The 72,089-nt window shown below is 39.5% G+C and overlaps 2 protein-coding genes across 3 annotated transcripts; one reads left to right on the forward strand and one right to left on the reverse strand.

Moving 5' to 3' along the window:
* The first annotated feature begins 12,679 nt into the window (after positions 1-12,679).
* On the forward strand, positions 12,680-20,311 carry LOC118796957 (transgelin-like). 2 transcript variants are annotated; one of them, XM_036556124.1, is made up of 6 exons: positions 12,680-12,876; positions 16,901-16,943; positions 17,840-18,028; positions 18,162-18,333; positions 19,379-19,481; positions 19,748-20,311. In XM_036556124.1, exons 2-6 carry the CDS (start codon positions 16,932-16,934, stop codon positions 19,893-19,895), a joined length of 624 nt encoding a protein of 207 aa, XP_036412017.1. In that variant the 5' UTR covers positions 12,680-12,876; positions 16,901-16,931; the 3' UTR covers positions 19,896-20,311. The 2 variants fall into 2 exon arrangements, with proteins under 2 accessions (XP_036412017.1, XP_036412018.1); XM_036556125.1 differs by lacking the exon at positions 16,901-16,943.
* A 707-nt stretch (positions 20,312-21,018) lies between these two features.
* Positions 21,019-59,825, reverse strand: pcsk7 (proprotein convertase subtilisin/kexin type 7). The gene is made up of 16 exons (XM_036556217.1): positions 59,712-59,825; positions 53,574-54,043; positions 50,857-50,991; positions 50,142-50,307; positions 49,570-49,660; positions 49,120-49,174; positions 44,038-44,176; positions 43,129-43,229; positions 35,648-35,815; positions 34,875-34,979; positions 34,690-34,792; positions 25,489-25,645; positions 24,998-25,092; positions 24,795-24,903; positions 24,038-24,155; positions 21,019-22,869 (listed from the first exon to the last, which is right to left on the reverse strand). Exons 2-16 carry the CDS (start codon positions 53,991-53,993, stop codon positions 22,639-22,641), a joined length of 2,193 nt encoding a protein of 730 aa, XP_036412110.1. The 5' UTR covers positions 53,994-54,043; positions 59,712-59,825; the 3' UTR covers positions 21,019-22,638.
* Between the last annotated feature and the right edge of the window lie 12,264 nt (positions 59,826-72,089).

A 72,089-nucleotide genomic window follows, 5' to 3' on the forward strand; every position in this document is an offset into this window, starting at 1 on the left:
GTTCTCAAAACAGCCAGAGATCAATAGAGGCCAGTCAAAGAGATCCAGTCAAATCACAAAATCCCACTGTCTATAGTTTTCTAAACTATATATAAAATGATGGTTCACTAAAATGTGATCTTGTTGGTGTGGCAGTAGCAGAGCAGCTGTGTGGACTGGATTCATGGCGGTGCCCAGATAAAGGTCACTGTGTTTAAATGTTTAAGACGATTCATCAACCTTGTTGTGTTTCCATGACATACCAGCCTCTTATTGTGAAAGAAGAAAAAAAGACAAAGCTGAATTCTAAATAGAGATCTACATATCAATGTTACAATAGCATTATTACAGGTTGTGCTGAGTCGGAGTGAATGCTGAGTCCCTAAATCTAAAACGGAACTGGCCATCGTCCATCGAGTTGGCTGGGTTTGGTTGCTGCATTGCAACTTTAGCTGGCATATTGTTAATTTGGTAGCCGTATGACTAATCTTGTTGGCGTGTTGCTAATGTGGTTGCTGTATTGCTGGTTTGGTTGGGATCCTACTATTGTGGTTGCCATATTGCTAATGTGGCTGGAGTAATCTTGCGTTTTGCATGACGTCACGTTGTACGATGCCTTCAATTTGCTGTGCGTTGTGAATGACTGACCTGCAAGACGCGAGAATGGCGAGAATGACGAGAGATACACAGACCTTTACTTCAGTTTTGGAGCCCTGCAATGTTAAAGATTAGTGTTTCTCTCTCATCTCATTGGAGTATTGCTAATGTGGTTGGAGTATAGCTAATTTGGTTGGAGTATAGCTAACGTGGTTGGAGTATAGCTAATGTGTTTGGAGTATAGCTAATGTGTTTGGAGTATAGCTAATGTGGTTGGAGTATAGCTAACGTGGTTGGAGTATAGCTAATGTGTTTGGAGTATAGCTAATGTGTTTGGAGTATAGCTAATGTGGTTGGAGTATAGCTAACGTGGTTGGAGTATAGCTAATTTGGTTGGAGTATAGCTAACGTGGTTGGAGTATAGCTAATGTGTTTGGAGTATAGCTAATGTGTTTGGAGTATAGCTAATGTGGTTGGAGTATAGCTAACGTGGTTGGAGTATTGCTAATGTGTTTGGAGTATAGCTAACGTGGTTGGAGTATAGCTAACGTGGTTGGAGTATTGCTAATGTGTTTGGAGTATAGCTAACGTGGTTGGAGTATTGCTAATGTGGTTGGAGTATAGCTAACGTGGTTGGAGTATAGCTAACGTGTTTGGAGTATAGCTAACGTGTTTGGAGTATTGCTAATGTGGTTGGAGTATAGCTAACGTGGTTGGAGTATAGCTAATGTGGTTGGAGTATAGCTAATGTGTTTGGAGTATAGCTAATGTGTTTGGAGTATAGCTAATGTGGTTGGAGTATAGGTAACGTGGTTGGAGTATAGCTAACGTGGTTGGAGTATAACTAACGTGGTTGGAGTATAGCTAACGTGGTTGGAGTATAGCTAACGTGGTTGGAGTATAACTAATGTGTTTGGAGTATAGCTAACATGGTTGGAGTATAGCTAATGTGTTATGAGTATAGCTAATGTGGTTGGAGTATAGCTAATGTGGTTGGAGTATAGGTAACGTGGTTGGAGTATAGCTAACGTGGTTGGAGTATAACTAATGTGGTTGGAATATAGCTAACGTGGTTGGAGTATAGCTAACGTGGTTGGAGTATAGCTAACGTGGTTGGAGTACAGCTAATATGGTTGGAGTATAGCTAACGTGGTTGGAGTACAGCTAATATGATTGCCGTTTGCTAAACAAGCACAGAAGCAAGTACAAAACTATATTTGGCAGACTTGAAGTGCCGACACACAAAACATATCCAAAAGTCATGTATCCTATTACTTATAATGCAGCCCTGAGGATCTACACTACTTATACACTTCATCCCTTTTGAATACTAAATAAATACAAACTGAAAAAATGTATTTGTGGCAAGTAAGAACAACAGACAAAAAAAAAACAATGCTGTGAATTGTAAATCTGATGCATCATTATGCTCAAAACAGAACAATTATCCATCGTGTTGGCTAGGTTTGGTTGCTGTATTGCAAGTTTAGCTGGCATACTGCTAATTTGGTTTGCTGCATTGCTAATTTTGTTGGCATATTGGCAAAAGAGAACACAATCAGTAGAATCAATAGAATACCTAACACACAGCAATGTTCCAACATCTAGCAGCTTCCCAGAAGAGCAGAGGCTGTTACTGAAGCTTTAGGGACAAAGTCCCTAATAACACCCTTGATTTTAGGTGAGCAGCGGCAGACTGTAGAGTGTATCTCGATTAGTCCTGCCAACATCAGCCTGAAACACATTTTAATTGCTCTAACTTTTGAAACTTTAAAGGTTCTTTAGTAAAGAAAATATATAGAACCATTTGCATGCTTAAATGGTTCTCTGTATGGTGAAATGGTTCTTTAGATTGATGGAGAATGTGTTGTGTATGGTTCTTTATGGAACCTTTTTGATAATGGGTCTATATAGCATCAAAGGATTCTTCTATTGTATACAAGCTTGGCATTGTGACAACAGAGGAACACATTTTGGTGCTATCTAAAACCAAAAAGATTCTACATAAACCATATACAGCACATTCTCCACCATTTGAAGAACCATCTTTTTACGAGTGGTAGGTCAACTGAGACCACTTATCACTTATCACCCACTTTTTCTTTGACTAATCAAATTCAAGGATTTCACAGTGGAAACAAAGCTTGTTCTGGGGGTCTCTGGAGTTGGACCTGCACAGCTGGGTTTCCTGAGTAACAGCACTGAGCATATTCTTCTCCAGTTCTCCCATATGTATAAACTGCAGCTCATTATCTTTGCTGTCTATTTTTACAAAGCTGTTTTATTTTGATCAAGGATTCCAGACCCATCTGTACCTTCAGGCTGGTGTACGCAGGCTTTATGCCCCTCTAGCCCATGCATTGGGCATGGTGACCTTAGGCTCATGTGTGGCTGGTCCAGAGCGTCCCATTCTATTGGTGGTCCTTCTAATGGAGATTAAACAAGCTGTGTGTGGTACAGATTAACTAATCGTGGCTCACCATGTCTGCAACTCTGCCCAAAAAGTGCCAATTATGTCAAAAATGTAATGATAGATGCAGTGTTAAAAATGATAAATACAATAAACAATAAAACAAAATTGCATTAATAATAATGGTAATAATTATATGAATACAATTATATTACATACATATTAGTTTGAATGCTAATCCTTCTCAGACTATATATTATGTATTTACTTATTTATTTACTTTTTGCTGCATCCGCACTGTACCTGTACTGGGTATTCAGTTGGTTCAGGTATGTTGGGACCTGGGATGGACCAAATATGTGAACTGGAGGTCCCCAAACACTTTATTGAGAAACACTGTCAATGTCAATGTGATATTCAGTTTAAGAACAAAAGTAATCTGCTACCATCTAGTGGTTACTATACAACATATATCATAACATACAGATAAATACAGGTGCTCAGTAGAGACACCCTGATGGGATTTATGCACAACATTGGCAGCAAAGTTGGTAACAGTTTTAAGGGTTGGTTGGCACTCAGATAACACAACTAGTAGCAAACAAAAGCTGAACATCTTAGCCAAAAAATAGACACTTTCAATATTAGAACACACTTCATGGAATTAGTTCATTCATGACTAAAGTCAGAGTTAGGATGGTTGGCACAACATGGAAAGGATTATTCCCGTTAAGATTTCAATATGATAAATACTGAATTCAAATGATTCGATTTCTGATAGTCACTTACAGAAGCTGCAGTTGTAGATGGTAAATAGTGAGTTGTACAATCTATAGTTTATATATACAGTTTTTGCATAAATAATGAGTTTATATATACATAGATTATATATACTGTGGTCCAAAAGTCTGAGACCACATTGAAAATCTGGGATTTTTTCTTTTAAACTTTGAAATAAACAGAAAATTTTATAGTTTTAAAAAAATATAAAAACGTAAAGTTATGACAGGTAAAATGAAGAAGCGAATTTCTAGATCACTATTAAAATTTTGACACTGACCATGCTAAGACATTTATACAAAAAGGTCAGTTTTTTTAGTCTTGTCCCTTACAGTGAGGCTCGTGTTCAAATGACTCTTTTGTGTGTGTGTGTGTGTGTGTGTGTGTGTGTGTGTGAGAGAGAGAGAGAATAGTCCACCAACCATAAACATCCAGCCAACAATGTCCTGTGACCACTGATGAAGGACTAGAGGATGACCAACACAAACTGTGCAGCAGCAGATGAGCTATCGTCTCTGACTTTACATCTACGAGGCGGACCAACAAGGTAGGAGTGAGTGTGTGTGTGTGTGTGTGTGTGTGTGTGTGTGTGTGTGTGTGTGTGTGTGTAAAATATCATTAGAATATCATAATAAAATCATTGTAATACGTAGCATGTCTTCAAATAAAATGCAGTTTAATTCATCCCCAGTAGGTGGCGATAGATACCTTCTATTTTACAAACCACCTCACATTGAGCCAACCTAGAAGCAAGCCAGAAATGTGGAGAGGAACCAGAAAAGGAACTGATCACCAAGACTAAAGAGGAGTCACCAGCAACGTCATCCGCCTGACCATAAAAAGGGCTACATGTTTTCAGCTCAGTTACTACTTTTGAGTAAAACCTGAATAGCCCTGCAACCTCCAACCTGAGACGGCAATAACAGGCTTGGGCAAGTAATGTGTAAATATAGTTTAATATTTAGCCTGCTTTGCAAATGAGGATCTAGATATGACCACAGAAGTGCCACCATCCATAAAATCATTTACTTAATCCAGTGCAATAATAAACCATTACTTTTCATCACATAATTTCTTATACTTCACACGTTTATTTAAGGCTTATTATATCTGGACTCTCTTTAAATAAAACTTTACTTCCATAATTTTTTTATTTATTTATTTTGAATGACAACTAGCTTTTTGATGTAAGCTCAGCAGGAGGGAGGTTGAACAAAAGTGAGCACTTAAAGTTTCATTTTATCAATTATAAGCTTGAGCATTACCAGCATTAGACACTATACCACTAAAGTCAGTTGTTATAGTGTGCTATGCTATGCCCAAAAAAGTTTCAAAACAACCCTATGTCAGATGTACACCGATCAGCCACTTCATTAAGTACACCTTGTTTTTACACTCGTTGTCCATTTTATCAGCTCCACTTACCATATAGGAGCACATCGTAGTTCTACAGTTACAGACTGTAGTCCATCTGTTTCTCTACATATTTGTTACCTTGTTCTTCAGTGTTCAGGACCCCACAGGACCCCCACAGAGCAGGTACTATTTGGGTGGTGTATCATTCTCAGCACTGCAGTAACACTGATGTGGTTTTTAAACACCTCAGTGTCACTGCTGGACTGAGAATAGTCCACCAACCAAAAATATCCAGCCAACAATGTCCTCTGACCACTGATGAAGGACTAGAGGATGACCAACACAAACTGTGCAGCAGCAGATGAGCTATCGTCTCTGACTTTACATCTACAAGGTGGACTGACAAGGTAGGAGTGACTTAACAGAGTGCACAGCTCTGCTGTGTCTGATCCACTCAGACCAGCACAACACACACTAACACACCACCAACACGTCAGTGTCACTGCAGAGCTGAGAATGATCCACCACTCAAATAATACCTGCTCTGTGGTGGTCCTGTGGAGGTCCTGACCATTGAAGAGCAGGGCAACAAAGCATGTAGAGAAACAGATGGACTACAGTCTGTAACTGTAGAACTACAAAGTGCTCCTATATGGTCAGTGGAGCTGATCAAATGGACAATGAGTGTAGAAACAAAGAGGTGTGCTTAATGACGTGGCCGGTATACACAGGCTTTTATGTTAGCTTGACACTGAAGTTGACAAAAACAGCCTTACGTCTTTGTCAATTGTTATGGCAAGCTTACGTAGATGTCATGTAGCCTTATGAACACAGGTAGATAGATAGGTATGTAGATAGGTAGGTTTGGACTTTTTGTGTCCAAAGCAGTCATGTACGAGTGCATTCCGTATCGCTACAATGTGTGTTTACTGATTGTGACCATAACAGATCCCATTTCAGAATGGCCTTCATACAATCTCTCGCTAAGCATGACCTCTGCAAATGCTGCTGTAAGAGAGAGATAGAGAACAATAATAAGAACGAGAACAAGACAGAGAATGTTCTGGTACGACGACCCTGCCAAAACAAATTTCTCTACAGAATTCTTGGAGCGCGCTCTGAAGCCTCCTGCAATTCCTGAGGTGTATGGATCCCTGATTGGGCTCCTGAAGGAACTTCCACAATAACGAAACCATCAGCAGCTTTTTATGTCCCTTTATAGCCTCATCGTGTTTTTCCACTGAAGCCGCTGATAGATACTAAATTAGTGGATTTATTCTCGGGTCTGTCTCCTGGCTGAACTCTGTGAAAGTTTGCCAGCTTCAGAATTTGAAGTCATATCCCTGCTGAAAAAGGACTTTAGCATTAAACCTAAAGGTTTTGCCTTTTGGAATTGGCTGAATGGTTTTTAAAAGAGGCCCCTAGTTTCCTACAGAACACCTTTAGATCCCATTAGGACACCATCAACTGCATTTAGAATCAGCCATTTGTCACCTGTTAAGCCATTGGGGTTTTTACGTTGTGATATTAACCCATCAAAAAAGCCAAAACATATAACAAAACCATCAGGAACCAACTGAAACACTTAATGGTTTATATGTTTCTTTTCAGGAGGAATGAAAGAGTGCACAGCAGAAAATGTTACAGTTCTGAAGCATATAGTGGATCATCCGTTCGACAGCAGGCCTTCTGCCAGCCCTCAAATTTAAATCCAACATAAAACATTATCATTAATATATAGTCATTTTCTCATGAAAGACGTTTACAAAACATTCATTTATAGTTACTACGGTGTACTGAATAAAATTTACTGACTATGCAGCCAATGTGGGCAGTTGGTTATTCATCACCAGCCTTTTCGTCTCGAGGTTCAACCCCTATAACAGTCTTCCATCTGTCAGTGTATGCAAGCTGCTGGTTTTGGCGACAGTAGCCTGAAATGCAAAAAAAAAAAAGGCAGAAAACTTACACCGATCAGTCATAACATTATAACCACCTCCTTGCTTCTACACTCATTGTCCATTTTATCAGCTCCACTTACTATATAGGTGCACTTTGTAGTTGTACAATTACAGACTGTAGACCATCTGTTTCTCTGCATACTTTGTTAGCCCCCTTTTACCCTGTTCTTCAGTGGTCAGGACCCCCATGGACCCTCACAGAGCAGGTACTATTTGGGTGGTGGATCATTCTCTGCACTGCAGTAACACTGCGAGGTGGTGGTGTGTTAGTGTGTGTTGTGCTGGTCTGAGTGGATCAGACACAGCAGTGCTGCTGGAGTTTTTAAACACTGTGTCCAGTCACTGTCCACTCTATTAGACACTCGTACCTTGTCAGTCCACCTTGTAGATGTAAAGTCAGAGACGATAGCTCATCTGCTGCTGCACAGTTTGTGTTGGTCTTCCTCTAGTCCTTCATCAGTGGTCACAGGACACTGCCCACAAGACGCTGTTGGCTGGATATTTTTGGTTGGTGGACTATTCTCAGTCCAGCAGTGACACTGAGGTGTGTAAAAACTCCAGCAGCACTGCTGTGTCTGATCCACTCAGACCAGCGCAACACACACTAACACACCACCACCATGTCAGTGTCACTGCAGTGCTGAGAATGATCCACCACCCAAATAGTACCTGCTCTGTGAGGGTCCATGGGGGTCCTGACCACTGAAGAACAGGGTAAAAGGGGGCTAACAAAGTATGCAGAGAAACAGATGGACTACAGTCTGTAACTGTAGAACTACAAAGTGCACTTATATAGTAAGTAGTCATACATATATACATACATACCTACACATATAATGTCATAATGTTATGCCTGATCGGTGTATATTGAGCAGAAAATTACACAGAAGCCTCGACAACTACATATAACCAATATTCCAGTGTTTAGTTTGTCCACTCTATACCTTTATTACAGCTTCTGTTCATTTTTCCACATCTCCAAAGCTCACTCTTAGAAGTTGTATTTTCTCCCTCTTACAATTCAAGTAATCCCAAATGCACTATATAGGCAAAAGGATGTGGACACCACTCCTGATTGAGTTCAGGTGTTTCAGCCACACCCATTGCTAACAGATGTATAAAATCAAGCACATAGCCATGCCATCTCCCTAGACAAACATTGGCAGCAGAATGGGTCACACTGAAGAACTCAGTGACTTTGTCAGTTTGTGAAATTTCTGATCTGCATATGTCAACTGTAAGTGCTATTATTGTAAAAAAAAAAACTACAGTAAAAATACAAAAAAAAAGTCTAGGAGCAACAACAGCTCAGCCACGAAACGGTAGACCACACAAACTCGTAGAGTGGGGGGCCACCGAGGGCTGAAGCGCACAGCACTTACGCTCTGTTGAATCTCTCACTACAGAGTTCTAAACTGCCTCTGGAAGCAACATCAGCAAAAGAACTGTGCATCTGGAGCTTCATGTAATGTGTTTTCATGGTCGAGCAGCTGCACACAATGCATAATGCCAAGTGTCAGCTGGGGTGTTGTAGAGCAGGCTGCCACTGGACTCTGGAGTAGTAGAAACATGTTGAAACAGAAACAGAGATGAATCATGCTTCACTATCTGGCAGTCTGATGGATGAATATGGTTTTGGGGAGTGCCAGGAGAATGCTAGCTATCAGAATGGATAGTGCAAACAGTAAAGTTTGGTGGAGGAGGGATAATGGGCTGGGCTGTTTTTTTCAGGGTTTGGGCTCCTTAGTCCTAGAGAAAGGTATTAATGCTACAGCATCCAAACACATTTTAGACAAATCTATGCTTCCATCTTTGTGGCAGCAGTTTGTGGAAGGTCCTGTTCCAGCATGACTGTGTCCCACTGCACAAAGTGAGCTCCATAAAGACATGGTTTGATGGGTTTGGTGTGGAGGAACTCCAGTGACCGGCACTGAGGCCTGACTTCAACCCCACTGAAGACTTTTGAGAAGAACTGGAACACTGATTGCGAGCCTGGCCCTCTTGTCCAACATCAGTGTCTGACCTCAGAACTGCTCTTTTGACTGAATGGGCACAAATTGCCACAGACACACTCGAAAATCTTGTGGAAAGCTGCTCAGAAGTGTGGAGGATGTTATAGCTGCAAAGGGGGCAACTTCATATTAATGTCCAACAATCTCACATGGCTGCAATGCATATGTGTCCACATATAGACACATAGTGCAGCTGTTTCAGCTTAACAAACTAAATAAAATACACCGATCAGGCATAACATTATGACCACCTCCTTGTTTCTACGCTCATTGTCCATTTTATCAGCTCCACTTACTATATAGGTGCACTTTGTAGTTCTATAATTACAGACTGTAGTCCATCTGGTTCTCTGCATACTTTGTTAGCCCCCTTTTACTCTGTTCTTCAGTGTTCAGGACCTCCATGGACCCTCACAGAGCAGGTACTATTTGGGTGGTGGATAATTCTCAGCACTGCAGTAACACTGACGTGGTGGTGGTGTGTTAGTGTGTGTTGCGCTGGTCTGAGTGGATCAGACACAGCAGTGCTGCTGGAGTTTTTAAACACTGTGTCCACTCACTGTCCACTCTATTAGACACTCCTACCTTGTCAGTCCACCTTGTAGATGTAAAGTCAGAGATGATAGCTCATCTGCTGCTGCACAGTTTGTGTTGGTCTTCCTCTAGTCCTTCATCAGTGGTCACAGGACGCTGCCCACAGGACGCTGCTGGCTGGATATTTTTGTTTGCTGGACTATTCTCAGTCCAGCAGTGACACTGAGGTGTTTAAAAAACTCCAGCAGCACTGCTGTGTCTGATCCACTCGTACCAGCACAACACACACTAACACACCACCACCACATCAGTGTCACTGCAGTACTGAGAATGATCCACCACCCAAATAGTACCAGCTCTTTGAGGGTCCATGGGGGTCTTGACCATTGAAGAACAGGCTAACAAAGTATGCAGAGAGACAGATGGACTACAGTCTGTAATTGTACAACTACAAAGTGCACCTATATAGTAAGTGGAGCTGATAAAATGGACAATGAGTGTAGAAACAAGGAGGTGGTCATAATGTTATGCCTGATTGGTGTAAGTGAAGGATTTTAAAGGTTGTATTGGAGGTGCTCCCTCATATCTTTATAATATCGAGCCATTCACTTCCTTATGCTACAGTTTCAGTGTCATGTGACCTGTAATTTCATCCACTCTAGGTGCTTAGAAACGTTGGCTGCATTTATTCTAATGGTCTTTACAGATGGGAGTAATTCTTGTATAATTATTGCGTAATAAACTGTAGATTTTATGTTAACGCTCTTTTAATGGGCTTCACTCCCAGGAACTTGGCTTGTTCTTGGGGGGAGCTCAGGCCCAACACAGTGTGTCCACAAGGTATGCGCTTTCGCACCCTTCATCATTCACATATGCACACTGGGTGGGAGTATTGTGTACATAAAAGGCCTTGTTAGCGGCTGCGTCGACGAGGAGTCATCAGTAATTCATCTTGATCATGTCCCTCATGTTCTCCTGCGCTTGCTTTCATTCCATCCCTGTTTCTCGCTTTCCAAGCCAAATCATAGCTCTTCCTCACATACTAATCTGCTGACATCTTTCCTTCCTATTCAGCTCCTTCAGAGAACCTTCTACCAGTATGAATTTACCTTCTGCAGCAGTGGTCAAGCCTCTGGAGTGGCTCTGCCTGTTGCCATCATTTCTCTCTCTTTCTCCTTGACATCCGATCCTCCTGATTCACCTCCTTCAGTGACCCTTTTCCAGTATGAATTTTACTCTCTCTAACAATGTTATGAAGTCTCTGAGGTGTTGTTTGTTGTTTCTTTCTCTGGAAGTTGTGCTTATTTCTGTTTTTTACATCTTTCTTTCCTGTTTACATCCTTCAGAAACCCTTTTCCAGTATGAGTTTTACCTTCTCTACAATGTCATCAAGCCTCTGAAGTTTTTTTGTTGTTTTCTCTTTGCCTGTTGCCATTACTTCTCTTTCTCTATCTTTTTCTGCCAGTTGGCCCTATCACTCTCTCTTTTTCTATTTTTCTTGTTGTTTTTTCTCTGCAAGTTGCCCTTATTTCTCTTTTTACAACTTTCCTTCCTGTGTACAACTTTCAGAAAACCCCTTTCCAGTATGAATTTTACCTTCTTCAGTGTCATCAAGCCTCTGAAGTGTTTTTTGTTGTTTATTTCTGTGTCAGTTGCCATTATTTCTTGCTCTCTTTGTCCTTGACATATTTCTGATCCGGTCCATCCGATTTACCTTCTTCAGAGAACATTTTTCCAGTATGAATTTTACCTTTACCATCTTTACAGCGTCATCAAGCCTCTGAAGTGTTTTTTTTTCATTGTTGCTTTTTCTCTGCTAGTTGCCCTTATTTCTTTCTCTTACAACTTTCCTTCCTGTTTACGTCCTTCAGGAGACCCTATTCCAGTATGAATTTGACCTCTTCCAACAGTGTATTTAAACCTCTAAGGTGTTTCTTTTTGTTTTCTCTTTGCCAATCGGCTTCATTTCTCTTTCCCAACATCTTTCCTTCCTATTTATCTTCTTGAGAGAACCCCTTTCCAGTATGAATTTTACCTTCTTCAGTGTCATCAAGCCTCTGAAGTGTTTTTTGTTGTTTATTTCTGTGCCAGTTGCCATTATTTCTTGCTCTCTTTGTCCTTGACGTCTACCTGATCCTACCTGTCTGATTTACCTCCTTCAGAGAATGCCTTTCCGGTATGAATTTTCACTGTACCATCTTCACAGTGTCATCAAGCCTATGGAAGGTTTTTTTTGTTGCTTTTGCTCTGTTAGTTGCCCTTATGTCTTTCTCTTATATTTTTCCTTTAGGAGACCTTATTCCAGTATGAATTTGGCCTCCTCCAACAGTGTATTTAAACCTCTAAGGTGTTTCTTTTTGTTTTCACTTTGCCAGTCGGCTTCATTTCTCTCCCCCAACATCTTTCCTTCCTATTTATCTTCTTGAGAGAACCCCTTTCCAGTATGAATTTTACCTTGTCTACCATGTCATCAAGCTTCTGAAGTGTTTTTGTTGATTGTCTCTGCCTGATGCCCTTACTTCTCTTGTTCTTGATCTTTTCGTCCTATTCAGCCTATTCATTTGTAGTTGTTTCTCTCTGCTAGCCATTATTTCTCTCTCACTGATATCTTTCCTTCCTATGTACTTCCTTCAGAGCATCCTTAACCAGTATAAACTCTACAATCCTCAACAACGCTATTAAACCCCTGAGGTGTTTTTATTGTCATTCTCTTTGTCAGCTGCCCTTCCCTCTCTCCTTTTTACCCTCTTCCATCCATCCCAAGGCCCTGCATGCCTCCATTCTACTCTTGCCTAAGCTGATGAAGTGCTGCGGTGAGGTATTTGGAGAATTCTTCTCTCTAACCAAACCAAAAGTCTCTTGGCCGAAGTTCTCGCTCACTTCCCAAAGCTCTTCCCAAATAAGGCTTCCCTTCTTCAACAGAGGAGGGGAAAAAAAGAAACAGAGCGGGGCGGACGGTGGGAGGGAGAGAGCACAGAAGAGGAAGGGTTAGAGGAAAAAGGCCATGTCCTTTTAAGGCCACGGTTTCCTTTTCTCTCTCCCTCTCTCCATCCACAGTGCCGCTCTGTTGCTAGTTCTCTAATGGTGAAGTCATTGCGGCTCTCCTACTTTTGAGCCTGCTCTTCTCGGAGGGAGGACTCTACGGCCACATAAAACACTCACGCCCGGAGTTGTGCGCACACATATTCACAAACACACACACCTTCCTGCGCAGAGGACAGAGTCTTCATCCTAATCCTTTTCCACAGTGAGTATGTCTTTCGTCGTCTAAAAGCCTCCCAGATAGAGATGCTTGAAAGCTTTTCAAACTTTGTGGATCAGGAAAACAGGGGATCTCATTAAGCCATGCCTGTCAAGATTTATGTGTGGTTTGACACCTGCCTGTCCAGCCCTCTACATTCTAAGGGCACACGAGAAGAGTTCTTTGGAGTGATGCCATAGAAGAACCAGTTTGGTTACCTAAAGAACCTTTCAATTGAGTGGTTTTGTTGAACTTTTTTAAAGAACCATCCAATACAACGTGGTTCTTTCACTGTATCACTCCAAATAACCTTTTTTGGTTCCTTTATTTTGGTTTTAATGTTCTGGAATTGTTGACGCTCCATGTATGTGATCCCCCTCAACATGGTGTTGAACTGTGGTGTGATGTATGGAACCTTCTTTGAATATTAACTCTCACTACCCAACATAAAAACTGAAAAAATAGTCATTTTTGTGGGACAACTTGACAGTTTGAAAGTTCTGAACAGTCACAGAACGTTGCGTCTGAGCAAAACCTCTCTAACTTTTGTGTTCCGTATCAGAGTTGGACATTTTTGCTAAACTTTAAAGAGTTTTTTTAACTGTTCAAGACTTTCCAAGTGCATCATTGAGTAGTTTACTCATTGCTTTCTCTATATTTTTCTTTGTATTTCAATTTTTTTTCATGTTCTTGTTCATATGCAACTTGTATGAAACACAGGCTACAATACTTGGAACGCTGACAGCTTTCCGACGTTAGAATTACACTCTGGCAGCTACTGTGATAAACACGCCTTTCGGCACAGATGCAAATGACTGCCATAAAAGGGCCTCGACCAGGAATTCATTCGCCACTGAGGACCGTTCCACTTTACTGACAAGCAGTGTTGATGCTTAGACGCACGCAAAAACTCACAGGCACTCAATCATCAGTGGTGGACATTCGGTGTACAGAATGGCCTGGCTAAAGTAAACCTTTAGAACGCTTTACAAGTTTTGAGAAGCAGACCTCCAAGGATTAATGCGGGCCAGCTGTATTAACTTTTGCCATCCTCTGTAAACACTGTAAAGCCGTTTAGAAGAACAAAAGCAAGGGCCTGTATCACCATTTGTCTTGTTTTTTGTTCTTTTTACAGCATTTCTTGTAAGGGAGAAACCTCTTTGTGACTTTTTAAAGGGCCACGTTTTGGAAGACTAAATTTCCTTGCGTTTATTTTTAATAAAGGAGTTTTATATAGTATATAAACACAGGTAAAGTTTCAAAATGGACCAGCCCATACAGTCCATATGTAAAACTGTGCTGCCAATCTGAATTCACTTTTTTATGATGGCATTAACAGATATCAGCTTATTCAGCCCACAGCAGTTTAGCCGCGCCCGCTCACGCTGAAGTTATAGGGTGTGTTTCAGCCCAAGCAGCTTTTTGAAAGAATACAGGGCAGCCAATCAGAACAGAGTTAATTTACATATCGGTCTTAAATGCATAGTGATAAAAACAGCCTGTTTAATTCTAAGGGATAAAGAGAGTTCGTGGATAAATGAGTTGCATCAAACCACACCAACATGAGAGGAAGATGTAGTGCATGGGCCCTTTAAGGCTAATATGTAAATGATCTCTGTTCTGATTGGCTGACCTGTATTTAGCCTGGTGCAAATAGCACTCTAGGCTGAAATGTACAGAGCAAACTGATTCTTCATCAGAAAAGGTAAGCCTTAGCCGCTCCTTGTAAGATTGCGGATCCTTTACAAGGCTGATCCTTTGCTTCCTGACAGCCATGAACATTACAACGTTTAATTAATTCAAAACAGGCTTATTTTCACAGCTTTGGTTCCACATATGTACTGTATGGACTTGTACAGTAAAACAAGCAATAGAAATGAGGTTCTTCATGACTTGGGCCTTTCAAAATGTATAACGAACAAACAAGAACACGAGTGAAAGAAGCAGGGAGTGTCCTCTAGTTTTTTGAGGAGCTACTCTGGAGTATTTAAGACGTCCATCTGAAGATCTGCTTTGACTTTAAATTACTAGGTTATACGCCAGCAGTGGATGGTGGAAACTTTTTTAAGTGTGCCGGTGGCACCACATCAGCAGAAACCGTGGTGTTAGTGGCTGCACATGCAGGAACATGAGTACCTGGAGTGAGCTATGTGGGCAGTGGCTGGACAGTCGCCACTGGCCTACTGTGCAGTAGGGGTTGAAGATAAGGCTACCGTTCCAACAGCAGCTCATAGATGACGTGGTTACATCACGTTTTCAGTCCCAGTTCGCAGATCCAGAATGTTTTCCGCCCTGCTCTGGCACAGCTGGCAGCTGCCAAGTCTGCTACTATGGCAGCGGAGAAAAAACAAAGCAATAAAGTCAGGAGGAAGGGAGGGGTAAAAACTCAGAAAGTCTCTCTTTTTCTCGCAAAAGAGCTCCAAACCCAACATGGTGCTCATGCCCATAGGAAGTGAGAGGAATATAGCATAAAACTGTGTTAATTATATACAAGCACAAGCATTCACATCTGGACAAACGATCACATCTGTGGAAAAAAAGGCCTTTCAAACTGAAACCGGACACTTGACCATTCAGGAAGAAACATCTGAACGTTCTACCTTACTGACTATTGTTCATTCTAGATCTATTAATCAGCAGATATGTTTGTCTGAGGGGAGCTTGTGACATTTATCGAAGTTAATGATAGACTTTTGAGGTAAGTATGGTTAAAATGACGTTTTAAACCACATTGTGAATGAGCAGTTATAGGGAAATGTGTTCATGGTTGTGACATCACATTATATATGAAAGTCGCATACTTAATGGGATGGGAGGGGTTTCTCAAAATGAGATCACTGTGTAGTTTTATATACAAGCTTTATACTTACAAAAATAAAGGTGCCAACAAGGGTTCACTTTCTCTTGCCTAAAGAATCCTTTCAAAGGACGGCCCATGAGACATTTTTGAAAATGAGCTCTTTAAAGAGACTTTCTAAAGTTCAAAGAACCTCAACACAATCCAAAGGTTCTTAGAACTGCCCAGGATCCTTTATTTTGAAGAGTGTGAAGTGTTAACCATGAACATTCGAATGGTTAAAACTGTCTCAGACTTTGGAAAAGGGCACATTTTAGAGAGTTTTATCTGATTAGAATCTGTGCGATATGAAAGTCCATTCCTCCCAGGTTTCTGTCATTTTGTCAACATTTTGACTTGGTGTCTTAAAAAATGACTTATTTTCTCAAAACGACTTCCCACCTTAAAATGTTGAAATATTTTCACACATTTTTGACTCAGTACCTCAAAGTAATGACTCAATGTCTCAAAACATTTACTTAGTAACTTAAAATACTTTATTTTCACAAATTTCTCAAAATAATCACTTATTTAAAATGTTGACTTATTATTTAAAAATATTGACTTATTTTCTCAATATTTTTTCTTGGTATCTCAAAATAATGACTTTTCTTGAAATATTGACATTTTCTTGAGATTTTGACATAGACTATCAAGTTTTGACATATTATGACTATATTGAAAGAATGACATCGAATTTTAAGAAAATGCAAATTGTTTGAAAATAAGTAAATGTGTGCAAATAGCATAAAATAAAATGTACAGACAAAACCGAATCTACGTCAGTAAAACGAAGCCTTTGTCCCTCCTTTCGGATGTATGGATCCTTTTGAAGGCTAATCAATTTGTTTCCTGACAGCCATGAACAGTACAATGTTTAATAAGTCTGCTGCAGGTGTGGTCATGAGTTAAGCTTTGAAGAAAACAGGCCACATGTAGAGGAAATGTCATTATTTAGACACATTGAGTCAATATTTTAAAAAAATTAGACATTATTTTGACACAGTGAGATAACATTTTGAGAAAATAAGTTATTACTTTGACCTAATAAATGAAAATTTAACATAAGTCAAAATTAAGTAAAGAAGTCAACATTTTGACCAAAACAAGAAACCATTGCCTGGTGGGAATGGGCTTCCATGGTGTAACCTCTAAAAGGTTTGACCTCCTGCAACCTCCCCCTCTAACCTCCAGGCCCAGAGAGTGGTGGTGTCCAGACATCGAGATGGCAGCACAGGTGACAGTGCTGCTGACTGTACAGAGTTGCTGCTGTGTGTGCTTGGCTGGAGAGTGGGAATCTGGAGATGTGAACATGTACAAATGTTTGTGCAGCCTTTAGAGCTTCCACTGCACAGCCCTTCAGCTCCTCACTGGATGATCACATTCAAAGATACGAATTCAAGAATTTGAATGAATTTCATTTGCAATCAAAAAAAGGGGCCGAGTGGTGTGCAGTTGAAGGCTCTTGCTGGGGAGGATGCTGGGGATGTAATGAGGCCTTCAAAAGTCACTTTTTTGTTTGTTTTGTTCTGTTTTGCAAGACCACACCTGGTTACATGCATGATTTGTGTATCTGTGTGCGGATGCTGTATGTGTGGGGAAGAAAAAGGTTGCTTTTGTGCTTTATCTTTTTTTATGCGGCAGCTTTGCGTCTGCATTGTTGGCTGTTTTTCACTAGACTGTGACTGGCTTGTGGCTCAAGGGTAATTGAGTTTCAGCAGAAGAGAACCTGGGATGGGGGAGCCACTCATGATGCAACCGTTCCAACACTCTGCTAACTGATCGCTTTCTTTCACAGTTGTTGATATAAGCAAACCAAGATGCAAATGTCTTATGTAGACAGTGAGACAGTGTTCATCATCGTTCTTTAAATAGCACTGGAGCATTGCTATTAATGTAATTCATGCCATTTTGACTGATAGATTGACGAAGACTGGTGATGATGATGCTAGAATCATGATTGTATGTGATTACATTGAGAACCGCAAACGTCATGTAAAGAAAATCAAGATATGCACTTCACAGCGTAGACAAAGAGTATTAAGACCTCCATGAGCAGGTGAGACAAGAACCATTGTTGCGTGACTTTCCTTTCGCTCATCATCTCCTTTTGCATCCCATTGTGTGGAGCAGGGAGCAGGCATGGCCAACAAAGGTCCATCTTATGGGCTGAGTCGCCAGGTCCAGGACAAGATCGATAAGAAGTATGACCCTGAGCTGGAGCAGCGTCTGGTGGAGTGGATCATGGCCCAGTGTGGCTCAGGAGTGGGGAAACCTGCAGAAGGCAAGCAGGGCTTCCAGGACTGGCTAAAAGATGGATGCGTGAGTGTCCCTCAACTATAGAATCCTATACCTGACCATATCACTTCTGACATTATGACCAACGGTCAAACGCTACATTAACACTCTACTGAAATCATCATCTGCAAAGCATCACTTTCCTGGTGTCTTTCAGGTCTTGAGCGAGCTCATCAACAGTCTCCATGATGGAGATAAGCCTGTAAAGAAGATCCAAAGCTCACCTATGGCCTTCAAACAGATGGAGCAGGTGTCTCAGTTCCTCAACGCTGCAGAGGCGTATGGTGTGACCAAAACCGACATGTTTCAGACCGTCGATCTCTGGGAAGGTAAGTGAACCAGTATCTAGGCCAGTGGGCACCAGCCCAGCTCCTGAAAATCTACCTTCCTGCAGACTTTAGCTCCAACCCTAATCAGCCCCACCTGAACCATCTAATAATGGTTTCAGAAGTTCTTAATTAGCTGAAGGAGGTGTTTTAGATTTGGGTTGGAGGTGAAACCTTTAGGAAAGTAGAACTCCTGGGGCAGGGTTGGTGGTGACCACTGATCTAGGCCATCACATTTTAAAAGAGCCACTTGTGGTTGCAAGAAGAAGATGGCCCAAAATCAGTCACCTTCTATGGTTACTATTATTCAGTGGCGTACCATGAGTTCAGCTCGAGCTTCTTAAATGTCCAAAAAACACTGCATCTCTATGATGAAGCTCATTTCTATTGGAACTCCAGTGGAACTTTTAGTAGTATGTTAGCACTAACCAAGCTAACAGAGCACACATGAACCCTTTTTTGGGTGTTCTAAGCGATATTAACATATATTTCAAAAAGTTTTTGTTGGTTGTTTCAAGATGTAACCCTTTTGTTTCCAACCAAAACTTAAAACAATGGTTTGGCGAAAAATCTATTTTACACAATTTTCTCTGTATCCCAAATGTAGTTGATATGCCAAGACATGGCGAGTCCAAATTCTGCATCTTTACAACTGGAGCGGCGAGGCTAACATTGCTTAAAAAACACCAGCTGGCTGCCCGCAGTAGTGAAGCTTGCACAACCTTAATGAAGCCCTGGATGTGGTTTGGGCCAGTTGAGAGAAGTTTTGGGGATGTACTTGTACAGAATTTTTTGGGCTATTTTGGTGACTATTGAGTTCTAGTGAGTGCAATGTTAACCTCGTAGCTCCAGTTCTAAACTTAGACCAAATTTTTCCAATCACGTCTTTGCTGATCGACTACATCTAGGGTAAGTTGCAAATCGTGTACATGAAGTAAAGAAAATGAACTACAAATTACAGACATGTGTGCTCTGAGGGCTCTCCTTTGCTGTTATCACTGCCTCTTTGTTTTAGCTCGATCATAACTCCACTTTTCTTTGCCCAAAGGGAAAGACTTGGCTGCAGTGCAGAGAACACTGATGGCCCTTGGCAGCATTGCAGTCACAAAGGATGACGGAAATTTCCGTGGTAACCCTGATTGGTTCTTCAAGTGAGTAGTGCCTGGAATATCTGTTAACCTCATCTATCTGATAAATTCAAATTAGCCAAGGGCTGCCCTCCCCAAACCTTTGGAAATCGACCCTCTTGCGAAGCTTAGCTCCAACCCTTACTTAATGCACTACCTCATGGGCTGGAGCTAAACTCTGCAGGTTGAGCAGATCACCAGGAACAGGGATAGGCACCCCTGGTTTTGCAGGCAAGCAGGGCTTGAGTACACAAGTGATGAATAATCACGCTGTTCCGTTTCCATCGCAGGAAAGCTCAGGAGAACCGACGGGATTTCTCCGACGACCAGATGAAGTCAGGAAAGCATGTTATCGGCCTGCAGATGGGCTCCAACAAAGGGGCATCCCAAGCTGGCATGACAGGCTATGGTAGACCCAGACAGATCATAAACAACTGAATCCACTATCCCCCTCCAAAGCTGCCCCCATTGTTTCCTCCCTTACCCCCCACCCCAAAAGAGCCTTTCTAAAATTGGGTCCTGCCCCGGCGATTCTAGAGTTTACCTCACCCAGAGCAGACAAGAACAGAACCAACATTCCCACTCATACAGCACTCACTTTAATCCAGCTCATGCAAAATCATAAATAAAACCATCATTGCCATTATGTAGGTCTGCGACAACGAGCAAGTCTGCATGTCTGCAAGTCTTAATGAACGATTGTGTTACTGCAAATGCTGAATGAATCGTGGCTTGACAATGCAGCACAAGAATATTGTAAACCTTGGTTGTGGCTTTTATGTCCTGATGTTCCCAACAACGACACGACTTTGGTAACAGCATAATAAAGGAACTCAATGACTGACAGAACATCATTTAAAGGGTTGCAATCATTTGGATGTCTGTAACAACGTTGTTATTTTAGGGGAACGTTTTATTTGGCGGTGAAGCTAAACACAAATAAAGCTCAGCAAAAAAAAGTTATTGTATGATTGGAATTTGTAATTTCTAAAATGTGAGGCTGTTTTTCTGACACACAGCACAGGTGCAGCCTTGTATTTTTGTATTTTGTCTAATTAAAGGATGACACAAAAAGAGGCTTCACTGCTCTTTCTTAAGATGGGATATTACAGATAAGCAATAGTACAGATTTGAAGATCCTCAGTCATAGAACTGGAAATGCAACACAGCAGGACGACCACCAAACTGTATTCAGTGGCACAGACCAATTTTCTGTTCAGTTCATTTTCACAGGAAAATTAGCAACAAGCTGGGCCAGGACTATAGTTCACAGTGAAGTTTATGAGGCCTCCTGCCAGGAAAGAGTCAAACATGTAACTTCTGCACGGTATGTGCCATAAAGGCCACAGCAGTGTTTCTGAGCAATTCAAAAATATTGCTGAAAACAGAAAATGCAGTGGTGAACCATAACTATTAGAGGCAGGCCTTCAGTTCAGGCCAATTTCTGCTAGCACCCCTATGTGTTATCTAGTAGTATGTTAGCACTAAGCTAACGCTGGTGCACATTTTTTGGAAATTCATCGGAAATATGAACACACATTTAAAACACATTTAAAGCTTGTAAAAAACATTTCATGTTTTATTTGAAGTTTGTAATAGACATTAACACCTTGTAGCAATTTTACAGTGACTCAGTAAGAATCCTGGCAGTTTTCCATTCCTAAAACCTGACTGAAACCTAGTTAGACTACAGCTCATATTCGCAATCACTGACATTTCGAGAACTTCTAGAAGGCCTAGAGTGACGTATTTTCTCACGATTCATTGGTCAAAACATGACTGTCTGATTTCACTCCCTAATTATGTTGGTAGATAATCTAACATACAAGGCCTTCTGTTTATCTCCTGAAGTCCAATTGGCTGTATCTACTGAGATATCACAGGGAAAAAATATTTGATTGGACAATTTTTCATTGGGCGTTTCAAGATCAAGATCTGAAACCTTTTGTTTCCAACCAGAACAATTAAATAGTATTACTACAATACTTGCATAGCTTCAATACAATTCTATTAAATAAAAGAAATTAAAAATTACAGAAATACATTTCCTTACTTGCCAGAAATAAATAGGCCTTCTCTGAAGGCCCTGAGGGTTCCCCACTGAAAAAATGCAGCAAACCTTAAGAAAACCTTGCATGCTCATAAGACTCCTTTAAATACTCAGATCAGATGGAAATCAGTCTATCACCAGGGCGGCAGATGCCCAATCCTGGTGCTGGAGACCTACCAGCCTGGACATTTCTACACCTGTCTCTAATATTCAGATACCCCTGAAGGCTTTCATTATCTGAATCAGGTGTGTTAGAATTGGAACTAAACTCTACAAGTTGGTAGATCTCCAGGACCAGGATTAGGCTCCACTGCAGTAGACGAACCAGACGTCAAAAGATGAAAGATTCAGCTGACATGTTTTTATTGTCTCAATTCAGACCAGCTGTTATTTACATTTCAATCTTTGGATTTTCATACAAGTACACTTCACCTCATTTAAAAAGACTTAAGTCTTAAAACGCATCCATTTTCATAGAAATCATGCCTTGTAAAATGGATATAGCTGTGTAGAACAGTTATTTTCAATTATGTGCATCATTCCACATGTTCAGCCTAAAAGTTTTGGGGAAAAAAGAAAAAAAAAAACTGTTGGGAAAAGAAAATTTGAAACCAAAAGTGCTGGATGCATTTGACCCAGTCAATATATTTATATATGTATATATTTCAAAAGAACAAACCCTGCAAAAAAGTATATAATTTAATAAAAAATATAGCACTCTTTCTTACTCACGCATATCTGAAAGCACGCATACACCCTCCCCTTTCTCATTCACATACAACACACACATACCTCACACCACCAGTACCATTTGTCAACCTCAGAAGCAGGCTCCTGATCCTGAAAACAACAAATGGTCCATCGATTGTTCTCCTTGGTAATACATTGTTCAGTTTAGTCTAGATGTGTCCTATGGGACAGTGCACCAGCCATGCTCAGAGCATTCCACACATCAGCTAAAAGGTCCATCACATCAAACCCTAATAAAAATCACAGCTAAGAGAACCCACCTTTTTGTTCTAGAGTGAGCACTTGAACACTGGCCAGCTTGTAAAGAGGTGCTAGCTCAGCCTGAGTAAGGTGCATGGGTTATAGGTCCAGTTCCAGTTTATTGTTTTTTTCCCCTGAGTGCTATGTGTCCTCATCGTTTGCAATGAGGGGCATTTTGGCCTCTATGTCCGTCACAGGCTGCATCTCCAGCAACTGGCCGTCCTTCGGGCCAGCAGCCCCACCCCAAGCCCCGCTGCTGCTGGTCCCTCGAAGCCCTCGCAACAGCACTCGCCAGTCTACGTGGGCCAGGGTCACCTCCAGGGTGTAGTAGAGTGACCAGAAGAGTGCGAAACAGCCCAGGAGCAGCAAAGACTGGAGCGTGATACAGAGAACAGAGGGGTTTACATTTAGAGTAGCTGACAGATGACCTTATCCAGGATGACTTACAGAAGTGCTTTGTTGTCTGCTAGGAAAACGTCTGACTATGCTAATGCAAATAGGCCAGAGTATACAGATAACAGTGTTAATACAGAGTAGCATTAAACACACAAACACACACACACAGCCAGGCATCGGCTAAAGGGGTATAAAGCCCCACAGCATTAGCTATGGAGCAGTGGAACAGCGATCTCTGGAGTGATGAAGCTCCATTCAATACCTTTGGAAAGAGGTATCCATACCTTATCTCACTAATGCTTTTGTGGTCTAATGCAATCAAATGCTCACAGCAATTTTCCAACATCTAGTGTAAAGCCTTCCAGACGAGTAGAGGCTGTTACTGCAGCCAAGTGGGACAAACTCCCTATTAATACCCTTGATTTCAGAACAAATGCTGGATGTGCAACTGTCTACAAACTTACACAAACACATAGTGTATATACTCATACATAATAATATGTATTAGTAATGCAGGCTTACTACAACAGTAGTAGAGTTTTAGTCCATTGGTATGATTCTGTTGCATTAGAGTGTATCTGCAGCAGTGCATTTGTGAAGAAAGTTCAGCTTCACCATTCTTCAAACTGACTGATTCATAAATAGTTCTGCTGTATTTGGTCATTTTCTACTAAGCGATTGGTCATGCCTTTCATTTGAAATACTTAAAGTGTTTCATGTTTTTTTAAAGCACCAATAGTTTAATATCTTCCAGATGGCCAAGTTTCACAATACTAATATCAACAGTTTGCCTGAACGCTACAATGTGCAAAGTGTTTCTGGCCACGGCAATATATTTCTATACTTAGGAAACCTACCAAAGTGTCTTAAAGTATAGATGAAATGAACAAGACTGATTAGGTGTGGTCTGGTTTAAGCACAAAGAAAGCCCAGCCCTAGTCTGCCTGAAGATCAGCAATAGCATGAAATGCTCTGAAATTCAATAAACTTGAGGCTGAGGGAAAAGGGCTACTTTTTCTGTCACTAATGCTGACTGTGCTAAAGTTGCTAACAATGTTACAAATGCAAAGCCAATGCAATGTCTAAAAACATTAAACTCAAAGATGTAAAAATGGATGAAAAATTCCAAAAGAGAAAGAGATACCTTGAGGCTGTTGGAGGTAAAAGGGCTCACTATTTCTGAAGGAATGTCTAAACCAGGAGGACAGGGAAGTGAGAAATTGCTGTGCAGATACTGGCCATTCATTGCCTCCTCCACGAGCCTGTCAATCAACAAACATAACCAATCAGAGTCCACTCACTATGAGCTATAAATACAGCTGGGAAACACTTCCACACATACATTCCTTCTAGTCTAGATGCAAAGAAAACAGATCTAAAAGTATGACTTGTTGAAAACAGGTCAAATATTTGCAGTGGTAAAACATTGCTTTGATTACTCTGACATGAAACTGTGATTGGAAGCAAGCACATTTATCAAGGTTTACATCTTGACATGTTAAATGTAGAGCTGCACTATGTGGACACAATGACATACAGTGATTAGCAGAAGTGGGTGGCATGGAAAAAATACAATATCATGATATATGAAGGTAGTTTCAAGAGACAATATGCATCATAATGTTTAGTTTTTCAGAGGTTTGACAACTTGGAATAGATAGAATGCACCAGCATTTACACATATAAAAAATGCAATAAAAATTAATAATGATGATGTATTATGAAAGCAAAGGATCAGGAAATTTATTATTGTGAAGGTTGATTACCATTATGTTCATGATAAAGACTGATTACAATCGACATGACAATGATTAAACAATATACTGTGCAGCCCTACTTTAATCCATACTGTATAAGGCGTCACTTTGGGCAGGGATGATGATTGGAGCTTTGTAACTCACCTCCGTCTGTCCAACACCTCCTGGAAGGATAAAGATGAGCCATACAGAGTGAGTTTCCAATACTTCAGAGTGCCCAGAGAAAGGACAGCCTCTCCTGGGGCAGCTTCTCCTGGGACAGCAAAAGTAATAAACTCTCATAAACCCAAGAAGTGCAGGGAGAAATATGAGATTTTATAAACCCCAGATGCAAAAAAAAGCCTTACTGTGGTCAGTAACGTGGAGGCTGTATTGGCCCTCGGCTCGCTCTCCCCAGCACCGTACAGTGGAGAACGTCCAGTCTGTGAAGCCGGTGGCATCTCTGTTCAAAACAACAACGATGCACTCAGAGCTGGAAGGCTGTGATAATCAGTTAGCTCTGGCAAACCCTGAGCATGAAGAATGAGTGACGAGGGCTATGTGGGCTTCACTGCCTTTTTTATGTAAATGTGTGGAGCTCTTGCCCAAGAGGGCCCAACCCTGATCTTGGAAATCTACTGCCTTAAAGTGTTTCATGAGGTCCCTAAGAGGCACTACTGCCGTCCAGAAGGGACAAGTGGTCATTATTTGAATGTGCTGAAATGAGCTGGCACTAATACGTGATAAAAGTGTAATCAGTGGCCAGCAGCAATAGCTCAAGCCGAAGCAAAGTTGCACTCAGGCCCAGCATGGAGAGGGAGAGAGAGAGAGAGAGAGAGAGGAGAGATTCTGTACTCACGTGTCCAAGACTCTTCTGGCCCCAATGAGTGAGGTCATTCTGCTTGGGCAGAGCAGCACAATCTCCACATTGCCACGCCGAGGGTGGGTTACTGTCACGGTAACTGACACATGTTCTAGGGTCTGCATGCCTGACTGCTGAAGGTCTGCAGCTGTGACTGTAAGAGAGAGAGAGATCTCTATTATGTAATTTCAAGCATTAGAACTTCTGAATGAATGACCATTAAACTCCACATTATCACTGCTGTACTGCAGTTTCACAGTGCCCAGGAAACACAGAAAACATAATTCATACCGATTTTTACAGTTGATGTATATTATATTTTAGGGTTGCACTATGATATCAGAATCTCACCAGTATCAGCAGGCAAAGGTGGGCAATATGACAATATTTTATAGTTATCATGATACAGTAGTCAATAGTCCATATTTAAATAACAATGACCAGCTGCATGTTTCATTACATAATTAGGCCTGTTTAATTTGACTAAGTAAAGCATGTGAAAAGTTGAATAAAACGTCTTTATGTTTCATGATATTTTTGCCATATCGCCCACCACTGCCTGCATCTAACTGGCTAAAAAACTGTCTCTGGATCAAACAAACTAGCAGATATTTCAAAACAATATTTGACGATGCATTTATTGCATGTTAGAAGAAAAGAACGTTTAGGCGTTGCTAAGCTACTGTGCTAAGAAGTCATTACTTATTTTGCTGCATTTGTAACTCTGTACATTCATGTTACATTTCCTGTAGTGCTACTTCTAGATTGTATAATTGCATATACATCAGTATCGACATTCACATGTATGTTTGAAACATGAGATACTGGTATTGGCCCAGAATTCTCATATCGGTGCATCCCTAATCTTTTGGTCAGTAAGTCCATAATAATATGCATACTTTTCTACACATTGACATTCCTTTTCATAGTTATAATGGCTAACATCTATTATAATTGCAATATACTACTGAATGTCTGTGCAAACATCAAGCACACTTCAGCACATACTCAACTCTGATACTAAAACAAATGCAACTATCTGTGCTTGTTCATTCACCAGCTGGCTAATACACTGGCTAGCTTGTAACCTTTGTTTTTGCAAAATATCAATCAAGTTCAGTAACGTCAGAACAGCACTTTCACAAAGAGTTAGATTTATTTTTCAGTTTTATTTGTGGATGGCTGATCCAACACAAACATTAAAGTACGTTTGGGGGAAAAATGCATTGCCAAGTTGATCTGGACCAAGCTGCTTGAGGACAAGGGTTATGGGAACTGCAGGGCAGACAAGAATTGTATGATTGCACAGCATGTTAGGGCTGGGACAACGTATTGATTTATATCGCACTGATAGCGGCTATGAGATCTGACCCATTAGCTCAAACTCCTTTGTTTTACTTCATTTACACACAGAACTGAGAGCAAACAGCATGAGGGCAGTACTATTTATACTACTGTGGTTAACTGTAGCATAATGCTTAGTCACACTGAAGTCTTTTCACACCAGTCAATTTCTATGGGTTTAACACATCGAAACACTGACATCCAATGCACACTGCACAATACAAGTACAATGCAATGAGAACGCAGGAAGAAGATGCAGACGAAGAACAAATGGATTTATTAAATAGTAACTGCGACCAAGTTATCATTTTTCGTTCCTCGTGTGACTTGAAGACGCAGACGCTAGGTAACGGCCCCTTCTGCTAACAAAGTTCAACAAGCTGTACGAGGAGCTCAACCTCAGCTCTGCAGTTTGGAGCTTCATGCATTAAAATGAGGAAATGAACTACAAGAGCAACCATGAGCTCTAATGTGAAAGTTAGCAGTAGTGGTAATGTTTATGTTTTTAAAATCTGACGTGATTTCTTTTTTGTTTACGTCTGTAAACCTTTAATGGCATCTGGCTCACATGGAAACTGCCCTAGATTTACTACATATGAAACTGCAAACCAGTGGTTTCAAATAATGAAAAATATCAACATATATCAGTTTATCTATTCAAAATCATATTGTAAATATACTGGTACATATTATGTTTGTGATATGTATTGCAATACATTAAAGCACACTGAGGTCACTTTTGTTTAATCATGTAATTGCCTTGAACCATAAAAACACCCACGTAACATTTATCTGGAATATCCAACATTTCATCAGGATGTTCACAGACGCAATAAAAACTGTGGCATGGCAGAGAGTTCATTTGCACATAGCAGCCTTATGAGTTGTCATTATCACAAAAGCTAAACAATGAACTATACATGGTACTGCTCTATTCAAAACTGTTAAATGGAATGAATTACTCCTCTTTACTGCGTAACTGTGATGCTGAAACAATCAAAAACATACGCGTCACCCACTCCCTCCTGGTTAATGGGTCTGAAGGTATTGCTCAAACACAAACACACAGTAAAAGGCTACTGCAGTAGAGAACAAGGCCGTCTGCCTCTCCTCTCCTTTCTGAATTCCTGCAGCGGTGTCCAGTGCACTGTAATTCCCTGGCATTTCCTCAAACACTGTTTGCTAATGTGCTCCCACACGGCATAACCATATAGGGAAGTAGCCTTTCCTAAGGAGAGTGAACCACAGAGATGCATAAAGACTACATATCTTTTTACATACTTCATTCTGAATGTATAATTTCCTTGTTCAGGCCTATAGGTTTTGTGCGTACAGCCAATAAATAGGCAAAATATTTGGCTACACATATAATTGAAATGGGATTCAAAGTTGGGCTTTTTTATTTTCTTCCCTGATGTCCACATATAAAGTTTGTGTGGTTTTATGTAACAAAAATAGTCATAATTCATTTTTACATGACCATTTACCAAACTCTGCTTATCCCCTGGAATTAAACAGGCTGTTTTTGTTTTAGTGTCTTTAAGACTGATATGTAAATGACTGTATTGTGCCTCATACAAAAAAGTCTGCATTGAAGCACTTCTTATAACTTCAACATAAACAGGCAGAGCTAAACTGCTGCAAGCTAAACAGCTGAATGTATGTTTATGTATATGGTAAAGGTGGGTGAAATGCACTCAATTTCCATCACTATATTGTCTACCACTTTGACGAGAACGATATCAGATATGAGATTTACAAAAGTAACAACAGTAATAACAAAAACAAAACAACACTGCAATAACAGTAATAATAATAATTATTATGCTATTGCTCTTCTTCTTATTATTATTATTATTACTATTATTATAATTGCAACCAATGACAATTATTATAGGAATTTCTATGTTCGCTTCAAAATTAAAAATAATACAAAGTTCAATCATAACAAAAAAAAAAAAACAATAAGTTTGCTGAAAGCTGAAAAATATTCTTCAATGTGTAAATGCTGCCCTGCACTCTAGTAGCTTCTTCAGTTCCCAGTTTTGCAAGCAATGCTCAGCAGTTAAAACAGGCTCAGTTTGTCTCGAGGGTGGTGTTGTTTGTGGTTCACTGATTTTGGGCTTATCATTGTATCAACAGTAAAAATGTTGGCTGTGTGGGACTGTCTTCTGGTTTCTGTGAGGGACATTAGACAAGCAATTGGTAATTATCAAGAGTCAAGAGTATCAAGTATCAAGAGAAGGTACTACAGGTTTGATTCCATCTGAAAACACAACATCCTGTGATATGAAGAACAAAGCAAATCAATACAAGCAGAAAGTCCCTGTGAGTACAACCATCTGTAGCCGAGAAACAACTGACAAACAATAGCCAAAGTTCAAAGTGTAACTAAAAAAAAAAGAAATGGAGTTTAATGCCTTGGATGACCAACTGTTCTCTAATGCTGAGAATGTTGGATCTTTACACACTGTAATAATTTTATTTCATGTAAACTTATTTATCTATTCTCTGCTTATATTATTTTGTGAACTTTTATTTTTTGGCCAGTGAATTTTGGCTCTCCAACTTTAAGCCTACAGCCCTGTATACCACAAAAAAGAACAACAGTTCTGTGGAAAAAAAAAACCAAAAAAAAACAGGCAAAATATAAACCACAGTGCACATACCAAACCAAGCATAAACAAGTGATGAGCTTCTGATGAATTCAGAACTCCCTGAGGAGTCTTGTATTGCAGTTAACTGCATACTGCAAATCCCCTAGGCTCTCGCCAGGGTGCCAGACTCTCTAACTAACACACAAACAACACATGTAAACATGTCGGCTGCTGAGAGAAAAGGGATGTTAAACATCTCTGGCTGCATTTCAATCTTTTTTTTTCAAAATGTTACTTAACACTTGACATTTCAGACCTTCAGTTAATTTTATCTGCTGTTTTCTTCTGTGCCTCTTTTTGAATACGGCTCTCCAGAGGAAAACAGCCACTCGTTGGCATTCATACAGCCTGACTCAACCACCCCCATCTTAGTACTGCTGGACCTGCTGCATGTGGTCTAAAGCAGTGTGCAGTAATCCTACAGCCAAATGCATAAGTCTGATCAAATGACGTTTTTATTTATTTTCTAAGTAGGAATAAGTAAACATTCTCTACAGAGAAGATATTACTGCACATTTTTTTAATGCATACTTACTGTTTATTTGCTGAGTCAAAAACATTGGGGGCTTGTATTTATGTTTTTTTTCAATATGTTAACCTTAGCAAATTAATAGAAATGTACCCTAAAATTAGCAAAATAGCATATTTAAATTTGTTCCCCGTAGAGGATGTATTAACTTATTTTCACTTCAAAAATTAACAAAATGTCTAAAAACTGATTGGGGATCCAATCCCTTACACTTTGGCATATGACTATGTATTCGCCTTTGGTCATCAAGATGTAAAAAACATACCACAGTGAAATCCTCCATTACTTTTTCTCTCAGCATAATTTCCTACTGACTAATTCATCGCTCTGGTCTCCAGTGTCATCCTAGTCCCAGTTCGGATTCTGTTCCTGAGGTCTGTGTAGACCATTTTACTGAATTAGTCCAAACTGCAGTTCCAGAGTTAAAAAACTATTTATAAAAACAGTTAAGTATTCAGATCTTAGATATTTACAGGAATTATAGTATGATCTATCTAAACTCAAGGCATTAATTAAGATAGTAATAAGCTACAATATGGTACTACATAGGGTTCTTTCTAGTAGGAAAAAAAAATATTCAAAAAGTGTTATCCCACATATTTCACTACCAAAACATAATGATATTTAGTCCATAGGCGGAGCCTTACTTTAGCCACACCCCCATATTTTAGAGCAGGAAGTGAGACTGCATCCCTGTCCTTCATGGCCACATGGTGAGTAGTTAGATCCCATTGTTTTGAAGTAAATGTGTTCCAAAGTCTGAAAATCAGTGTGGAACATTGATACTGAAACATATTTTCTGCTACTAAGTAAACTTTGTGTTTTAATAAAAAAATGCTATTTTATGCATGTACAACTGTTGTTGCTGCAACTGCTAGTCACGTACTGGCTAGCATTTTTGAGTTCTCTCACTATCAAAACAGTCACTACTGAAACATTTACTAAAGTTTTGGTAGTGTTTTGATTGTTTTGGCAGTGACAAAATGGAATGTTTCCTCATTCGTTTTAATAAACTAAACATAATTAAAGTACAGAGTCACTCAAAGCAAAAAGATTTTAGTCTAAAGTCCAAGTCAGTTGTAAGTCCAAAATGAGTTTGAACCTGTTCAATAGAATGATCCATATATGAGATTTTCACACTTGAGTTTTTTCTGGCCTGAGGGCGTCTTCCACCAAAGGTTTAGTACATTAGGTACAGCATGAAAGCTATTTCAGAGCCCAGGTGCGGTCAAGTGAACACGTCCCTGGTGCTCCTGAAAACAACCGTCTGGGATTCGTTTCAAGTAAGCCCAGGTGCAGTTTGCATTATGTATGAAAGCTCTCTGCTCCTGAGGCTGCGTGCCGAATAGAGTGACTGGATCAACTTGTCACGTTACACCCTGTTTCATGTTTCGTAATGCCGGGAAAAGGGATGCTGTGGTCTATGGAGAAGATGGAAAGTGGTGTGAGTGCGTGCAGGGATTTGCAGCATGAGTTTCACTTTGCTTGTAAAGACTCTATGCAGCAGTTCTGACTTTTCTGATGACCCTATGCATCATTTCCATTTTTTGTGATGACCTTATACACCAGTTCTCACCTTTTTCACAACTCTATGCACTACTTTTGACTTTTCTGATGAAGCTATGCATCAGTTCTTACCTTTCTGATGACCACCAGCCTAAACTACAGTTGTACAAGAAAGACAAAACGAAAGCAAACAAAGGAATAGTTTGTTTGTGGTGACCTATCTGATATCCTAATTTGCACCTTGCGTACCTGATGCCTTATCAAGTTCGGCATTACGGACATTTGATTCTAATCTGCATTTACCCAAATTTCCTCTATGCTGATATTATACAAAATATCTATTCATTGTAGATCACGTTGTGTCTGACCTCTGCTGTCTCTATTAAATTCTATCCTTCACTGTTTTTGCATTAATCTTCTAATGACAAAACATCTCTGTCTCACTAGTCCCTGCTAACTCAAGCTAGCTAAAAGGGGATGGGCTCCTCTTCTAGCCTTTGTCCCTCTAGAGGCCCTTGTGATATATATATATATATATCATATTATATCTGCTAACTAAAGCATACCATCAGTATGTTGTGATGTAAGTCGCAAAAACACGGTAGGGATGAAAGCGGTAATGTTTACAGATGATGTTATATTTTTGGTTTAGATCTTTCATCTAAGGTAACTGTTTGCCATTTGAATTTTTTAAAATATTTTCTTTATTAATTCTATATCAATGGTATACAACTTCAGACAAAAAGTCAGGTTGAAAGGGAAAAGGACTGGAGCTTGAAATATTTGTTGGGTTTGGACGTCATTTCTCAAATACGTGTCAAGCTGGGGTAGGTACAAATTTCGGGTTCTCACAGCCCACCTCCCATTTTAACAGTGCTACATTGAGAAAACGGCTGCAATGTAAATTAAAGACAAACCAATTCAAGGACAGCCAGATTAGTTCAGCTAATTTTTAATTTGTGTGGCCAAAAATATGTCTTTATATGTAATATGCTCTAAGTACATAAAGATAAATAAGGAACAACACACAACAGCCAATCATAAGTGAGCTCATTTACATATTTCTGTCTTTCTGCACAGGAAATAAAACGGCCTGTTTAAACTCTAAGAGATAAAGAGAGGTTGTAAAATGGTCATTTAAGGTTTAGTAAAGCTCTAAAAAGGAAATGTGTAATAAAATTTGTATTTGTGTCTCACCATCACCCAGATCCCACTAAGGGAAAATATGTGTCTGTACTCCCTCATATTAACAGACACAGACAGGACTAGGCTAGTGATTAGAGAAGAAAGATAGGGACATACTCTTCCTCTCCACACACAGTACTGCAGAACAAGAGGCAATGCTACCACTCTTTCCACAGCTACTAATTATCCAGAAAACAGGGCCCAAGATGGAGACAATCCACTGATGTCTTATTTAGAAAGAGGCCAGCATGAGAGTGTGGAATAACAAACATAAGAGCGAGACAGAGGGAGAAATAAGGAGAAATATATCTACACAGTCACTCCTCATTCGATAGCAGAGCTGTTTTGTGATAGCAGTGGTTAACGACAAGGGGGAAATGAACAAATGGAGAGAAACAGATAGAGAGGAAAAGGGAGGGAAGAGATCTCTTGGTTTCTCTGTGCATTCAGTGACACAGACGTTGCAAAACATTGCCTAATAAGGGCAGATCACTGATTGCCAGTTGGCAAGGTCCTACTAAACTCTCTCTCTCTCTCCCACTCTCTTAATCTCAAACAAACACTTGCACTGCAACCAGCCTCCTGAGTAACAAGTAGCTCTGGATGACAGAAAGAGATCAAATCAATTTTTAACTAAAGGTCAAAACAGACTATACTTGCCAATATTAAAGGGCCAACATCATGGAAAATCAAGCTTTCCTCTTTTTTGAGAATAAAAGAGATTGATGTTCTAAGCAAACACTGTTAATGTCTCAACATATCATATCACTCGACAGTCCATGAAAACTAAGCTGCAAAAACAGGCTGTTATTAATTCGCTGTTTTTGTGATGTCACAAAAAACAACATGTTTACACATTTACACATAGCCCCATATTCAGCCTACAGCAGTTTAGCCCTGCCCATTCATGCAGCTGAATAGGGGGATATACATACAGAATGTTTCAGCCTGGACTGGTTTTCTGAATGAGGCACAATACAGGGCACCCAATTAGAAGAGAGCTCATTTACATATATCAGTCTTAAAGGCACAGTAACAAAAACAGCCTGTTCACTTTAAGAGATAAAGAGAGCTTGTAAAATGGTCATGTAAATATCAATTATGACTGTTTTGCATACATAAAACCACCTACACAGCATAAGAGGACCTGTAATGGAATACAAGAAAAAGGTCAAATATGGGTCCCTTATTAACAGCTGCATACAGCAATGACTGGGGTCAAACCACCCTGCACTTTTTGCGTCCATGTTGCAAGACTATGCACTGACAAATATAGAGATTTGATGGACCAAGCTGCTCATTTGGATACGTCCACCAGAGCATAAATAAAAAAAAACTTGTATCTCCATTTTTCAGTTTTTGACATAATTTGAAAATGCCTGTTACATGTGTGTAAATTCATGATGAATGGACCAAAAGAAACTCTGGTCTGGTTCCATAGACTTGCATTAAAAGTAAAGTAGGTTTTTTTCAATCTCCTGTAAAGTTAGCATTTAGGAGATACAAGGTTTGGACACAACAACAGCGATATACTTGACTGAAAGGTTAGAAAAGTGGAAATTTCAATTGTTTCTAGCACAGCAGAATGAGAGTCTGTTTTCTATCTACAGGCCAAAGAAGGAATCTGGTTATGGACAGACTTTGGTAAATATGACGACTGTGCTCCAGTACAGACCATGACCTCTTGCTGCTAGGCAAAGAGTGAGTGAGTGTTCGTTGAGTAGCCGAGTGGAGACAGCACACAGAACAAAACAGAGAAAAGGATAGAAAGAAAGACACAGTATTCTAGTTTTTTAAAAGTAGGATGTTTTTAGTTAGTAAGGTTAGTCAGTGGTTTCGGGTTTTGTGTGGGAATATATCCTTTTTATGGAAAATAACCAAACCAAAGAAAATATTCAGCCATGATACACTTTCAGGTACAACAAACAAAATAAACTGATAGGATCTGACAGAAACACAGACACACACAGCTCTTACCATTCCAGTCGAGGGTGATTTTGTCCGGGTAGGCTGGGATTGTCTGGTCTTCTTTTAAAAGTGGACTCTGGTAGGACACCAAGAACGGCACAGATTCCCAAACCTGCCCCACACAGCACACACAGACAGACAGTTACCACATGTATCTCTGAATGTGAGAGTACAGTGATGAAGACAGGCTATACCTTAGCAGCATTGACCATTCTCCAGGCGTTGAGCAGGCCGAAGCCATGTTTGTGGCTGTGGTGAAAGCCAGCTCCATTGGTCTCCCATTCTGCCTCTGTATCATACTTAAAACAATGGCATACATGTATATAAATATTGATATAAAGAAGGCAAGAAATTCATGACTGATAGTGTCATGACATAGAAGACAGTATTGTATAACAGTTTGTAAAGATGCCACCTTCAACATGTCAAGTCAACACATTTCTTCATTTGGTGTGCAAACAGTACTGTGCAAAATTCAGATACCAGCATCAGGATTACAAAAAAAAAAACGTATGCAACCGAAAATTACACAAAAGCCTCAGTAACTAAACATGATATCCACATTTTCAGTATTTAGTGTGTACTCCCTCTGCCAGAACTCTGCATAGACATTTTTTTATACCTCCAAAGTTCTGTCTTTAGAAGTTGGTTGCATTTTTTTGCTTCTCATGAACGAAGTAATCCCAAAAACATTCAGTGATGTTGAGATCTGGACTTCCTTTTTATTGTGGATTATCTCATGTCTAATTTCCTCAAAATTATCTCTTAAAAAATGAATAATTTGTACTTGATGGCTGTTTCGACTGGAAGTTAAATATACGAAGGGTGGTCTCTGACTTTTACACAGTACTGTGTGCGCACCCTTTTGCATGGTAATGCCTGACCTCTGCTATTCAAAACTTGCTCTTAAGCTGTCAAGAGAGGACTGATATGTATGAGTATGCATGTAATAAAGAGAAAGCCTTACCTTTGTGGCTGTGTATGTGATGATGTGCTGAACATCACGCCAGCTTAGACAAGGCCGCACCTGCAGCATCAGTGCCACCATCCCCGCTGCCAATGGAGCTGCTGCAGAAGTGCCTGTGTGTGCATCAGTACAACCTGTTCCGTGCTGCAGCGACCAGTCTGATGTCACCTACAAACACAGATAAACAAAAACAAAAGCTGTTACTATACTGCCCTCAAAAAACTGGCCCCAAACCTAATTTCAGATCAGTCTCATGCTGTGAAACAAGCCTGTCCAGTCAAATAACAGCATGTAGGCTTCAAGGGCCCACATCCTACATTTTTGTTTTCTGATTCTTTCACAGACAGTCCACTTATATTTTTGTGGCCTTGTGTGATGCAAAGTGAAAGGGAGGGGCTAAACTGATGTAGTCCGAATGGGTGGATATATGTAGATATGTGACAACACAATAACAAGGAATTCAAAAACAGGCACCTTTTGCAGCTTAGTTGCCTAATATGTATCATAGGAGCTGGGAATAGAATTTGTTTTGAAACTGGCAACACATTATAAACACCATAAAATGTTAACATTGCATGTTCTTAGTTTCACCTTTTTAACCATCCATAGTCTACTTTGAAGCCAAGCAGTTCTTGTCCTGTATATTTTTTCCCCCCTGTGCTCCGTTGCTAAGACTGACTCTGAGGCTTCTCTTCTTGTTCAAACACCGCTTTCCTTCCATGGCCCTCAAAATTAATTCCAGCTACTGCCATGATGTGATCCTGTTTACCATATAAATAGCTAAACAAATATTTACAAGCAAAACACAATGTAGCAGTATCAGTAATTGTGCAGACTTCCCTGGACAGTGCTCATGAGAGAGAAACCAATAAAAGCAACCATTTCCTTCAAAACAAGAAGGTATAAAAGTGGAATGAGAGTGAGAGGGCTGCAATCCCATAGGGCTTGGAAGATCTAGTAACTTTTTCCTTTCTGGACGTTGGAGATGAAAATTAAAAACTGCGTTCACGCTATTCTCTTGTTCACAATGGCTTCAAATTATTTACATGTTCAGGTTCATGTGAGCCCTGCATTCCCATAATGAAAATAATGATACAGCATTACTGAAAGTAATAAATACATTCAGATAAAGCTTATTTTGTCCACTAGTGTGACTACAACTATATGTACGGATTTTTAAATAAAAAGAAAATCTCTCTTTGGGGTCACATTTCATCAAAAATGGGATTAATCATGATGACCTACAAGAGTGCAATTAATTGTGATTATTTTGATTGTTGCACAGACCTGTTTTTTTCCATGACATGGGCCCTTTAGGTAACAGTTCCCCAATTATATCCATAAACATGTGAAAACTCCTGAACTCACAGGGAGGGCAGAGATTCATTCGTGCAATCAAAAGGACATATTCATTAATGATCATAAGCACTGATGATCAGGCATGCATAATCATTTCATGAACAGCATTGAAAGTATCTCAAAGCAAAGAACATGACTGTGTTATTCAACCTAAGCTGAGATATTTGTAGAAAATCACCAAATCTTTTTATTCTGATCAGTCTCAACAAACAAAATATTATAGCTGAATTCTTTAAAGCAGACATCTTTATCCTATAGAAATGCTCCACTCAAATGATGAAGCCTGAGGGAATGAGCTGCAGCAACTAAGACTCAGGGTAGCAAATAGAAAACGAATAGCAGCCAAAACTCAGAGGATGTAAAGCTGTGATAAGTTAAACAGCACTTACAGGTTTACAGTAGTATATGATGCGTGAGGCAGCTGGGAGGTTATGTAAACAAATAAAAGAGCCTGGCACATGAAAAATGTCTAAACAACTGCCCAGACCTGGAGGTGCTTTGTCTGTGAGTGGGAGCCAAAATGCCATGTGTTAGATCACCAAGAAGTCTGAAGATTTCTTTCAGCTGAACACATGCACATATAGCGAAGACTAAGGGTGTGAGAGCATAACATTAAACTTCCAGCTATTTCTGCCTCAGCAGCAGCTACTGAGGCAGCTCCACAGAGGCAGCTATTGTGAAGTCTCCAAGTTATGGGCTCCTGCCCACATCAGAGTAAGTGACCTAAATCCAGAACTACGCATTCTATTGTTACAAAAGCAAAAGCATTATATTGTTCAAAAAGAGTCCCTCAAGGCATAATGGGGTCAAAAGTAAAGTGCTGTGAAAAGTCAGAGACCACCCTCTTATTTATTCAACTTCCACTCAAAACGGCTATGAAGTACAAGATATTTCTTTTTTTAAGCATCAGAAAAAAAACGTATAGTTTACAGTGTTGACTCTTTGCTCTTATTACAGCTTCTATTCTTTCCAGGAGAGACTGGTCTTCAGTTTTAAAAAGAAATGTACAGAAATGTTTTCCACACTTCCAAAGTTTAGTATTAGAAGTTGGTCACATTTTCTGCTTCACATGATCCAAGTAATAAATTTAGATTCATCAGTCCATAAAGCCTCACATCTCAGATGTCCAGTTTCAGACTTCTAGTGCAAATTCTTATCTTTTTTTCTTAACCTTTTCTCAGTAATGGCTTCTTGTCATGGAAAGGTGGAAGAGTTAAAGTGGCAGTAAAGTAAAAGAGTGGACAAGTTAAACACTGATAGATTTGATATACTTAGTGTTGTAATTTTCTGTTATGTGTATGTATTTCTTGCCTATTTTTCTGACACTGAAAATAAATAACTTGTACTTCATAGTCATTTGGACTGAAATTAAAAACATGAAACAGTGGTCTCTGACTTTGGCACACTACTGTAATGCTGGCTGATGTACTACAACCCTAATTACAGAAAAGCTGTAATGCTGTGTAAAATGTAAATAAATGTAAATAAAAATGGAATGCAAATGATTTGCAAATCTCACAGACCCATATTTTATTCACAATACAACACAGAACACATATCAGATGTTGAAAGTAAAACATTTTACCATTTCATGAAAAATATTAACTCACTTAGAACTTGATGGCAGCAACGCATCTAAAAAAAGATGGGACAGGGCCGTGTCTACCATTGTGCAGCATCCCCTCTTCTTTTAACAACAGTCTGTAAACGTCTGGAAAGTGAGGAGACCAATTGCTGGAGTTTTGGGAGAGGAATGTTGTCCTATTCTTGTCTGATGTAGGACTCTAGCTGCTCAACAGTCCTGGGTCTTCTTTGCTGGATTTTTCGTTTAATGATGCGCCAAATGTTTTCTATTGGTGAAAGGTCTGGACTGCAGCACCCGGACTCTTCTACAATGCCATGCTGTTGTGAAGGATGCACTATGTGGTTAAGCATTGTCTTGTTGAAATATGCAAGGCATTCCCTGAAAGACATGCTGTCTGGATGGGAGCACGTTGCCAAAACCTGTATATTTTGTTCAGCATCAATGGTGCCTTCACAGATGTGCAAGACACCCATTCCATGTGCACTAATGCTCCCCCATACCATCATGGATGCTGGTTTTTGAACTGTGTGCTAATAACAAGCTGGGAGGTCTTTAGTCTGGAGGATGCAGTGTCCATTATTTCCAAAAAGAATTTCAAATTTTGATTCATCTGACCACAGGACACTTTTCCACTTTGCCTCAGCCCATCTTAAAGGAGCTTGGGCCCAGAGAAGATGGTGGTGTTTCTGGATTGTGTTGATATATGGTTTCTTCTTTGCATGATACAGCTTTCACTTGCATTTGTGGATTGCATGGTGAACTGTGTTCACAGACAATGATTTCTGGAAGTGTTTCTGAGCCCATGCAGTGATTTCCACTAGAGAATCATGCTTGTTTTCAATGCAGTGCTGCCTGAGGGCCTGTAGATCATGAGCATCCAATACTGACCGTTGGCCTTGTCCCTTGTGTACAGGAATTTCTCCAGATTCTCTGCATCTTTTGATATGTACTGTAGATGGTGGGATATCCAAAGTCTTCGCAATTATGCGCTGAGGAACATTTTTCTGAAATTCTTCCACAGTTTTTAAACATAGTTTTTTGCAGATTGGTGAATCTCTGCCCATCTTTGCTTCTGAGAGACTCTGCCTCTCTAAAATGCTCTTTTTATACCCACTCGTGAATTAGTTGCAAATTGTTCCTCCAGCTGTTTTTTTTTTTATTAGTACCACTTTCTTTTCCAGCCTTTTGTTGCCCCTGTCCCAACTTTTTAGTGATGTGTTGCTGCCATCAAGTTCTAAATTACTTAATGTTTTTCATGAAATGGTAAAATGTCTCACTTTCAACATCTGATGTGTTCTATGTTCTATTGTGAATAAAATATGGGTCTATGCGATTTGCAAATCATTGCATTCTGTTTTTATTTACATTTACTTACATTTTACACAGCATCACAACTTTTTTGGAATTGGAGTTGTACGATATTGATAATGAGAACCATGATATTGGTTCTCAATATTATTAAGTTATATATCTGATAGATGATAGGTATTTTGTCCATGATCTAAAGCCCATATAGTAGCAGTTTCCCTTTTGCTGAAGCAGTTTTCCTTATGATATCCAGGACCTGACTTGCTTAGTTAACTGCAGTTAACTGCACTGTATGTCATTTGATGCTTTAGACTTGTTTTGAAAGAACAGTCCAAAATATACAAACGCTACATAAACAGACAGTTTCCATTCTGGAAATGCGGCTTGTGCCTGTTTAATGTTCACAATGCTGAGTAAGGTTCCCCTGGTGTTATTTTAAGGGAAGAATACAGAACAAAACAGCTGAATCAAACAAGCTATGTCACATCTGTAAGACATTCCCCTAGCATAGAGCAGCAATACTCATGAAGAATGACGTCATTAACTTTATTAATGTAAACTTAAATATCGCCTGATACTGCAATACTAGGTGTGTAATGACTCGATATGTTTTTAAATGTGCAATAAAATAAGAAGTGAATCTCCCAACTATCCAGACTATGCTAATGTTAGTTCCTCTCTTCATGTAGGTCTTCCATTTCAACTGCCAGTTCTCTAGCCTTGCTCTGTTACATCAGTCTTTCTGCGTTTAATCAGCCACCCAGCAACTTGTTGACATATCACACAGACCCAAAGGTTTGAACCAGCTGTTCATCAGACATTTAAAAAGAACAAATGGTCATTTCCCATGTCAAACTACATGCCTTAAAGGAACACTCCAACATTTTCTAACTAAATCTCTATCTGTGGCATCTGTAGCTTATGGCCAATTACCATGGACAATAATTTTGAGGTATTTTCCTGAACTCAGTAAAAGAACAGAATATCTGTTGACTCCAAAAACACTTACAACAGAAACTAAAGGGCAATTGCTTCAACATCTGCACACTGGCTTCTATTACAAACAAGTTTACCCTTTTAAAAATCAAACAAAGAGTTCTCAGAGCAACAGCATATATGTCCTCTAATACTTTTGCCAATGTATTGACACACTGCAAGGTTTAAGTGTAAAGCAGCCTCACCATACAGAGTGTTTAGCACAGCAATAACAGATTTTTAACCAGTGTCTTGTGTATAATACTGTGCAAAAGTCAGAGACCACCCTTCATTCATTTAGTTTCCAGTCAGAACAGCCACTGGGTACAAATTATTCATTTTTCAGCACTGGAAAACAGATATTAAACACATATTAAACAGAAAATTACACAGAAGCCTCAACAACTAAATATATCAGCATTTTTTCAGCATTTAGTGTCTCCACACTTTGCCTTTTATTACAACTTCCATTCTTTTGAGAAGACTTGCTTTCAGTCGGTCAAAGAAATCTGCAGGGATATTTTTGCACACTTCCAAAGTTCAGTCTTCGAAGTTGGTTGCATTTTCTGCTTTTCATGATTCACGTAATCCACATTCAGTGATGTTGAGGTCTGGACTCTGGGGTAGTCAGCACATTGTTCTGAGAACACCAGCAGCTTTTTTGTCTGATTTGCAAGGTTTTCTTCTTCTTTTTTCCCCGCTTTTTCTCAGTTTTTAACATCTACACATTCTTTCAGACCCACGGCATTGAGTTGTCTTCTCACAGTATAAGAATGGACAGAAACACCTGTGGATTTTTCCAGATCTGAAGCAAGAGTGGAAATTTTCTTTAAGTGCTGTTTATCTGATGGGGACAGATTTTGGTGTACTACCAGGTCTCGCACAGCTGTTACGAGTCCCATTTTCTCTGTATATTATATTTTTTGGACTCCATTTTGGAAACTTGTACTTAATGGCTGTTGTGATTGGAAATTAAATAAACAGACTTCTGAACAGTACTATAAATAGATGGAACCTGCAAATAATTCTAAAAAAACGAAGTTCTAAAGGACCAACTCTGTTTTCTGAAAGAGAGACTAATGCAGCCAAGCAGGCTTGTAAAATAAATCTCATTACTGAAGATTAGTAGAAGGGAGAGGCAAACCCTGAATACAATTTTTCAGTCTGGCTGAGGTTTTGGACAGTTGCAGTGGCTTAAACACATTTGAGGTCGGTGTATTAGAGCTGCCAAACCATGTCACCAAGGACACAAGGGTAAACAATGCCAAACAGAGCCTTACATTACAAGCTTTTCAAGCATGCCTTTTCTAATGTTCTTCCCACAGCTATTCGCCTGGCTCTCTGCGTGCGTATGTAATAATGATCTAAATGCCCTCTCCTGAAACATATACACTTTTCCAGGCAAGCAGACACGCATGATCCATCAGCACTACTGTAAGCTACACTACACAGTCTACAGTCCCGGGACCCATGTGTAAATATCAGCCTTGTCATACAAACTCATACCAGTGTCATAACTCTAATGGTACATGTTAGACATGTCTTAGCTTGGATAATGTCAGAGGGGGCCACTTGCTGCCTGCTTTTCAGCATTTGATTATGGTGTCAAAATGACAAGCTTCCAGTCTTCATCCGTAAACTAAGATGCGAAGCATCTGGCTGTTGATTTGCAGGTCTCGCAGCACTCCTACAGCAAGCTCAGAGCACATCATTACACATCTCAGTATTTCTGGCCAGAAGTTATTATTTATTAACTTACTTTTTATTTAAATAGTGATAAGCACAACTTTGGAATATAGACCAAGGAGAAAGGTACTGCGGTAAACATACAAATACACTGATGCATTAAAATACACAATGGGCCCAGGTTAAGCCTAGGCCTAATAATTCTCTACTGAAACTGAAATGTAGTCAGAGATTAAGCTTAAAACATGTCCTAGAAACTGGCACAATATGTGTAAAATAAATAACGTAGTGTGTAAAACGTTCTAACATACTGTTGATTTTGTGAGTGTTTCAAATTGCTGCTATTAGCATGTCAGAGAATTTTCCTTCTGAAGTTTTCTTTGCTATGCTTCACATTGCTTATTTATATTTTGCTTCACATTTGATTTAACAGTTTAGGTCTGAGAGCTGCAAATCACCTAGACTGGAAAGACTGTAAGGTCTCAAATTCAGCAGAAAACAAAATTATAAATAAAAAAGTAAGCCAAGGTAGCAACAAGCAACATGACAACAGGATGTAGTTACTCACAATACTGCGCTGTTGTTTTCCTCCACTGCTGAAAGTGACAGCGAGCATAGACGCGCACTCTTCTGCATAGAATGGTTTTCTCCCGTTCTCATCTACTGCTCCTAATACGTGGACACAAAGAAACTGACCATTCACTCTCAGTGAACAGTTAAAATACCAACAACAACAGCAGGGGTGGAAAACATATAGACTAACTACACTTAATTTAAAGTACAGGGTCAAAATATTTCTCAATTAAAAGTGGAACTATTGAGAAAAAATATATAAGTGGGTGGAAAAAAGTATGAACATCCATAAGTATATAAATGCAGAGTTAAGGCTTTTTTCATCTATTTATTTATTTATTTATTTATTTATTTTTACAATAAAGTGATACTTGGCATGAGCTAATCATGTACTACTTCTGTTTTGACAGGGAATGAAGACAAAATTAGCCTATTTTGCACACTGTGCCAATGACCTCCAGCAGATCTGGTATCTATTTCGTGGAGCAACGCCCCACCAATCAATCATATATACACTAGTTTGTACAAACTTCTATAGTGGCAAGTGACAAAACTACTGTTAATTTCTCACCCCATTAGCTGTACTTTTACTATTTCAGTAAATAACAAATCTTTCAAAATAATTATTTAGTACAGTAACAAATTACTATTAATATAATTTCTGCCCCGAATACTCATAGGAGTGGTACTAGCATACACAGCAATATTACTCCATTAATTTTCCAGCTGTAAACTGCTTGACCTACATTAAATTTTTTGAGTATTTATTTTGCAATGACGCATATTTATTCAGTTCAATTTTCATATTAAAATCTGCCCTTGCTGATGGTAAACACATTTAAAAACAATGAAGTTTCTAGTCCAGCTGAATGAAAGGTTAAGAACGAAAGGGTGTACTTCTTACCAATAGTGACAGTGTAGATGGAGTTAGCATAGCCATCGTAGTTGCAGTTGTCATTATACTGTCCCCCGTTGCCACTAGCAACAACAAAAATGCTTCCGAAGCCTTTCCTGCCAGCTATAACACCATGTTGTAGGGCTGCCTGTGAAGAGAGGGCAGAAACATGGTTAAAAAATGACCTCAGTAGGATGAGACAAGCTGAGAGAGAAGACCAGAGTTGACCACCATCACTCCTGCTTCTAATTAAGAAGAAAGGACATTTCAGGATTGTTTTGAAGCTTGTAAACATGTCATTTTGTTTATTACCCTAAAACATGCAAAGCGAAGCAAAGTTGCAGGATATTCTTTCATGTAAGTCGAACACAAGCTAATTCCCCTTCTCTAGTAACTCTGCTATAATATTAAAGAGGCATTGCTTAATGGTTTCCTGGGTTTCCTTTCCCTTGGAATGTGTCCTGTGCTAATGGTTATGGAGGAGGTGCAGTGGCAGCACCGAACAGTTCTGTCAGTGATTTTCTTTCTTTCCTTCTGCTGGACAAAAGGCATTTGTCTTTAAGGCAGATTATCTATTTCTCAGACTCTGCATTGTACAGATTACAGGGTCATTCTGGCCTAATACTAGCCTTTAATATGTTGTTTGCTGTGTTATGCGGTATTCGGTAGCACAGCAGTGCATCTCTGAGTTTCATCAGCTTAACAGAATTTATAATTCATTTCTAACAATCTTTTTCATGTTTTCGCTCACTCAGCGTTCTTTAACTACAATACCCAGCATGCATTATACAACCCTTGGGAATCTCTGTGATGTTAACCAATCCTGACAGCTAGCCTTGTCACTGACCTTTAGGCCAATAAACACAACCAAGGTAGCAAGCTTAGCAAGTTTTTGAACAAAATCTTGATTAAGAAAACAATATTATCTTTATTCAACACAAAATGGACACCAGACAATTTTTTACACTTACAGGGAAAGTAAAGAGGCCATACTGAGCCGAGATACACAGCCTAAATAACCTGGTGATTACAAAATTGTATTTTGTAGTCCTTCCTCAACTGATGAGTCGCTTTCATCATTTAACTAATCTATTCTATTCATTCTAACGATGGTTCGGAGACAGTTATCACAGTTATATGGCTCCAAAAAAATCAGTCTTTCTAGCAGTAATGTTGGCTATCTGCCTTCCTTTTGCACTCACCAGCTAACATAAATAAATAGATAAATAAATAAATGAATGAATGCAAAAATAACTCGCACAACAGATACATCAGAAAGGAGTTTTCCTAGTCTTTAAACTGCAAAATCACACTCTAGAGACTACCACAGACGGCAGGCTAGCATGGTTACAACAGACACTGGGGTAGTGGTTTTTCATTTTGGTTGCAGTATCCCTTTAAAAAGCTTCCAAGTCTTGCTTCATAAGACACCTCTGGCTCCCTTGATTCATATTCTTCACATCCAAATGCACACTAAAACTTGATAAAGATGCAACCACTCCACAAATTATTTCTTACTTGAAGCTCCTTAACAAATCTTCCTATCAATACAACATAAAACCCTCCTTAGCTCTGCAAAAATATCTCCTGGAGCTCAGCAGTTATTGGGATTTAGTTTATTGGGCCACTGAGAGAGACTGAAATAACTGTTACAGAACTTCAGCGAAGTTTCCAAAGTGCATGCCAGGCAGATGAAGGGAGGAACATACAAGCATCTGATGGCATGTTGATGTACTAACATCTAACTTTTAGCGTAGTTTTGACGGAAAGCATCGACTATGTCAACATACTAATCTTCTACTGGGGGTTGGGGGCTTCTTAACTGCCACAAAAATCGTTATAAACCATACGGCGATGTTAAGACAGCAGCTTGTAAGGCTTAAATCAAACACTCTTCCAAGTGTTTTTTGTAGGCTCATGCTTATTTTGGTGGAACACGGATGTGGCAAATGAGGACAGAAACAATCAGATTTCATGTGTTTAGACAAAGGAAAGATACAACATGTGACGGAAATGTGGGGAAACAAATCAGATCTGGCTGCAAGCCTAAACACAGACACTGCGGCTTAAGCGCAGCTTCTAATCTCTTGCCAATCTCTAGACTGATTTATTACTCAAGTTCTTAAGACTAATTAAAAGCTTAACCCTCAACATGCCAACGTGCTCCAGCCACATAAATTAGCAAAAGGACTCCGTGAACAAGTCAAATGAAACACATTTTTAGCAAAGAACTTTTTTCCAAACTTCTTCATAAGTATCAAATCACATCAAGGCCAGCCATTCTGACCCAAAAAACATCTGGATCTGCTATAATTTCACTGTGTAACTGAATGGACAGGAATCTGACTGCTTTTCAACAGCAAAGGATCCATGGGGATCCAAACATTCTTGACTGACAGGAAAAAAAAAAAATACTTGAACAAAGCCAGTAACAACAAAACAAGAAAAGAAAAAGAAAAATGCTCTCATCAGGAAATCAATGCTGTATAGCACCTACCAAATGCTTCAGGACACAACTATGGACCATAGAAAGTGCAGTAAACCATCTATGCCGCTTTTGTGCCATCTAGTCCTGCATTATTTCAAATGTGTTTGCATACATGGTCACCAAATGAGTGAACGCAATACGCGATTTTCAAGCAATCTATCTAACAATGCTAAATGATAAACAGTGCTGCTAACTAAGAGAGAGCATTAGCTTAGCTAGCAGGATACCAGGATAACATGTTCGATTCCGGCTGACCAAAGCGCTGACACAACTTTAGATGAGAATGATTAAAATCTGAGGGAGTGAAGTCGAGCCGCTGGCGATGAAGGGACAGAAATGAGATAATAAACATGTTCTGTGGTGTTTGGATGTGTAGCCTGATCAGCAACTTAACAATAGCTTAGCGAGTAGCTAACAGACCCAGCCAGTGCAACCCACCACAGTACAGGCTTGATTCTGAAACTGCTGCTCTGCTGAAACAATGTAGATGATAAAAGCTGATGTCTAGGAGTAGAAGTGGAGTTAACGGTGTTGGAGTGACAAAAAGGTATAATCAGACCTGTTCTGTGGTGTCTGGCACTGCGTTTTGCCATCAGACAGACAAATCAGCAGCATCAGACAGATGTTTAGATTGGAGTGTTATTTCAAACTGCTACAGCTGGGAAATATGACAATATCATTGAGTGTGTCTACATGCACTTAACAGTCTAATAACTGCAGAAAACCAGAATTCATTCAACACATTTACATGCACTGGGTAATCAGATAATGGGAAAACTCCAGGTAATGCCGCAATTTCTTTTTTTAAAACACTGAGTTACTCGAGTGGAAAATATGAATATGCATCATCGAGAAGATGTATATTCAAAGTCTTCATTTCATTAAGCATGTAGTTGGCTTCGGTGCGGTGTTAAACGCTGTATGCTATTTCTGGTACAGTGTTTTCTTTTCGCACATACGCAGACTGAGAAAATCGAAAGAAATCAGAGTAAGGGTTACATGCAGTAAAAAACCCAGAGCAAAAATCCAGCTCTCTTTATCAGATTTTGTAATCAGATTTCTAGGCTTTAATCTGATCTAAAGAATCAGAGTATGCTGTTTACATGACCACTTGAATAATCAGATAACTGCTGAAATACGATGATGATCAGATTAAGGTGCATGTTAACACACTTAGTATCGTGAGAAATTACCCCACAGAATGTCATAATATGCTTTTCTAACCGCATGTTTGATTGCAGAGCGTATAATCAGTCCTGTTTAATTGGCATTAGTGAAGTATCATATGTGAAATGTTGAATACTGATCACTGGATTCATAGATTTTATTATTATTTTTAAAATGCAACATTACTTTGTCTGTTCCAACTTATCAGATATCAGAAAAAAGAAATACTGTGACACATCATGCATCTTTAAAAGATCTTTAAATAGCAAGATATTTTTTTTGCCATTTTGCCCAGCTTGACAAACTTTTATTTCATGACGTGTTTCTTGTACACCAGTAGAGCAGAAGCTTTAGGCGACGCTGAGTTATTGTGCTAAAATCTTTGCATTTTATTCATTTTACTGAATCTGTAACCCTGCAGAAAGAAATGCTGTAGTTCTCCATAATGCTAATCCCATCCCTAAAAAATACATAAATATATTAAGAACAGCACAGTCAATGTATTTATGGTGATTCTCACGCATGCTACAAAACAAAAACTTTGCAACATGTGAATATCTACTACTATTCATCTTATACAGTGTCCTTTCCACTATATGAACCTTGGAAAGAAGTACTCAAAGCCATCTTCTTGAAAATATTTCAGTCTTTCTGTAGATCAACTAATGCATCTCTCCCTTTGTGTATGCACATATATAATTAGGTATGAAAATCAGTGAAATAAAGCCTAGACTAACCCAGCTGGGGCTTGGAGCTGGGTTACTGGACATTTGACAGAGACCAAAATCACCACAAGGATGATCCAGCCAAAAAAACAGACACGAAGTCTATCTATCTTGAAATTAAACTGTCTGCAAACCTAAGAAAGAAGTATAGATTTGAATAACAAAAAGAGTAGATGATCAGGCAAAAACATAACACCACAACACTTCACAAAAAAACATTTTCACGGTATTCAATTTTCACAATGCTTAGCTTTCTTGATGTGTGATATGTTTGAACAGACAAAAAAGCATCAGCAGTGCCACATTTAAGAACACAATGATCTTCATCGTTTTACATCCTGCTCTGCACCTTATTTAGTTATACAGCACCAATTATGTGCGCCTTGTAATAAAACATACAGTTGGTCAGTGATCTTTCAGTATTGACGATACTTACAATATTCTCAGAAAAGCGCATGTGCCTTAATATAACAGTTTATCTTGATGAACACAGTCATATCGCCCGCATCTAACAATATGTATTTTATTTTTTTTATTCCCCTTAAAGGGTTTGAGACAGTAGTTTCTATATATGTAACAGGTAATGAGAGAAGACAGGTACTGCTTTATGACGGTGCCCTCTGCAGGACGAGAAAGGAAGAACAAACAATAATGTTGGACAGTCCATGAATTCAACACTGTTAGGACCAAAACGTAAATGCCAGCACTGACCATGCCCAGAGGATGAGGTCCATCAACAGTGCGTCCATCATCATCTGGACCCCAACTACAACAGAAAGGACAGCCGCTAAGATCCTCAGAAATATTTGATGTGATCATGGCAGACAAATTGCTACCCAATGTCTTCATTCAGAAATGACAAACTAGTAACATCTTCTCCAAATTAGTATCTTCACTAGTATCTCCAGGGACATCAAGAGTCAAGAGTGCAACAGAAACTAAATTTGTCTTTTGAGAACTGCTCTGGTGTGACAAACTGTCCTTTACATGGTTTAATTTGTACTAATTTGTAATCAGATTTGTGATCTGATATTTTTTTGTGATTGCACTGTTGACTTTTATATGTCACTAAAATCAGTAACAGAGCAAAGGTAAAGACAGAAATAAGAAAAAAGGTATAACATGTGACCTACAGGTACCAAGCTCGATTAGAATAAATACCTGCAGCTGTAAACATCATTGATCTGGTAATGTTTATTAAAAGCCACTGCCTCCATGCTGTCTGTGAGTGGTCCATCCAGAACTCTGATACCTGAAAAGCAAAACATTGAGGAGGACACAGGAGATGAGGAGATGAGCCTTTCATCCTCTATCAGTGAGATAAAGAACATTTTTTCACCAGCATTCTGCCGGCATCCTAGAATAGCTTATGCAGGACATGGCAGAACAATTAACAAACCACATTACTTAATTACAGCTATTTTGGGGTCACTTATGTTACCTTTGCAATTGAACCTCTACAATGTTATGTGGGACTGAATTAAGGGCTGTAAAATAAACAATTTCTTTATTGAAATCGCAATTTTTTAAATTGCAAGCGCTGCCAATTTAATTATAGCATATACAACCAACAGCATTGTAGTTTTAAATGGGGAGATTTAACTTGATAACATGGAAATATATCAGAAGCAATCACACACTCATCTGCACCAGCTAGCACTCACGTTCACTGGCCAAATAAGGTTCTGTTTCAGGAGAGCTTCTGAAACTCATACAAGCCTCACATTACCCACCTGCCACTCTGCTGCCGTACGCCACTCCCACAGCACAGAAGCTATTGTTGGACACAGCAGCGATCTCACCCGCACATCGGGTTCCGTGGTGGTTATCGCTGCGGGCGTCAGGGTGGGGCATGGGATCCGGGTCGTTTGAGTTCAAGTCGTAACTGCCCTCTGGACACTAGGTGAACATAAGGTTGGATGAGTGTGTGTGTTTTTATCACCTTAACAACATGCTAGGTGTGCAATAAGGCTCAACATTATTGTGCAACTGGAAATCTGCAACAGTGATGTAGCAGAAGTAAAATGACCCCCCACCTTTAAAAAATTTGATTTTTAAACAACTATAGCTTATCAAAAGAAAGTTGAAAATTCAGAATGATAACTCAGATAATTGATAGTTCAGCACGTTTGTTTAAACATAATTACAGGAATTTGAAATATTCAGGGTAAGAAAGTTTTGTATGTTCAGTAACTGTATAACTGCACACTTCTAATATTACATATCCATGATGCTAATAATTAGTAAAAAACACTCATCATATGATGAGTCAGGTGGTATGGACAGGATTCCACCAAAGTTAAAATGAAATCTACGTCAAAGTTGCAAGGCACAGTGCAATCGCAGACTGTTTTGAAATAACCACAAAACTAGAATTTCTCCTATATTGTACAGCCCTGGTGTACAACTTGGGAGACCTTAGGGAAAAAAAAAATCTGGTCCACTCACATAGTTGGGCTGAATGTCCTCCAATGTGTGCTGCACCCCGTCATCCACTACAACCACAGTGACTCCCGCTCCTGTGATGTTCCGCTCCCACACCCCTGTTACGTTGATGTCCATACCACGTTTCACATCATTGTGCTGTAGAGAAGGAGCAAGGATTAAGCAGATACACAGTGACAATAAAGCTCCAATTAAATGAGAAGAGTTCACAGTGACTGAACCAACGCACTAGCGCAGTGGCATAGCATTTTTTTTTTCAATAGGTGGACATTTAACTATTTAAGCAATAAAACACGAGAGGGAGTGTGTTATCGCAAAATAACATCACGGCTGTGATTTGGTCACAGGCATGAGACGAAGGTGAGTGCCGTACATCATCACAGCCTTGAGTGTTCTGTTGCTCTTATACAACAGTTAAATAAAGTAAGAAATGCAGTGAATGTGGCATTTAATGTTTTAGTGTTAGCGGTTCCTTCTGCTAAATTATAGTTCCTTAACAAGCAGCTCGTTACTATGTCAGAGTAATGAACTCCGCTCACTTGCTGCGCAGCCTGCAGTTCGTTCTACAGCTCTTTACACTAAATTGCGACACTGTCATCACCACTGAGCAGCTTTTCAGTTGGCAGCTGTGACAGAAGAACAGCTAAACAACCTGGAATCAGCCAGAAATGAACCGAATACCATTCATCAAACGTGTAGTCTGATCTTCAGAGTCTGACCAAATCGGAGTGAGCCATAAAACTGCCGTAATAACAAGTTTAGCTCAGTTTTGTAAATTTTTGCCAGATCAATATTAATGTTGTTTTGTTTCAGCCAGTCTGTAAAGCATCTTACAGCCCATTTTGTTTGGCGAATGGTATTCGGTTCGTTTCTGGCTCACTCTTTATTAATTCATTTTAAGCACGAACTTGTCTATTTATATTAACAGAGAATGAAGATCAATCTTTGCTTGGAAGTTAAAGGTAATTTGTATGGTTTAGTGATCATTTGAAGTAAAACCAAAGTTTATTCACAACTGTATATATTTAAAGAAATATGTGCATTTCTTAAGCAAAGCCTGAATACAGACTGGAAGATGGAGAGAAAAACAAACATGCGACATGTGAAGTTGCTGGTAAAGCACTTAATGTCTGCCGCTGGCCTGAAGGGAAATATTGATTAAAATGATGGCCGATTAGAAGCTGTTAAAAGCGGCACTGAAGGTCAGAGTCTTCTGCTATTGGTCTGAAAAAGCCTTTAATTTAAGCTCTTAACCTACAGGCCTATTATTCATTTATTAATCTCAAGTAACTACGACAAACTGTTCAGTAATTACTATAAAACTAATGTGGAAGTTACATGGTTACAAGTGAGGGGGTACGAAATGTGGGTCCTTATGGTGTGACTATTTCTATCTATATCACAGTAAAATGGATAAGCACGTGAAACTGGCGCTATCTCTGTGCTACCATGTTTTCACTGTAGAAAAGAAGCACCACTGATTCACTGTGATTGTTTCTGTGCAAACATTCAAAATGCAATTTGATACAGATATAGAAACACTTTACAATAAAAAGCAAACAGGAAAGTGAAGTATATACATGTGCATTTCTTTATATGTTCAAAATGATAATTTTCTGACAGAAAAAAAAAAAACACATCAATGAACTTTTGGCTCTTACACCTGTTCTGTGTTATGTATACAAGCTAATGTGACACATCACATTATTTGATCTTAAAAGGCAGAAATACACTGATCAGGCATAACATTATGACCACCTCCTTGTTTCTACGCTCATTGTCCATTTTATCAGCTCCACTTACTATATAGGTGCACTTTGTAGTTCTACAGTTACAGACTGTAGTCCATCTGTTTCTCTGCATACTTTGTTAGCCCCCTTTTACCCTGTTCTTCAGTGGTCAGGACCCACAGGACCCTCACAGAGCAGGTACTATTTGGGTGGTGGATCATTCTTAGCACTGCAGTAACACTGATGTGGTGGTGGTGTGTTAGTGTGTGTTGCGCTTGTACGAGTGGATCAGACACAGCAGTGCTGCTGGAGTTTTTAAACACCTCAGTGTCACTGCTGGACTGAGAATAGTCCACCAACCAAAAATATCCAGCCAATAGCATCCTGTGGGCAGCGTCCTGTGACCACTGATGAAGGACTAGAGGATAACCAACACAAACTGTGCAGCAGCAGATGAGCTATCGTCTCTGACTTTACATCTACAAAGTGGACTGGCAAGGTAGAAGTGTCTAATAGAGTGGACAGTGAATGTTTAAAAACTCCAGCAGCACTGCTGTGTCTGATCCACTCGTACCAGCACAACACACACTAACACACCACCACCATGTCAGACCCTCTGTAAGGGTCCATGGTCCTCTCCACTGAAGAACAGGGTAAAAAGGGGGCTAACAAAGCATGCAGAGAAACAGATGGACTACAGTCTGTAATTGTAGAGCTACAAAGTGCACCTATATAGTAAGTGAAGCTGATAAAATGGACAATAAACATAGAAACAAGGAGGTGGTCATAATGTTATGCCTGATCGGTGTATTAGTGCATTTATTTTTGTGCTCAAAATGATAATTTTCTAACAGAAAAAAAATAAATATCAATGAACTTTTGGCTTTCTTACACCTGTTCTATGTTATGTATAATAGCTACTGTGACACCACATTATTTGATCTTAAAAGGCAGAAATAGTTGCTCTCTTGCCTTAAAGGGTTAACTCACCAAATGCCACTGGCTCGGGTATTCTGGATCATTGAAGGTCACGCTTCGCTTGGACCTGCTGAGAATGTTCTCCTGTGAGTACCACAGAACCTGAGGGTGGGCGGCCAAAGCCTGGTTAGCTGCCTGATGGTCCCACTTCTCTTTCCCTTCTTTGGCTGGCGCATGGCAGAGCAGGTAGTGGCCCTCCAGCTGCCCGATCTGTCCGCGGTTCTCCAGCCCTGCCTCCTGGGCCACGCTCTCCGCCAGCTCATCCAGGGAGCCTCTCTGCAGGTCTGAGCCCTGACTCAGCTGCACTGCCCAGGAGCGACCCGGCTCACAGGCTGGCAAGGGAGGGAGAGGGCCACGGGAGAAAAGGGAGTGCAGGGTGGGCAAGGTCAGGAGTAGTAGGGGAATGAAGGGAGGGAAGGGGGATGATGCCATAGCAACCGGGTGGGACCCTCAATGCAGATGCACCACATTAGACCTATGGCCTGAAAAAAGAGAGAGAAGATAGAATTAGATTCAACTGAATTAAATGCGTCTGCTGCATGAAAAGGCAAAGACTAGTTCCAACCAGTCAGTTGAATAATGACACACATGTAAAAAAATCTTGTTCTTCCCGCTTACAATCTGAAACTGAGCCAAACAGTGCTTACACCTATATATGTAGTCTTTTCAAAGGCGTGCTTCGTATTGGTTCCAGTACAACGTCCTGGAATGTTTGAGAGGCTGTGCAAGGTGTGTTTTTATTCAGGTAGATACATTTTGATTGTTTGTCCTTTTTTAAAACTCAGATTACTTGAATAATCACCTTTAAATTACTCATTTAATCAACAGTGGCGATCATAGTTTGTTTACGAGTCAACTCACAAGTTAATTATCAAACCCCAAAAATATGCTTAACCCTTAAACCCTTAAATAACTGTTACCCAGTTATTATAACATTTTGTTGCTGCCCAAAGAAAAACATCGGTCTCCATTTTTATTTTTCTACATCATTTGAACACACCAGTTCACCTTTTCATTGTGCCAACATTTCAGGATGAATGGACTGATAGAAATACTCCAAAATCAAATGTAATAAAACCTCTTTGCATTAGTTTACATTAAAGGTTAAAAATGTTTTTGCACTCTCGTGTAAGGTTAATATTCTGGAGATACATGTTTTCCTTTGGACAGCGACAATATTCTTTAAAATCTGTTCTTAAGTATCTACTATGAAACCAGTATACAAGTTATGTTGAAATGAAAGTGAATAACTAATCTGTGGCTCCAAATATGAACCCCTTTGGGGTTAAATGGCTAATCAGACGTGCTAGACTGGAGAAACATACTAGGCTGAACTGGGCAGTGCTGCAGCCCTATGGGACTGGAGTTTTACACCTCAGGTTTAGACCACTTAGCCCATTTAAGAGAAAAAGACAAGGGCAGAAAGATGTTGGCCCACAATATGAGGAACACTGAGGACAATAAGCAGAGCAGGGAGAGAGAATAGGACGTCGGTGTGGCATTCAGACGGTGGTAGCGACATTCCACAACAACAACACTAACCAAATACACATCATTATAACCACAGAGAGGACAGTATAAAAATTCACATCTAAATATTATCTGAACAACTACAAAATTCGATAATTAGTAAAGTGAGCACTTCACTACAGCTTCACAAAAACATTTCAAGGCTTCACAGTTTTCGAGCTGCAGTATTTAATCCATATTTTCAAATTACTTCTTATAATTAGCTACTATCCAGTTTAAAGCAGTTATTAACCTTTAGTTAAACCCCCAGATTCCCCAGTGGTTACAATGGCTAGCAAAGCTTTTGTCAAGCCTGTTCGACGAACAAATAGACTGCATTCTTCTGCATTTCCTCAGCAGAAACTACAATACAAACTCACAGCTTATTATAAAGCAGTCAGCAAAGTCTTTAAATGTATCTGTGCATAAATTAATATACAACTGTTTGACACCTACTATTGACCATTTTTACAGAAATTAGTTACTGTGAACATTAAGAAATTCAGCACCTGTGAACCTAAACGTGTTGACAATGCGATACCTGACTCCAGTAGTTATTTAGAAAGCACCGCCCTGCACTTTGGGCCAATTCAACCCATCAACTTAAGGACCAGAGGCAACTGGTCAACTCCAGCGGTGTCCTAACTTTCTGATTAACCTCTTATTTATTTTGTTTGTCATTCTACTGAAAGTACAATTAATTTGATTGTAGGCAGATGTGACAGCATAACAAGTTCACTATAACTAGTGTAATGACGTTACATTTATTCATATTGCAAAAAGGTGGTTTCACTTGTGAGAGGGATGTTTTTCCCCTTAATCTGCAGTTAAAAAAAACTCAAGACACTGAAGGTATGTTCTTCACCAATCCCTATTATTAGCTGTGTGTGTTAATGTCGGTGAAAACGTGTCTAACAAAACCCAGCAGTGACAAAGGTGAATAATGAGGAGACAGAGTTGAACGAGTACTTTTTGAAGAAGGCCGTGAGTGGGTGGGGGACGGAGCGAGCTCTAAAAGTGGCCAGCTTAACGTTGGTTTTTGTTTCTGTTTGAGTTTATTTGGCTGCTGCAAATGTGAACCCTGTCCTCCTTGTGCCTGGGGTAGCACAGGGCATGCTACACATGGCTTTCACAGCGGCTAAAGCTTTGGGAAATGGAAACTGAAACTGAGGATGGTTGACGCACCAGAGTCAGAGGGCGTTGTCACAATTAACTTTTCATAACTTTTTTGAATTTCTGGTTAATCACATTTTAGTTTTGCTCTGGTATTTTTTTATCAAGAGCTGTTGAACTAACTAACGTGCATCCTTTTAAGTATTTTGATTATGTGTTTATGTTTCAGCTGAGTGGGTATCCTTTGGTAACAGCCAACCAACCTTTATTTAATCTCGGAGAACACTGAGGATGACCCTCATTTACAATGTTGCCGGGTTTCCAAGTTGATACAGAATAAACAGACATAAAAGTTGAGTGGTTTAGAACAGAAGTGGGTGATATGACAAAATGTAATATCGCAATCTGTCAAGAAGATTTTTATGATGCATGATATGTCACAATATTTATTTTCTCTGACATCTGATAAGTTAGAACAGACAGAGAAGTATCACATCTTAAACGTGCGATCGAAATTATGAATCCAATGATTCATATTAAACATTGCACACACTGTGCTGCATTAAATACAATTAAACAACACTACAGCTCTTTTTTTAATCAAAAAGTAGTTAGGAAATATTTTTAAGCACTGACAAAATCCACAATACGCTCAAACTTGCATATTTTGACATATGCAATTTTCCACAACAACAGTAAATATTGTCATATTGCCCGGCTCTAGTTTTGGAGACAAAACACTGTAAACTAGGAATTATTTCCTAAATTAACATACACTCTTAAAAAAGATGGTGCTCCATGAACATTCAAAGAACCCTTTGCATGATAAAAGGGTTCTCTGCATCATGATGGGTTCTGGGGGGTTCTTTGGCTTGATGGAAAAGGAGTGTAAATGCGCCATACATGGTGCTATATAGACACCATAACAATGAAAGAACCCTTTTGTGTACTACACAAAAGCATTTTCAAAAATATTTTCTACAGAACTTTCTCCATCAATCTGAAGAAAGCTTTCACAATGCAAAGAACAATTTAATCATGCAAAGGGTTCTTTGAGTGTTCATGGTTCTGTACAGACAGTTCTTTCACATGGCCTGTTTATTTCAATTGCTTGAGAAATAAAAGCCAGATTAAAAACATGCATTTTGCAAAGTATGAAAACATGTTGTAAAAATTACAGTATCACTGGCCTCACAAATGTTTTCTATTAAAATACTGAACAGAGTGAAAAGCAAGCTGCTCTCAGGGCAAATTAATACAAGCAGATTTCTGGTTATGTGAAATTGTTACTGAGCCCAGTGATCAATGTTTGTAGCCGGTAACTACTCAAAATAAGTAAATATATAAGAATTATCAGTGTCAAAGTTTGTGTGTTAACACACTTAATAATATATAATGTTCCAGCCTGTAGCTCTCTTTTTTACAGCTTTTTGATGGCAAGTTTTATCGATGATGCATTTGTTTAGCACCAAAGTAAGTCAAGTCCAAAGTGTCATTTATAAGAAATGATGCCGGAAATACCAGTAACATCAGTAACGCTGCACTGGAGGACACCTTCAGCAGACTACACTGAACTGGACAATGCCTGCGGCAGACCGAAGAACAAACCACCGAGTACCAAAGTCACGACCACAACGGAAATCTGGAAAGCTTCAGTTCCCATTTGAAACAAGGCTTCACATGGTGGTATGAGAGCGAGGAGCTACAATCACAGAGGAGCTGGAACACCAACTTGATGTCAGTGACAAAAACAGGAAACTACCTTCACCCTATTTTTAACTCCGCCCTGCATTCATGTGCTTTTAGACTTGGGTTCAAGCTGCTTTACTGACGGTAAGAAATACATTCGGAAGAAGGTTATTTTATCCACATGTACCTATAACAAAATGCACTGCTTTTAAAACAGAAAACAATTTATATTTCTTTATGGTCTAATTTGAGCAAATAAGGCAAATGCTATTGATTGCAATTAACTAATGTGACTGATCAGAGTTCTGTATAATTGTTTGAAAGTATTAATAATTATTCAATAAAATACCACGAGCCCTAATTTAAAAATAACATCAGCAATGAAAGCTAAACATGCAAAACTATTTTCAGGTATAATAATAAAAAATGAGACTAAGAGTGATCTGCTAAAAACATGGGGGGTGGGGGGGTTATAGCGCATGTTTTTACCAATTTCTAAGTTTTCTATCACCCACCTCTGTATTTCTACAGAAAAAGAAGGTATGTAAATCAAAGATATTACGCAAAATATTGCTAATACTGAAAAGCAACACCACAATACAGCAGTATAGACGATCATCACGCATTATTACTACATGTTGTCGCTGACTGACTGAAGTTTATGCTCTCTTTATATTTAAATACACAACAAAACACTGTGCTAGGTAGTTTGCGTCCTGTCAGCATTAGGCAGGTGTGCAGTGCTGACAGGTAGACATTACAGCCAAATGTTTACGTCTTTAATGTTAGCTTCTGTTTGGGTATATCCAACCTTCTGATGAGCACCCAAACACAGCATGAGTTAACGTTAACTGAATTATAGTTGTATATTACAGAGACTCAATTTCTTCACAGTTGTGGTGATAGGAACCAGGGGTCACCATGACTGCAACACAAATATATCCATTTATCCAAACCATCCAAGACCACCAGTGAACCTACATGAGCTTTTATAAGGAATGTAGATGATGATAAAATAGTAATGACTGTGAAAAATAAGTTTGTATGCATGGAAAAATATATTTTAGGCCAAATCCTTTTCAAAACTATCGTAAAACAATGTCTCAGACATTAGGCTGAGTATTCATAACCATTTCACGTAATAACTTTCTGTGAGGGAGCTTTTAGAGATGGACGTCTGGTTCCTATCACCACCACTGTGAACAATTCTGACTCTGTAAGTTTCTCTAGAACAGAGCATTTCACACCAAACCACTCTGAATGACGTTGTTTACATCTCAACCGTTTAATTATGCAGAAATTTTGGAAACCAGGTGAAGTTCCCTTTACTACGACTAAGTCTGAGTGTTTGTAAGCTAACAGATTTGCACACGAACGGAAAAAGACAGCATGCAGGTTCGGAAAATGCGCGTCCTGGTTTTCCTCTGCGGTGTTAAAAAGCACACAGATCTAACAGCAGCAGCGCAGCAGGTAGGTTAGCTCTGAACCACAGGCGTAACATAAGCAGTCAGAACGTAACTGCTGCAGCGTTTAAAGTGAAACGTGGAAATTCGAACAAGAAGCTGGCAGATATCAAGTTAACTTCAGCCTCGTCTAAAATCACGAGTTTATCAGATTTAAATACGAGTGTGGTCTACCGCAATTTACAAGTGAGAAAACGTGTAATTCTCAGTTTCCAACACCAGCGTAACTTGAACGCACCCTCGCCACAACGCTAGCAGGCTAGTTAGCTTACCTAGCTCGCTAGCTGTTTCACTCTCCTCAGACTGACGCTACAGATTTTAGACTCCAGCTGGACGGCGCTGAATATGAACGATAAAACTGTTAATTTTAAGTTACCTTATTGTAAACTTCATGTACGTCAGTCTGGCCATTTTCTCTGTACTCGTCCGCGGACTCTCGACATACTACCTTGTTATTTCCGTGACGGCCGCCTAGTTTGTTAGCGTTACATCCGGTGTGAAGATCCCTGGTGACTGGGCTCCGTTCCATTCCGAAGTGTGTTCCCTACGCCCTACACTCGGCGACATGGGAAGGCTGCGCAGGGAACGGAGGTTCTTAGGGTGTAGGTGTCGAAAATAACGGGCGTTTGGAACGGCATACAACGGTCTTTTCCGAATCTGAGTCAAACAGTGCTGTGTTGAACAGTCCTAAATATTTAAATCTATACCGTTATTATGGAGCCCCTAAGGTGACAGGGTAATTATTTTTATTAAGGTGTGGCCACAAACTTGTATATTGAGGCCATAAGTTATTACATTAAGGCCACAAATTACATATTGAGCCCACAATTCACTATACTGAGACCTCAAGTTACTATATTAGGGTGACAAATTACATATTGTGGCCTTAACAGAAGAAGAAACACAAGAGGACCATGGTTCGGCTGCAAGAAGTACACTTTTATTAAACACCACCAGTAAGGCACATACAGATTATTAAACTATGGGGGAAGGTCACCACCAGCCCTTGGCTTCACCCTGATGGTGACCAACCCCAGCATAAAATCCCCCAAAAAGAGCCCCACTCTTAAACACATATACACAGCTTAAATTCACAACAAACAACACCAAACAACACAGTAAATCACTTTGTTGGAGGCTGCACACATACCATGAGCCTTTGCACGTGGCTGTTGGCATAGCCATGCCTACAGAGTCTCTCTGAGGCAGCATCAGCCTGTAGTGGGTCGCTACATAGCCCCCCCTTCAAAGGTCAGCCGGTGTCCTAACAGCACAAGCCAAATCCCAGGGTTCAACACACAGTCTTGGCTAGAACAAACGCCACGGTGTGCTTGCTCGTAAGTTTCAAGGGCCTCCAGTCCTCCCCCAGGGCCATGGCTCCTCCAGCTTATGGTAGAGCTTCCCACAGCGCTCCATGTCAAGTCAATGGGATGATGGCCGCAACAGGGATGATGGCAGCAACAGTGGTGCTCGACCCGGCCCTTCCGCCCTTACTGCTACCCAACACAACAGCAGCGCTGTCCCAAAAGCCACTCGTACATGCTGGGGCTTTGCCTCGACTGCTGGTGACTGACTTGAGCGGGGCCATGGTTACCTTCCTGTGCTATGTGATGTGCTGCTCTAGTTGTGCATTAGAGATATCAGTGAGCCCGTGATAGTGAGCGTACTGCCACCTGCTGCGGTGTCTTCTCTCTCTGCAGCACTGACTCAGCAACTGTGCTGAAGCTTTCAACAATTTCGCTTGCACTTTCACCAGCTTCTCTCTCTCGCTGGCACCACCGCTGTGCCTCACCTCACTGATCTCGCCGCGCCCTCGCTGCGCCCTCAAGCCTCGCCAGGTTGTCTTTCCCACGCAGACTTGCAGCATTGTCTCCATCATCACGGTCTTCTGCCAGGCTCTGCTTTTTCGCTATGTGTCATAAATTCAGTGTGGTGCCATTCCTCTACTGGGGGCAGGGATAATCCCACTTCTGACATCAGGGTGTCGTAATTTGTGGCCACACCTTATTAGAAAATAATCACCATGTCACCTTAGGGGCTCTGTAGTAAACTAATACTAGAGTCATTCTATAATTTGGAGTACCTTCCATGTCCATTAATGATAATTATATTTATTCTAAGTATTTTCTTCAAAAATATCATATTTTACATATTAATCAAAAGCATGTTACAATATCAATCAAACATTATGTGCATCCTATGCTTCATTTAGCTTGAAATTTGTCATGATGTTCCTAAATTGACAATATTTGCTGTGTTTTTCAGTTGAGGATGTTTTGGTTTCAAAATAATGAATAAAAAGTCAACAATAACTATTTTTATTTATTTGAAAAGTTTATATACTAAAGAAAAATAATATTTTAAAAAATGTATTAATTAAATAAATATTAAAATAATTGAAATATCTTAATTTATTAATGTCCGCAAAAGTCTGGTCAACTATGTTACTAGCAGAACTTTCCCCTGCAACTCAAAAATGGTTTGTCACAATACCGTGTGACCAGCATCACATGAGGTCATTTTCCTCTGGGCACATTGGACACACTGTGGTGAGCATCTTCTTACCTTTTCCAATATTTTATTGATAATATCACATTGTCAATGAGTATATTGATTGTCAACACAACAATGTTTTTTATGATTTTAATTCAATTGCATATTCAAATTAGACATCAGTCTGTTCAAGAAAATGACATGTGGTCAGCATTTCAAGGCCTGCCACTGAGGTTATGGGTCACAAGGAAATTGTCAACTAAGTTATCTAGTTGTCTACATTATCAGTCAATATTATCACATCATTATCATTATCAGTCTACATATGTCACAAAACATATTACCATATGGGCATACCTTCCCTTCTTCATCAACACAGCTTTTTTTTTTTTTAATTTTTAAATAGATGTCAGGAGCTGAGAAACAGCAGAGATACAAGCTTGGCAGGATGCTGATTCCGCAAGAAGGGCATTTATAGATACATAAATTTTTACACATATTAGTAACTATTGAATTTACTGTACTGTTACACACACACACACACACACACACACACACACATCTTTTAAGCCGCTTATCCTTCTGGGTTGCGGGGGGAGCTGGAGCTTATCCCAGCAGTCATTGGGTGGAAGGCAGGGTAGGCTTCATTTGGACCCATGTCAAGTCAAATTTCACCAGTTACTGATGAATGATGAAACACTAAATTCATACAAAATTCATACAAAATATATTTTAAATTCGCACTGTGTGAAACGTTGTAATAGGTTTGTTTTTATTTTGCTTGTTGATCAATTTTAATTTTGTATTTTGTATGATTTTAAAATGTAGTGTTTCATCACTGAATTCTTTCTGTTTTGAAAGATTTGCTAGATTTTTTTTACTCCTGCCTTGAAATAAACATAGTGCAGATGGTGAATAATCCAGTCAACTATGTTACACCTTATTTTTTCAAATATTAAATATCTAAAATGGTGCTTTTGATATGTGTTAAACGTTTTACAGGACATCACTTACAACTATTAAATTATCCATATGATAAAAATATTGCTATCTTTAATGACAGTGCTTATCACATGTGTATCTGAAAAAAAAATCAATTTATAAAATTGTTTTTAAAACATTATTGTATATGTGGCAGAATAGACTCACAAGCCCTTAAAATTGTGCTTTACTTCAAGCGCAGGATTTAATCAAGTGACTGTAATCACACACAGTTTGTCTGTAACATAGTTCACAAACTGATTAGTGAAAGCATCTTTTCCCTTTAAAAATAAAAAAAACATAATGTTTAAGCTTTGCATTTAGTGAATATGTTACACTGAAGGATTATACCAGCTTTAACCATTGATTTGCTCTTTCGTGGTTCAAATCTTACCTTAGTGATCACTTTGAGTTTGTTAATGTAAATGGTGAACCATCAGCTCTCACAAGAGTAAAGTTTGGTGTTCCACAGGGCTCTGTCTTAGGACCCATATTATTTACCTTATATATGCTACCACTAGGTACCATCATTAGAAAACATGGCATCAGTTTCCACTGCTATGCCGATGATACACAATTGTATATTTCAGCTAAACCAGATGACAAAATCAAACTTAATAAGATAGAGGACTGTGTCAAAGATATTAAAGAATGGATGTCAAGTAACTTCCTCTTACAAATTCGGACAAAACAGAAGTTCTTCTTCTTGGTCCAAAAGCTGCTAGGGATAATCTGCCTATGTTTACTCTTAATCTCGATAGTTTCTCAATTGCACCAGGCACATCTGTAAAAAGCCTTGGTGTCACGATCGATCCCAGTCTGGCCTTCGATGAGCATATTACCAATATTACCAGAATAGCTTTCCTCCACCTGTAACATCGCTAAATTAAGAAATGCACTGCCGCTACAGGATGCAGAAACGTTAGTTCACGCCTTTATCACGTCCAGGTTAGATTACTGTAATGCTCTGCTTTCTGGTTGTTCCAGCCAAAACCTTAACAAGCTTCAGTTAGTGCAGAACGCTGCAGCCAGAGTTCTCAGCAAAACCAGGAAATTTGACCACATTAGCCCAATTTTGTGTAGCTTACATTGGTTGCCAGTTAAATTCCGCATTGAGTACAAAATTCTTCTACTGACATATAAAGCTTTGAATGGCCTTGCTCCTCAGTACCCCAGTGACCTTATTTCCTATTATCAACCGACACGCCCACTTAGATCACAAGGTGCTGCTCATTATTAATACCCAGAATAAATAAAGTTACGTCAGGGGGAGGAGCCTTTTCATACAACGCCCCCCAGCTTTGGAATAGCCTACCAGTCTGTGTTCGGGACTCAGACACAACCTCCATCTTTAAGTCTAGGCTAAAAACTTACCTGTTTAGTCGAGCCTTTGGTTAATTTGTCTTCCTAACTGTGTCCCTCTTACCCCGCCCCCCATCTCTGTAAAGCTGCTTTGTGACAACATCTGTTGTAAAAGGCACTATATAAATAAATTTGACTTGACTTTTTCTAATGAAAGAGAACATTGTTTTTGTACTTTTTGTGTGCAATATATATATATATATATATATAGTCTATGTACTATATAATGTACAGTATATATATTTAGTCAATTCCCTTAAATGTACACGTTCACTTTGCACATTTCTGAGGTTTCCTGTTTTCCTGTCCCTTGATGTAGCTTTACATTCACCTCAATAAACTATAGGGGCAGCAGATATTGTGTAGCGCCCTCGGCTGTCACTCAGAGTTAACAGTTACCAGCTCTTCACATTTTGCCCACCAGAGGGTGCTGTTGGACTAAAAACTACTTTTCATCTGCACATATTGGTCTCTTTTGCCCAGAAACAAAGTGTTAAGCATAATGACACATCTGAAGGACTTTTCCCTGCTTTTACTCTCTATTTACCCCTCATCACAATATCATAACGTACTGTAGTACCTTGCCTATTTGCTCTGTAATATAATTTCTTCTGACACCGGTACTGATATATAAATATGAGCATGTTTAATGCAGTTAACAGCTACTAAGCTTGTTTCTTACTGCCTGTCTTAGGGTAGTGGCTATTGTTCCATCATTCGTTGTTACAAGGAGCGTTTAAAGGCACCTACTTCATGCACCCCTTGTCTAAATTCACCTAATAAAAATGGAAAATAATCCTCAAGCTGCATTAAGGAGGAGAAGGATCATTTATAATGGCAAATCAAACCTTTCCAAGAGCTGAGATAGAACCTGAGGATCATATGGTCAGACAGTCATTGGAATGATGCTGAGTTCTGAGGAGGCTGCCATTGATGTGGCCCAGTGGATCTGTTAAATGTGCATGTATTCTGTCCTTATAGGACCTGAAATGGACAGCAGTACGGACAAAATTCAGGCTTCAGGATGGCTGCTGTTATTGCTTTTAGCTATGCCATGTACTGTTGCCTATTTTTAATAGTTAATAGTATGACATGCGGTGTGCTAACAGCACAAGCAAGTCCATACGGAAATCTGTAATATGGCAAGATATTGATTTCAAATATATATGACATATATTAGCATATATGGTTTTCCCTTCTATCCAACTTATATTATTTGTCACATATGGACATATATGTAACATACAAGCCAACTGATTTGAAATTGACCATTTTCAAATATGGGACATATATTTCAGCCTTATATATAAAAAAACATATATGTGTAACAATAACATTATTCATGTGTGGATGCTGGCTTCATGTTATATAACATAAGGTTTTTATGCACCTTCTTTGTTACCTAAAGAAGTGAAAGTTAGCATAACAGCTATATAATTTTAAAAGCATGCACATTGTAAGCTACACACATTGACACATTGAAATAATTTCATATTTACAAGCAAACATTACAATAACAATTATATAAGAAGCTGTACTGGGATGTGTTTATTCACATAGCACTCATGTATGTATAATTCACTAGTTTTACATGTATGTCCAATATTTGAAACTTACATATACACTATGTGGACAAAAGTATTTGGACACCTACACATTACAGCCACAGGAGCTTTTATGACATCCCATTCTGAATCCACAGGCATTAATATGCTTCCGCTCTTCTGGGAAGCTTTCTACAAGATTTTGGAGAGTGTCTGTGGGAGTTTTTGCCCATTTATCCAGAAGAGCACTTGTGAGGTCAGACTCTGATGTTGGACGAGAGGGCCTGGCTCACAATCTCTGTTCTAGTTTATCCTAAAGGTGTTTAGTTTGGAAGATGGAAGCATAGAATTGTCCAAAATGTCTTGGTATGAAGCATTAAGATTAGTTCCACTGGAACTAAGGGGCCTAGGCCAACCCCTGAAAAACAACTCCATAGCATTAGTTGTCTCGGAGAGATCTAGCAGGACAGAAATTTCACAAACTGACTTGTGGCAGAGGTGGCAACCTATAACAGTGACATGTTTAGAGTCGCTGAGCTCTTCAGTACGACTCATTCTACTGCCTGTGTTTGTCTATGGAGACTGCAAAGCTATGTGCTTAATTTATTCGCTAAGTAAAATACATGCCTGACCTGTACATACATGGCCATATATCAGATTTCCATATGAGCTTGTAAGCTTCCATTTCTTGCTTAGGTAGCTCAGCCTAAAGATAAAGAAGCAAAGTCTGCACACCAAACATGGTTTAGGGTTGGGGGAAAATTGTGTACCAGTTCACCCTTCTAATTACTTTATAAGGTGCACCCATTCCTGACAAATGAGATGCTCTAGGTCACTATGCCCAATGTCCAGTGTTAGCTAGAGGGGTATAAAGCCCCCCAGCATTAATCTGTGGAGCCGTGGAGAGATGGAGCTCCATCCAATACCTTTGAGATGATTTATGATCCAGAACTGACCATCCAACATCAGTACCTGATCTCACTAATGCTCCCGGGGGCTGAATGCGATCAAATCACCACAACAATGTTCTAACATCTAGAGTAAAGCCTTCACAGAAGAGTAGAGGCTTGATGTCAGCAGGTGTCTGTAAACTTTTGGACATGTAGTGTGTGTGACGTTGAGGTGGCTGAGTGTGTAATAGATTTTATTTGCCTTCCTGATTGTCTTCAGGCAGATTTGAGACTTTGGAGCTAAAGGAGGTGAATAGGGGAATAGAAAGAGGCAGATGAGGCCCGCAGTGCTGCGCTGAAGGATGGAGTGAGTGCGCGAGCGAGCGAGTGAGTGAGCTGGCCGCTGCAGGCGCAGCCCAGCTCTTTATCCGTAAACTCTTGAGTCACGCCGATCTTTTGACTTCATAGCTATCAGCCCTCGAGCTTTGATTTGATCATCTCTTTTGTGGAGGATTGGATCACAGATGCTGAAAAGATACACCCAAAACTCCCAGGTACATTTGAAGCGCTTTGTTTTTGAGGCTTGACTATGCAGAAGGACTGATGCCTGGGAACTGGAAACCTCAGTTACATGCAACAAATTCCTTATCATTTCATAAAATGACTCTCTTTCTCTCTCTCTCTCTCTCTCTCTCTCTCTCTCTCTCTCTCTTTCTCTCTCTCTCTTTTGCTGCAATGTGTCCTTTCAGCCTTTTCAGCTTTGCCAGTGGTGGAAACAATAGGAGAGCCATTCATCATTGGCCAAGAGCAGCCTGGGGCACTCGCAGGTGAGACCTAGAGAAAAAAATAATGGCCTTGCCAAAGACGTAGAAGCCAGAAGAGCAAGAGCTTTCGTTTACTTTTCTTCCACCCATTATGACCATATATCTCTAGAATCTCTTCAGCACTCTGAGGCATCTCAGAGAGCAGCTGCAGCAGTTGAAGAATGGTGAGGATGCTGCCCTCATTCACCTTCCACCTCTACTATCCACCCCTGTTGTCAGTGGAACTAATATAAATTATATAGCCAAATGTATGTGGACACCCCTTAGTAGTTTGTGTGTGTTGCGCTGGTATGAGTGGATCAGACACAGCAGCTTACCTTGTTGGTCCGCCTCGTAGATGTAGAGTCAGAGACAGTAGCTCACCTGTTGCTGCACAGTTTGTGTTGGTCATCCTCTAGACCTTCGTCAGTGGTCACAGGACGCTGCCCTCAGGATGCTATTGGCTGGATATTTTTGGTCAGTGGACTCTTCTCAGTCCAGCAGTGACACTGAGGTGTTTAAAAACTCCAGTACTGCTGTGTCTGATCCATTTGTACCAAATAAATATATACTACTTCTACTGGATATATAAATCGGCATGTTTGTGTTGTAATAGTCCAATCAAATAATCTAATTATTTTGATCCCAAAGCATAAAGAAATCACACAGTTTACTGAGCAGCTGCAACCTGTGATGAATGAGCGCACCTCCACAGATGGGTTATTGATTCTCTATTCATCTGCTGCCCACACAGTCCAACTATAAAGGCTTAATCTTTCTTAAAGCCAGCTGCTAAAGGGGAATACAGTTTTGAATACTGTGAAATCAGTCTACAAAGTAAAGTCTTAAACAGAAGTTTGTGTGTTGGCTCAAAAGGTTTTACAGCAACTAAAGTAGTTGTTGTATTGAATTGTATTGGTTTGAGTTGCATTGGTTTGACCGAAACAGATCTGTTTCACATTACGCAGCAATCCGACAGTCCTACACTGTAGAGGAGTTTTTAAAATATAAAAACTAATGCTAATAAAGTTAATAAACAGGCTTTTTGCAACACTGTTATTATGCTGCATTATAATTGTTAATTTTTCTGGTGACAGGATCAACCCCTTAAATGGCCAAGGGCTCAGCAGCAGGCCCAAAGTTTTATTACACGCTTCTATAACCTAAGAATAGCTCAGTCACTTTGCATTGAAGTCATTGTAGTTACTGAATAATACGCCTTCGTATGTAATACGCCTGGGATTGTAAGGGGTTAATAGTTCAGGATGTTTAAATCAAATTATAGTAATTTCCTGGATTCACATTTTCAATGAGTACAAGGTGACCAGCTCCACTGGCAGCCATACATGACCACGCCATGACACTACCACCACCATGCTTGACAGATGAGGTGGTATGCTTTGGATCATGAGTAGTTCCTTCCTTTCTCCATACTCTTTTCTTCCTCATCTGTCCATAAGTTGTTGTTCCAGAGCTGTACGGGCTTTTTTAGATTTTTTTTTTCTAAACTAGTCTGTTGGTTTTTTGAGGCTTACATCTTGTGATAAACCCTCTTTAAGTCTGGTAAAAATCTTCTCTTAATTGTTGACTTTGACACAGATATCCCTACACTGTAAAGCATTTCAATGGTTTCATTATACACTGGCAGCATTTTCTACAGCAACTTACTGTTTATTTACAGTATTCATACTGTTTTACACAATTATGATACTGTATTTTATCGCGGCATACTCTAGACTTCTTTCATATTCAAATGCAAATTTGAAAAGCTTGAAAATTCTGTATTTACAGTTGCATTTCCCATTTTAGTGTGCATTTTTTAAGCCATAATTCAAATTCAAATGCAAAATGTGCCTTTGTGCCACAGTACTGTATATTGGCATCAGCTATATGTCAGCATTAAGATTTGCTGTGGTGCAGAGTTGACTCTAATTAAATTAATAGATTATGTACTGTGTTCCTTGACTGTGTCCTCCTTCTGAAATCTTCTCCTGTCCATATGGTGGCCCTCAAATATAATCCCTGTTTGATATGCTAGGCCTCTATGGAGACCAGCCATGCACCTGTTCCATAAAAAAAAACAAAAAAAACTTGAGCATATGTGTTTGCCGCACTAAAAGGCCTGCTAATAGAACTAATCTTTTGGGACTTCCCTCATGCACACTGGATACCTCAGATGTATACATTTTACAGACGTTTTCATTAGCATTTGTCTGATAAGAGGCCAAGCTGATATTAGCCTCTTCATGCAATATTGGATATTGGCTCAGACATTAATTCCTCCTTAAGTCTATACAAGCTATACATACCCCACATACTAAGCTAGTGAGGTATAAATAACTGTGCTCTCCACTTAGAAGAGTACAATTGAGTCTCTGCCTCTAAGCGTGACCTCTAAATGGTTGGATTTCCCAGTTAATTCATATAAAGCAATATGCTGTTATGAATATAGGTGCCAAAATGGAAAAGACACTTTGACTTCCATAAAGAACCTTTCAATTGATGTTTTAAATGGTAATTTTTAATACTTGGTTGCAAATCTTTTGCAGTCAATGGCCTCTTTTCCACTGTAAAGCCAAATGGTTCTCAGGGCCATACTGGTGTGAGACCGGTTACATCTGAACCAGGAAATACTGAAGAAAATCAGTCTTTGTCCTCTAAATGGGTGTTTTTTAAGCAACAGTTCACTGGAACTGATATGAAATGACTGTACAGCAGTGGGAAGTATTGTAAGCTTGCTTTGGCTTAGCCTAGCGGGCTAAGAACAGATTCCATTTCTGTCACTTCAACAGACTTTGCTTAAAGACTGTTTATGCTTATGACAACAGAGCACCAGTTAGTCAAAACAAGCCTGCCCTGGGGTGTTTGGAGCTCACTACTTAAGCTATGTTAGCTAGAAGATAGGAGCTGGGTAGCATTAGCTTAGCTAGGAGGCTACAGATCCAAACAGCACAGAACAGGTGTAATATCAGCTTTATGTCCCTCCAACCAGCTGACTTCGCTTCCTCAGATTTGAGTCATTATTGTCTAAACTTGCATCAGTAAAGCTTTTTGCTAGTCAAACCTGTGCTGTGGTGAGCAGAGCTGTTATCATGCTAGCTAAGCTAATGTTAACCAGCTCCTTTCTCCTGGTTATCAGTGTCATTTAACATTCGGAAACTGTTCTTAGATTGAAGCTTTGGCATTTATTGATTGGTGCACTACTTTAATAACATCACCAGACACATCACCTTTCCGCTACGTTTGAGCAAATAATACAAGCCGAATTCAACTTGCTGCAGTCACATCATCGATAAGTACAAGGTGACCAGCTTCACTGGTAGCCATTCATGACCACACCATAAAACTACCACCACCATGCTTGACAGATGAGGTGATACGCTTTGGATCATAAGCAGTTCTTCTCAAAAATTCTGCATTTACAAATGCTTTTCCCATGTAAGTGTACATTTTTTAAGCCATCATTTAAATTCAAATGCAAAATGTGCCTTTGCGTTTGCATTTCTGTGTATAATGGCTGGAAAAAAGTTAATGTGGAAAAGCAAAGTGTTTTTGACATTTCAATTTCATTGTCTTAATGGCGTGACTGACATATTAAAAGTGGAAAAACAATTGTCTATGTGCAATTACACTTCCCCATGGTCACGCTCCAGTTCTGCCAGTATTAAAATGTGTTTGCAACTCTGTCAGTGAGGCATTTTTGTCAATCAAATGCTGTGGACGCCACGTCGGGAGGGAGTTTTAATTGTGGAAGGTGTTTTAAGAGGAAATTACAAAAAGTCTTTGGTGTTACTAGAGCTGCTAGTGACACTGGCCAACCAGGCTGTGGATAATTTTGTCAAAAGAGATTTCCTGTTGTTTTGTGTGGAAGTAATTCTTGGCTGACTATGAGATCTCATGGCTGCACAAGCACCAGTGTTGGTGACATCATGACTGGTTTCGAGCAGAGGCTCGCAGGACAGAAACAAAAAATGCAAATATGTGTTTTGCATTTGAATTTGAATTATGGCTTAATAATAACAATGCACATTCACACAGGGAAGCGAGGAGTGTGGTTGCTGATGAGGCTCCAGATCACAAAAATGTTAATAACAACATGCAGCCTTATAATCCGTTAATAACCCGACTAATAGCTCAATTGGATTAGACTGGAATAGACTAGTCTGATTGAGACCATTCGGAATACAATTCCTATCTGATTGAACGAGGTGTGTAATGCTGTAAATATTCTGTTAAATAGAAGAATAATATCTGTGTAAATGCCTGTATCTGATTACATTCCCAATCAGAAAGTTTAAGTACGTTCTGATCATGTGCGTCACGTCATAGTGAAAGTTTATACTGTTTAACATGGCGGAGCAGAAACTGGTCTGCAGGTGCACTATTTAAGTGAAAGCATATTTTCATTACAGTGAGCCTGCAACTGTTGGCCACTTGGGGGGCACCTTGCAACACACAGGTTGAGTTGCAAAGAGAGAACGTCTATGCAGAGTTATAGGCTCGTTGTATGCACTTGTAAATCATTACAGAACAATGTAGTAAACTGTAAATGGTTTAAATGAGCATAAAGTTTATTATGTAATTGTACAAGTGCTCAATATGAACCTCCTCCAGCTGTACAGACAACATCAACGCCATAGTCAAACTCATCCCATACTCGATTGAGCATGTCGGGTGTCGC

This window comes from Colossoma macropomum, unplaced genomic scaffold, assembly GCF_904425465.1.
Source record: "Colossoma macropomum unplaced genomic scaffold, Colossoma_macropomum, whole genome shotgun sequence".
Lineage (NCBI taxonomy): Eukaryota > Metazoa > Chordata > Actinopteri > Characiformes > Serrasalmidae > Colossoma > Colossoma macropomum.

Excerpts from the sequence above, each read along its gene's own strand:
- pcsk7 (XM_036556217.1), bottom strand. The coding sequence starts at position 53,993 with ATGGCATCATCCCCCTTCCCTCCCTTCATTCCCCTACTACTCCTGACC. Across the intron at positions 50,308-50,856 it reads AGGACATTCAGCCCAACTAT|TGTCCAGAGGGCAGTTACGA; the intron begins GTGAGTGGACCA and ends ATGTTCACCTAG. Across the intron at positions 49,175-49,569 it reads AATGATGTTTACAGCTGCAG|TTGGGGTCCAGATGATGATG; the intron begins GTATTTATTCTA and ends TTTCTGTTGTAG.
- LOC118796957 (XM_036556124.1), top strand. Across the intron at positions 18,334-19,378 it reads GACCGTCGATCTCTGGGAAG|GGAAAGACTTGGCTGCAGTG; the intron begins GTAAGTGAACCA and ends CTTTGCCCAAAG. Across the intron at positions 19,482-19,747 it reads AACCCTGATTGGTTCTTCAA|GAAAGCTCAGGAGAACCGAC; the intron begins GTGAGTAGTGCC and ends TTTCCATCGCAG.